At 39.3% G+C, this 72,089-nt stretch overlaps 4 protein-coding genes across 4 annotated transcripts in view; 3 read left to right on the top strand and 1 right to left on the bottom strand.

Moving 5' to 3' along the window:
* Positions 1-4,847: 4,847 nt before the first annotated feature.
* LOC139731223 (ferroportin-like) lies at positions 4,848-16,330 on the top strand. Its single transcript, XM_071642108.1, has 9 exons — positions 4,848-4,931; positions 7,315-7,403; positions 8,542-8,701; positions 9,851-10,093; positions 11,303-11,512; positions 11,960-12,177; positions 13,947-14,295; positions 14,763-14,960; positions 15,912-16,330. Exons 2-9 carry the CDS (start codon positions 7,356-7,358, stop codon positions 16,202-16,204), a joined length of 1,719 nt encoding a protein of 572 aa, XP_071498209.1. The 5' UTR covers positions 4,848-4,931; positions 7,315-7,355; the 3' UTR covers positions 16,205-16,330.
* A 7,064-nt stretch (positions 16,331-23,394) lies between these two features.
* Positions 23,395-36,104, bottom strand: LOC139731224 (dephospho-CoA kinase domain-containing protein-like). The gene is made up of 4 exons (XM_071642109.1): positions 35,993-36,104; positions 27,173-27,376; positions 25,490-25,577; positions 23,395-23,943 (listed from the first exon to the last, which is right to left on the bottom strand). Exons 1-4 carry the CDS (start codon positions 36,102-36,104, stop codon positions 23,655-23,657), a joined length of 693 nt encoding a protein of 230 aa, XP_071498210.1. The 3' UTR covers positions 23,395-23,654.
* An 8,757-nt stretch (positions 36,105-44,861) lies between these two features.
* LOC139731254 (uncharacterized) lies at positions 44,862-50,828 on the top strand. Its single transcript, XM_071642141.1, has 4 exons — positions 44,862-44,958; positions 47,651-48,013; positions 50,216-50,392; positions 50,820-50,828. Exons 2-4 carry the CDS (start codon positions 47,675-47,677, stop codon positions 50,826-50,828), a joined length of 525 nt encoding a protein of 174 aa, XP_071498242.1. The 5' UTR covers positions 44,862-44,958; positions 47,651-47,674.
* Positions 50,829-60,691: 9,863 nt separating this feature from the next.
* The window catches only part of LOC139731255 (uncharacterized), a 15,086-nt gene continuing 3,688 nt past the window's right edge, over positions 60,692-72,089 (top strand). Inside the window, exons 1-6 of the mRNA XM_071642142.1 lie at positions 60,692-60,697; positions 60,910-61,047; positions 63,443-63,731; positions 66,665-66,736; positions 68,650-68,753; positions 69,791-69,923. Coding sequence (XP_071498243.1) covers positions 60,692-60,697; positions 60,910-61,047; positions 63,443-63,731; positions 66,665-66,736; positions 68,650-68,753; positions 69,791-69,923 — 742 coding nt within the window. The remainder of the gene's footprint in view (positions 60,698-60,909; positions 61,048-63,442; positions 63,732-66,664; positions 66,737-68,649; positions 68,754-69,790; positions 69,924-72,089) is intronic.

A 72,089-nucleotide genomic window follows, 5' to 3' on the forward strand; every position in this document is an offset into this window, starting at 1 on the left:
CTGATCTGTAGCCTAGGCAGAGTATAGCTGTCCTTATGCGAAAAATAGAACTTTCAAACGGTTACTAGTCTTTAAAAATGTGTTGTCGTAGCCGCAGCTCAATCTCTGTTTAGCTAATTAGTGTTAGTATACCGGTTACAACAAGGGAGTCTACGTAAGCATCTCGGCACCGTGGCAGCGGGACGGGACCGGGGCGCCGGGCGGGTTTTACGGGGACGCGAATGGAATGCTGCGCTGGTTGGTGTTGCCGTTGCTGGCCTCCCGCCCTCCCGGAAGGCTAGCCATCGATAATCCGAGCACTCTCAAGACTAACTTTTCATTACTAATCCACGTCAAGTCGTCGAGGCTTCCTGTTACGTACCCCTACCCTAGCCCCGGAGACCGCGCCGCCAGGTGCGGTCCTGGCGGCTTCCCCGCAGTTTCGCTTATGTTAGTTCGATAAGTACACGTGTATTCTGTGCGCTTGTGCAAGTGATTGTGAATTCTGTGAACATCGGTGAGCTGCTTATAAGACATCATCTTGTGCATCACAAGCAATGAAATGCATCAAACAGTCGCCGATGATAGTCATTTAGGTTTCATCGACCCATGTAAGTATTCCTAGTAGTTTCTGTTGAAAAATTAAGGAAATAAAGCGCCGCAAAGGCACCCGTTTGTTCAACATGAAGATCTTTTATGGGAGCACGGCGCAGCCGCCACACGCAGGTGTGGTGGCTGTCGCAGTTACCCCTACCCTAGCCCCGGAGACCGCGCCGCCAGGCGCGGTCCTGGAGGCTTCCCCGCAGTTTCGCTTATGTTATAGTTCAAGTATTCTGTGCGCTTGTGCAAGTGATTGTGAATTCTGTGAACATCGGTGAGCTGCTTATAAGACATCATTTTGTGCATCACAAGCAATGAAATGCATCAAACAGTCGCCGATGATAGTCATTTAGGTTTCATCGACCCATGTAAGTATTCCTAGTAGTTTCTGTTGAAAAATTAAGGAAATATAGCGCCGCAAAGGCACCCGTTTGTTCAACATGAAGATCTTTTATGGGAGCACGGCGCAGCCGCCACACTGCGTGTGGCGGCTGTCGCAGTTACCCCTACCCCTGCCTGTTCATGATATACCCCACTACTTGCAATGTGTGTTTGTGTGGGACTGTGTGAGTGCATAAACTCGGTCTCGGGCAAGCTAGGCCCTGACCAGACCCTTCGCACAGCGGCTGCGTGTAGTTACGGGCAAGCAAGAGTGCACGTATCCATGCGTACGCTAGTAATCAAAAAGATAGTAGAGATAACAAGATAGGAAGGCACGCGATAAAAATGGTAATCACTGTTTGGGCACCCGTCCCGCTTCATCATGAATATTCATCATCTTCATGTATCCGTAATACCGTGGAAATACATGATTTTTACATTTCCCGGCAAGAGTTTTTACATTTCCCAGCAAAACTGAAAATTTTTCCATCTCCCGGCGAGATATTTTAACATTCCCCATTGATGCAATTTGTCGAGATTTTTATATTTCCCGGCAATACATTTTTACATTCTATGGCACGTATCCAGCCTTCTGCCATACTAGTACAGTATCTTACTGCCTGATGAATATTCATGATGAAGCGGGACGGGTGCCTAAATAGTGCTTACCGATAAAAATGGACACAAAATGGCTACCCTACATGACGATACAAAAGAGAGCTAAGAACAAACTCAGTACACCTAGCAACATCCTTCAATCTCATTTCCAAAGGTAGTGGTATCTTTATTACGAATTATTATCTTAAAAAGATTTAAAAATTATAATCGTACTCGTAGCTTTTTTTCGGTTAAGGGGATTATTTGAAGAACGAGATTTGAATTTGAAAGTAATAAGGATTATTATCGTGGAGGTAAAAATTTGGCAACAACATGATCTCACAATCAAAGACGCTTGATAAACAACAACATCTTCATAGACAGCGCGTCTCAGGCAAAGATGCTCATCACCTGAGACGCGCTGTCTTTGAACTTAACTGAGTGGTCTCAGGTGATGTGCGTAATACGCATGATGACCGCGCGCTGTCCATTTGTTTTTGTACAGGGTTAGCGCGCACTTTCCTGTCTTATCAGTTAAGCGTCTTTGGCTAGTAATAAAGATGGTGTATCATAGTCTGATGGAGCAGTGAGAATGATGTGGAAATATTGGGGGGGGGGGGGGAGATGGGGCCTTTCTGATAACTTTTTTATGGTGTGCAATTTCAAGTTTCTTTATCATTTTCAATTATTTTCATGCTTCCACGATCATGAATCTGTTTGTTCAGACAAAAAAAATAATAAATAAATAAAAAAATAGAGAAAAATGTCATTTTGTAATATAGACTGAGGTGCTACACAAACACTTGCCCAATATGCCCATTGCCTGGGGAAACTGAAAATCAAAGCCAGGCAAGTGTTTTCAAACAATGAGAATAAAATACTAGTAGTACAACCTGTACTTGTCTGAATTGGGCAAGGATGTAAAAATGCAGCACCACTTTTTGTCTTTCTCCCTCTATTAACCCACAAATCCATCCATGTTAAACCCATAAATGATAATGACTGTCTGTCATGCACTCATGCAAATCACTTTAATTTCGTTTCAGCAGCTTCTAATCACTTGCATGATGAAGCCCCTATGTACTCCAACGCCAACACTCGACTGAAATGCTTGTTACTCCAATATCAATATGTGCTGTTTTATTCAAGTGATTGTGTCATATAAACCCATCGAGGACTATTTGATTTTGCTACAACACACACTTCTCATAGACACCTGCCTCAGTATACTCGGGACTTGTCCTCAAGGGGTTAAGCCTTTGACTTACATCGTACTGTAAGTGATTTTAGCTATAATTTTCTAATATTTTTTAACTTTCCAGGGACTAATTATTCAACTCAAATTTGATTAGCAATTTCAGCTGATGAACAATATTTTGAATGGTATCCTGTACACTTCTATGGAATAAAACTGCTACACAAAAGTTAGTTTGTGTAGCAGTGGTGTAAAATGCATAGCAAATTGTGATGCGATACCTGGTGCAGGAAAATTATTCCCTGCTTTCTTTTTGGGCAAGTAAAATTCATGTTCAGGCCACTGTTTTGCAGCAATCTGAAAATCTGTTGGCCCATTTGGGTAAACTGTGCTATGTGTGTAGCACTTGGTAACATGGGGGGGGGGGGCGGACTGCCCCCTCCCACACCCTCCACCGTTTGGTCGCTTCGCCCCCTTGCAGGGTCTGACTCCCAGCCACTTCACAAATTTGGCATCTCTACTGAGGTATTAAAGAGATCTAACCTTGGTTTGTATGCTTATCGCACAAGAAAAGAAAACAGTTATTCACTGGGTAAATAAATATGTCGCAACAAATTCCATTGAAATAACCTTTGTCCTTGAAGCTTGACCGTCTGACATCTCTTGTTTGTTATCGCATCAATTCAGGCATACAAATGCAGAATGAAGTGCAAACACAAGTTTGTCAATATTGCCTCTTTAGAGATCTTTCAGAGTTGTATGATTTTTGTGTGTTTGTGCAAAGTTGTGTTCATGTTGCATCAAGTGTTAAAGTGATGAGACCACTCACTCTGTATTTTTAATACCATGAAGTTATTCACAGACAGTGGCTACCAAACACATTCTTGTCATAATAAGTACAGGGATTGCAAATGCCTGCAGTGTTATGCACAAGTACATTTTGCGTCTCCAGTGACGACAAACATATTATGAGAATGCCAGCTCCATCCATGTGATGATCACTTGTTTCTTGAACTGTCTTTTCAGTATACAATATCACAAATGAAGCAAAGGCACAAAGTCCAAAGTCTACTTAATGCTTTGAAATCAACCTTTTGAAGACACTGATGTTTATCTCTCCATTAAATTAATAGTCTAACCACTAAACCCTAGATGCATCTTTCTCTGTGAAATAGAGTGTCAAGTTACTTTTGTTTTGAAAGTCAAAAATATGTGCTGCTGATTTGATAAAGATTCAGCATGCAAGATATGGACTGACTGTTTGATTTCTTGTGAAATAGCCAGGTTAATTATTGAAAACAAATACCACCCCCCCCCCTTCAATCACATGCAAGCTGCATGACCATGAGTATATGGATAGTTTACTCAAAAGTTTATGTTATGGACCACTAACTTCTCTTTCACCACACTCTTTGCATATCTTTCAGGCTACAACTTTGTAAGTGTTCATTGTATAGACTATAAATCTATTTTAGATGAATGACTATTATACCACAACACAACCTTTAGTGTCCTCTGTGTCATAACTATGTCTGCTTGTATCTACACTGTATGTACAGACTTGTTCAGAGCGATCATATAAAAGTGGTAGCTGAGCTTGTGACTTCCCATGACAGAAACTATTTCATTTCTAGAACTCTCTGCTTTTTACCTTATTTGCAGGATGATATAAACAAGGATCTCTTCTTACATTCCCATGCTGCAACAGGACGCCTTGCACTCTCACGCTGACTGAGTGCTTACGGATCTTCGCAGAAGTGATGGAGTAGGGTGTATCTAATTCTGGCACCTGTTACCAGTTGATGCAGTGAATGACAGGAGACAACTTGTCACCGCTAAGAATTGAACATTTTCTTTCAAAGTCCACACTGAAAGGAAATTTCGGAGAATATGTCTGGATATGCACGGTTTGTAGACGAGGATGAAGATTTTGAAGACGTCAATCAAAGACCATCCTCTGAGGGAGACGGAGGAAACAAACAGAAGGAGGAGGAAGAGTTAGAAGAGGAGGTAGATCTTGGCACTGTGGAGGCGATTAATCTCGGAGAGGTAGGAACACCGGGTTCCCCTGGGCAAGAGACTGGAGAGAATGGAAGTGGAGATAGAGGAAAGGAAGGAGAAGATGGAGAAGGAGGAGGAGGAAGAGGAGAAGGAGGAGATGATCTGGCAACTGAAACAGGTAGGATGTGTGTTCTATTGGTAATCTACAGTGTGGGAGATCTTCTCTTACAAATTCCAACACGTAAAACAAAAGTAATATTGGGAGACAAAGCATTTGCCTGTGCAACTCCCAAACTCTGGAATGATCTACCAGAAGTCTGGAAATCCCCAACTGTAACAGTCTTTTAATCATAACTCAAAATACATCTTTTCATTCAACTGTTCATTATCATCAAGCACATCAGAAGCTTTTGCAGCGCAGAAGAATATATGTCTTGGATACGTTTTGCGCTTTATAGATTGATATATATTATTATCATTATTATCAACACAGTTTAAATAGCTGTACATACAATGCAGCTGTCATTGGAAGAGGTAGTCTTCTAAATTTGTGTGGACAGTGATTTTTGGCCCCTAGACTCATACAGAGTACATTGTGTATGTATGTTCCTACCTGACAAAGAGGTAAGAAATCATTCATTGAAGCAATAAATGAGCAAGTAAAGTTTGTTAGGACAAACAAACTTTAAAGGAAACCAAAGCCCAGAAATGATTGTGGCTTGAGTGGAGGCAGCAATACAGTGCTCTGTAGTTACAACAAACACAGTTACAATGAAATTTCATGATGATGAAGTAGAAGTTTAGTAATAGGTCCCAGAATTATCATCATCAAGGTCTAAAATTTTGTATGTGCAAAATTTGTGTACAACATGCACTGTTATAGCGAATTTTTTGTTATTACAAAGTCATTTCTGACATTGACAATTTAAGAAAACGAATGAAATGTGCAATTCAACGATATGCAAATCGAGTATGAAATTACGTTGTAAACAGCAGAGCATACATTTGGAGAGTGTCTCTGCATGGATGATCGCTTCACATTATCGCTTTTTGTTCGCTCCCTGTGCCACACACCATTTCTGAGGAAAATTTGTGTTATTCATCCAAAATGAATTACTGGTAAGGTTTGTTATTCTGAAGGTTTGTTATTACAATTTCTCTCTCTCTCTTTTTTTTGTTGAATAAATGGCATTATTGCTAAGGTTTGTAATACCTGTTAAAGGTTTGTCATTCAAAAGATTTAGCCATGTTCGGTTACACAAAACTGTAAAACTTGAGCTCTAAATACAAACGAATACAACTTATGGGCCAACACGTTTCTATAAACCATAGGATTACCAGGTTTCTAAATATTTTGTGTAATTTCATTTTTGTATACATTACTTATTCATTTCATTCATTCATTCATTGATTGGTTCATGCACTTTTTATTCAATTAACCATATTAGCTCCTCCAAGGAGGTTATGATTTTGCCAGTGTGGGTTTGTTTGTCTGTATGGAAAATAACCAAAAAAGTTGTGAATGGATTGGATGAAACTTACAGGAAATGTTGACAATTATACACAAGGAACAGATGATTCAATGTTGGTAGTGATCCGGGCATTTTTATGAAGTTTTGAAGAGTTTTTGATCTTTTGGCAGATTGGGTCAATGAACTTGGGAGTTCAAGCTGCGCATTTTTGAGGTTTGCATACGCGCACTAAAGTGCATGCTCTGCTTGAGGCGCCGCGTATCACACAGCAGAAAGCTCATGAGGTAAACACAAGGTTTCTTTATCATTGGGAAATTGGGCGATATTCAGCATGCGTGTATGAGTGGAAATGAGCTGCTTGGCAGAGGTCTGTGCTCTTAAAGTGCTTAGTTTTGTTTGTCTTTTATTTTTTGGTGTATTTTATGTACTGGTTTCAAATTGATATAATTTACATGTAGCTTGTGCAGTGATTAAATGCTAAGGTAGTGAAAAATACCTTTGAACAGATTATTATGTGCATGGTACTTTGTATGACTGCTACAAAGACAAGTGGATTGTTGAATTTCTCAGTGACTTGTGGATTGTCCCTATCAACTCATTCCTGGATTTTGGATCAGAAAAGTTGAATTCAAAGTGTATGAGGAATATGAAGCTCATGCATATGAAGGGATTTATATTTCTCTTTCTATTTGAACAAAACCTATTCACTGGGCTCTAAAGGTGATTGAAGTACGTAAATTTTCTTTCATTTCAGAATTTCACAGAAGCATTGCAAATGATAAGAGGTAGCCTCTGTGCAAACGAAATAGTGGCACTTTTAGCAGATTTGAGATCATGCTTTAGAGAGAAAAAGCAAAATTTTGTCAAATTTGTTGTGTTCTATTTTGTTTTGTTTTGTTTTGTTTTTGTGTTTGTGTGTGTGTGTGTGTGGGGGGGGGGGTGGGGTAATTTGCATTCCGATAATCATTTTGCAATTCCACCTGGAAGATTAAAGGGGTTCCAATGTAAGTGCATGGACGCTTATTTTGCTACCTACATTTCATTGTCTTCATTGCCCATGACCTTTGACCCTACACTTTCACCAATAAGCATCTCCACGATGGAGCATCGCCGCCTGCTACCGCTGGTTGATGAGCAATGCTATGCTACTCTACACAAGCCAAGCCTTATCAGCATGGGTGAGAAATATGATTCATATGTTTATCAAAGTTCATATTCATGTATACATGTATAAAAGTACATGATAGCAATTTAAATGATTGTTAAAAAGTTGATATCATCGACATATTTTTTTAATCTTCTGACTATATGAAATGAATGACAAGAGAACAGGAAATAAAATTCACAAAATCCATGGAATCATGGGGGGGGGGGTGAAATCTCCCCCCATGTCATTTTACACAATAATTTTGTAATGCGAGAAAGCTGTTCAACTTCAAGTCTCACATTACAAAATGAGACCAAATTTGCAATGTCCGCATGTTACAATACCGCACCCATTGTAACTGCATGCCACCCAAAAAAGGGCATAATTTTGTGATGTTGTGTACATTTCCAGTGGAAAATGGTGCTTTGTCATATTAATCACTGTAATTGATTATTCTTATGCCAGTTATGTTAGAAAAGTGGTCAGTGACAATTTCAAATAAACAAAAAAGTCAACAAAAATGTATAAGAAATTCGGAAGCAATAAAAGACATAAGAATGGTACTTTTGGGTATGTCCAGCCTCCATATCAGTTTTTATATTTTGCTGAGGATTTCACTCTCATCAGTCAGATCTGAGCAGTTTAAAACAAGCTTATTCTTTGTGTTTCTCTTTTCCAGATTTATTTTAGTATCTTTTGATTAATATGAAAAAAGTGATGGGGCTCAAGCTGATTCATATAATTTTTACAGGTGTAGAACCTTATAAAGACCCATTGGCATAGGGCCATGGAGTTGGAAGGAAGGCCTGACTTGAATATACATGTATTCACTTGTTACTCCATGAAAAGAATTGTGTACAGATTTAATAGTGGTCTCTATACATTGACACACACTGCCGAAGGATCCCAACTGGACTTGAAAATTGTTTACCCAAATAATCAAGTGTACAGTTTGATGCACATGTTTGCTGATGGGCAATTCTATTCTAGCAGACTTGCCCTTGTTGTAGTTTTAAAATGTACCACGATGGACTGCTAATGAAAATCGATTCAATCGGGCTACCCTTCTTTCCCCACGCTACTGGGTCTTTTAGTGAGTGCCATGCCATAATTTGACCAAAAAAAAAACCACTATACATGGAGTAAACAATTGCTATTATTGTTGTCAGGGTGATCGCATGTGGAGCTTTGCGGTGTCCTTGTACTTGGTGGAGATAGAGGAACAATCACTCCGCCTCACAGCTATATACGGCCTGTGTGTGTCGGGCTCGTCGTTGCTATTTGGAGCAGCCGTCGGCAGATGGGTGGACAAGACGCCGAGACTTAGGGGTGGGTATTCTGTGATGCTGTATTCATACTATGTATAAAGCCAGTCACTGCATTCGTAGGATATATTGCATGTCATTCTTCACTGCTCACAGGATCAGTGACAGAGACTCAGATTTACTTGATATGAGACATTGCACCCTGGGAACAATTGTATAAGTTTGTAATACATTGTAATATTAAACATTTCATGAACAAAACATTCAAGGAAAACACTGAAACAAATATAGTTCACTAGATAAGGGATTAGAGAACAGACAAAATGTAAAAGTTGCCAATCAATATTCAGTCAATGATTCAAGGGAAATATCCAAACAAAGTTGTGGATACAGTGAATGCAGAAAACTTATTATATTGCGATTTGGTGTATTTTGAGATCAATCTAGTTGGAGGAAAATTTTGGTTTGGTGCTCCAAATTTTGTTATTTTACACTTTTGATCTCAAAATGCACCAAAACAACTCATTGTCCTGACAAATCACATCAGCCAGACAAGTTTATGGAAGATGAATTTTGAGCCTTTCTGTGAACTATGTTTTGGCTGTAAAGACAGTAACATTGATGTAGAATAGCAGAATTGGAAGAGGTTATTAAAAGTGAGATTGTCTGAAATGATTAACAGTAACTGAACATATCAATGTAATAGGGGAAGGATATGCTCTTTCACAATAATGACAGGGTGATAGAAGAATTTACAGAAAGTTTTTTGAAATCATCAGGCTCTGAAATTTTAATATGCAGTCAAAGAATCTGGTCAATTAAAAGAATGTAATATGACTGAAATCTTGGTATATGTAGTTCAAGTCCTTTACAGGACATGGTAAAGATAATGAATGTGCCAACCATTCTTCTTTAGAGCATTTTGCTAGATCACATATCACCAGTGAAAACAGTCACAGTATTACATCGACCCCCGCATTTCAAGCTTGACACTGATTATAATTTCGTGGGTAATACTTCAGGGAATAATTTTCCTGGTATCGCATCACAATTTGCTATGCATTTTTACACCACTGCTACACAAACTAACTTTTGTGTAGCAGTTTTCTTACATAGAAGTGTACAGGATATCATTGAAGATATTTTTCACCAGCTGAAATTGCTAATCAAATTTGAGTTTGAAAATTATTCCCTGTACTTGACAAACTTGCAGCGGCCAGAACATCACTAATCATCCAGAACAGCTCCGTCATCATCAACGCCTGCATCCTCTGCACCGTGCTTCTCCTCAAAGAAGACATCCTGCCCATTTGGAATGGCGCCCTCTACATCATCTGTCAGCTTGTCATCATCCTTCTGGGGACGATCGCCTCGCTGGCGTCGCTGGCGGAGAAGATCTGCATCCAGAAGGACTGGGTCGTGGTTGTTGCAGGAAATGACAAGGAGGTGCTAGTCAGTAAGTAGTTAAAGGAGAAATCCAGTCCAAATATAAGTTAGTCTGATAAGAAAGGGTAAAATGTTACAAGTTCAACAGTAAAATTTTGATTGAAATTGGTTGAAAAAAAAAGTTATGACATTTTGGAGTTTTGCTAGTTTTTCAGGAAAGAGTTCTTGAACGGTCAATTGGATGCAAATGGCAAAGGGAGCATGTCATTCCCTCACAACTTGCCATATAGTTTGTACATAAAATTTGTAACATTTCCAGTTTTTCATTCAAATGCAATGATGCTTGAGGCTCAAATCCTGATATATCTAACTGATCACTATTCTGAAGTTATTCAACCAGGAATAATGGCATGTTTCCGACTTCAACGACAGAAACATTGAATTTTCATCATGTTTTGTACACTATCAATGGAAAATTGTGTGGTTATGACATGGTAAGCTCACTCATTTGCATATTCATATACCCACTGTACAAGAACTGTTTTGCAGAAGTTACAAAACTTCAAAATGTCATAACTTTCTTTATTTTCATCAACTTTCAGTCAAATTTTTAGTGTTGAACTCGTAAGATTTTACTCTTTTTAAAAAAATCAGACTAACCTATATTTGGACTGGATTTCCCCTTTTAAAGTGTACAAATGTTATATGAAGTGTCAACTTGACCTTTAACCCTTACATTACAGCATTTTGCATCATGTGTCTCCATTTGATTCATTGATTATTTGTTTTTTAGATTCCGAGAATTAGAAATAAAATATGTTAAATTGCAAAGTATGCATCCAATACATTAACCTGTTGGAAGACAGTTTGATTTTGCTACAACACGCACTTCCAATAGACACCTGCCCGAGTATACTCGGACTCATCCTAATATCGTAGATAATTATAATTGCAATATTCAACATGAGTACCAGCAGTGAGTAAATGCAATATTTAAAGAAAGAAAGTATGGGAGGACCAAAAAGCTCACGTGAACTTGACAGTGACATTATAATGAAGAGAGGATGAGCATGAAATTTATATGGTAAATGACAAGATTTTGCTTAAATGTAATAAGTAATTAAATGATGACATATGTTTTTAGCAATGCACGCTCATATTTCCCTTGCAATATAATTTTGCTTAGTAATCGTTCCTATTTCCAGTAAACTCTTGCACACATTTTTGCCACATCATTCTAATTGCTAAAAGTACATAAATGTGAATTTCCCACCAACAGATCTGAATGCCAACATGCGTCGCATTGATCTCCTGGTCAACATCGTGGCCCCCATTGCTGTCGGCGCAATCATGTCGGCCTCCATGTTGGTTGGAGGCATCTTCATCGCTGCCTGGAACGCTGGCTCCATGGCCATTGAGTACTGGAACCTCCACCGGGTCTACAGAAATGTCCCGGAGCTTGCCATGAAAGGTGGTGTGAAATATACAGGTGAGCAAAGATCTATTCAAATTCTGGTAAAAGTCTTATCAACCATTCGGAAACATACGCCATTAACATGGAGATATGATGCATACCATGTAAACAATGAATGGTCTTGGATCCCCCGGAAGTAGAACTTGTCGTATAGGCGACTTCTGTTATAACAAAGTCCTCGGGATCAGCAGTTTCGTTTCACTATATCAAAATTTGGTTATAACTGAAATAGATAAAAGATATATAGATAATAATTTGGGACCTGAATTATTACCTGATTGCATTTTGAGAATTTCATTATAACCGTGTTCTGCATAGTTAGGGATGGAGGATAAAAGTCCGTAGAGTACCCACATGGAGTGGAAATAGTGGCACAAATCAACACGTAATGAGTCATGCTGGGATGTCTGTCTTTGTCTAGTTTGGATTCTCATCATTTTTTTTCTCTCTCTTCCCGACAAGATGAGGAGAATGAGCAGAACCAGTACTCTGAGATGACCGAACCCGTGTCACCAGAGAGGGACGTTTCCATGGACCTGCCCTCCTCTCCAGCGCAGAGTAAGAGCGAGGAGGATGACAGGGAGAAAGAATTTACTGAAATCCCCGTCACTCCCCTGCCGTCTGAAACACCCTCTCAGCCAGCAGAATCAAAGAGCAACAAAATTGTTGTAAAATTAAAGGTGTGCAGCTACACAGTCATTTCATGTGTGTTCAAATCAATAAAATTACAGTGTACTCCCATTATAATGAACACGGTTAATACAAAATTCCAGTTACAATGAAGTAAAATTTCAGGCCGCAACATTATCCACTCTATGTATTTTTATTGTTTATTTGTTCGGTTACAACAGAAAACTGCCGTTCCCTAGGACTTCGTTATAAACTTAAAGGGAGTCCACTGTAGAAGATTATATTCATAAGTCACCACTTCATAATCATTATACCCCCGCCAAACGAAGTTTGAAGGGGGTATATAGGAATCAGCGGACGGTCGGGCGGTCGGTCGGGCGGTCGGTCCGTTGCAAATCTAGCGTCGCGAACTACTTCCTCAGTTTTCAGCCGATTCCCATAAAACTTGGCACAGATGTGTGCCTTGGGTTGTAGATGTGCAAGACGTATTTTTTGACAGTACCCAAAAGTACGTTGCCATGGTAATGGCATATTATGGGCAAAAATGGGTACAAATCATGCGTCGCGAACTCCTCCCACAGTTTTTGATCAATTTTTATGAAATTAGGTACAGATGTTCATCTGAATATGTTAATGTGCAAGACACATATTTCCGCAGTGGCAAAAAGTGCGTTGCCATGGTAACGGCATGTTATTGGTAAAATATAGGGCAAAATGCTTCATGGCAAAACTGCTTCATCAGTGTTCTTCCAATTCTCATGGAATTCATATTGAATGTTTGTCTTAGGATATAGGTCAGCATGACACATTTCTTGACAGTGACAAAAAGTATGTTGCCATGGTAACAGCTCACATATTATGAGCCAAAATGATGGAAAAGTTTGTGTTGCAAACTACTTCCTCAGTTTTTGCCCAATTTCCATGAAACTTGGTACAGATGTGTGCCTTTGGTTGTAGATGTGCAAGATGCATTTTTCGACAGTACCCGAAAGTACGTTGCCATGGTAACGGCATATTAATGGCAGAAGATCAAGGAAAGATCTTGCGGATTTAACTACTTCCTCAGTTTTTTTACCAAAGCTTATGAAATGTTGTTTGGACCAAAGCTTATGAAATGTTGTTTGGCGGGGGTATAACCAGTCGCTGTAGCGACATTTCTAGTTTTGTGATTGTTTTGGTCTGGAAAAGAAGAAATATTCATCTGTTATCCTACACAGTTTTATAAATGTAGAAAAATCATCAAAGAAGCGTAACAGTGAGCTTCCATGAATATTGGATATTTGATTAAATAGTTTTTAAATTCAAGGTTTTGCAAGTTCTCATAAAACTGATATTGGTTTCAATCATCTATGCAAGTTAGATAAGATGGTGATGTCGCCTTGAGGTTGCGACTGACCCGCATGAAAACACTCTTATCTAAATTTCCATGTGTGAAGTTAAACCTCAATTTAATAGCTTGCATCCCTCACATCAAAGTTCCCCATTGAACATAAAAGTGTGTTACGGGTGCTACAGGTGATCAAAGAACTTATGGTAAGAACAGAATTAATGAATACATGTTTCTATTGGGAATTGATGAAAAAGTACAAGCATGTCAGTAGTGTGTATCTAACATGTGTGATAATAATGTGACTGTATTACTCTCTGCTTTCCCATCTGTAGTATCATTTTAGCTTCAGGTAAAAGCATATCCTCATCTAATATGTAACAGAGTGTGTAGAATGTATTACAGCTGGTACTGATTTAATAATACTGTATACATGCTGTTTCCTGTATCAAATTTTATTTCCCTCTCTTGTGGTCCTGGAACATGGTCCAGGACATGTTTGAAGGCTGGAAAGTGTACCACTCCTACGACGAGTTCTGGGCAGGACTGGGTCTGGCCTTTCTCTACATGACGGTGCTGGGCTTCGACTCCATCACCAATGGCTATGCCTACTCTCAGGGCGTTCCAGAGTGGGCCATTGGTCTGGTGCAGGCTTTTGGGTCCATCTCTGGCATTGTGGGCACCCTGCTCTTTCCCTTCATGAGGAACCGGGTGGGCCTGGAGCGGTCCGGGCTCTACTCCCTCTCTATTCAGATCTCCTTTCTGATGCTGTGCCTGGGGTCTGTCTGGGCCCCAGGAAGTCCAATGTTATATGACTACAGCCAGGACAGTCCTACACCAGGTAAGTCACTGCATTTGATTTCAGGTATTATTATTAATTATTTATTTTTTTTAAAATTCCCAGTAGCAACATTCATAGAATTGATGGAAAAGTGATCATTGTACATGTTAAAGATTTTGTTCGTGTGATGTCTAAGCAAGGCCTCACGATCAGCAGTGGAGTGGTCACAGGTGTTATTTGTCTGACGTACCACTTCTCCTTTATAAGAACATCCTTTCACGCCATTGCAGAATTCTCAGATGATCTTAAAGAATTTTAGTAGAGGAGATCAGTGATGCTTAAATATCGTTTCCAGGATGTGATGCATTCACTCCAAATTTCATTGTTACCCAGCTTTCCCAGTATTAAAGGTTGTTGGTCAAAGTAGACTCTCAAAATGAGTATTTGTAGACCTCACACTTTTAGGGGCCCATCCACCTGACTGTGACCCCACTTTACCCTTTGTTTGAAACCACACATTCCAACAGGTCAAGACCAGAATTTCACCCTAACTACAGCATCACTGAATGTGTCTCCAAGGGGGTTTGTCACGAGCAGTGCCCTTCCCACCACACCCTCACCGGACTTCTCCAGGGTACAGTGCAAGTACAACGGATCGGACGAGCAGCAAACATCTTACATCTCCATCTCATTGTTCTTCTCTGGTCTTGTGTTCTCCAGAATTGGTCAGTGCCCCTTGCTTTAGGTTAAAGGCATAATTTACCATTTGCAGATGAAACAAAAACCCAGCATTAGTGCTTTAAAATAGTTCTAAATATGAGCTAGGGTTAGAAACAACTACCATAAAATTTGAATCTGTATAATCAATGTCAAGTATTGTTGAATACACAAAATGTGAACAATAGTTATAATAAAAATGTTTCCAGACTGAACCGTCTGCAGTTATGGTTTATTGAGAAAAATACTGATATCTCCTTGTATTTTAGGCTTTATTGCGAAAATTGTACCTGGTAGGGTGTTTCGTGATACAACAGACCTACACATATGCATTAATAGTGATGTCTTGAACATTTTTTAAATCACTGCTTCCAAAGGTAAACAGGGCCTCTAATGTGGTTTCATGTCATATCTTCGAGTTCTGGTTAAGGTGAGAATTTATCTTGTAACGTTATGCAAGATATTCAGTAACCACTCTATGAGATGTCAAAGAGCATGCAATTCTAAGGGGTATCTCAAGTTTATTTGATGAAAATCAGTTTTGAAATGGCTGAGATATCCCAAAACAAGGTGAAACAAAGAGATCCTAATTAAAGGTGTTTCCTGTCGCCTTATATTATTATCACTTTTTTGGATATCTCAGCCATTTGAAAACCAATTTTCATCAAAGAAACATCGAATCCTTCTTGAAATTACATGCTCTTTCATATTTCAGAAGAGGTTTCTCATTATCTCACTTAGGAATGTTCAAAACATGAATCCCCACCTCAACCAGTACTGTACAGTCCCTTTAAGCAACACATTGAATAATGATCCGTACAGATGTATTCTGGAGCCATTTGGAAAGAGTCCTCTGTGTAGCCAAGCTTGTTCTGGAGAAATGATTTTAGGGAGAAATGAGTGGAAGGAATTAACTTGAATGCATGGTGTGTCTTGTGCTCTTTTTGTGGGCTATCCAGGTCTGTGGTCCTATGACCTCGTCACCACACAGCTCATCCAAGAACAGGTGCGGGAGACAGAGAGGGGGGTGTTTAATGGCGTCCAGCGCGCCATGGAATGCAGCTTTGACATGCTGCACTTCATCCTGGTCATCGTGCTGCCCTGTCCTGAGACCTATGGCTACCTCATCATGGTGTCCGTCTGTTTCGTGGCCTGTGGCCTGCTCTGCTTCATGGTCTACTCCCGCATGAAGCGTGGCCATCTTCTCCACCTCGAGAAACTGGCGCCGTGCATGAAAAATGGCCATGTCTGAGCCCGCCACTAGATCGGACAATCCTGACGAAGGATGTGCTTGTTCTGCTGAAGTCACATCTTGACCTCGCTCCCATCCTAGACTGGCTGTTCATCCAGACATCTCACCATTCTGTCCCACCTGTGGTCTGGGTGTATACATGCTTGTAATCTGAAAACTGAGAAATGAGAGCCATGTGGACCAATGTGTATATCAGGCAGTGTCAGCAATCCAAAATATTTCTCTATCTTTCACATGAAGAGAGATACAAAATATGTGACCCAGACATAGCTAGAGTATTGATAGTGATTGGTACTTTGGACTACTGGAGGTAGTATCTCTGCTATCGTTAAGGAGAATCTGGTATGTATCTCCAAAACGTTACTCTGAACCAAGACATTGTACATGGATAACCCACTGGAGGATAACATCTCAATTGCTGAAATTTCTTGTATTCCTGATTATCATGTTTATGGCCGTGTGGGGTGAATCAGGCATATTACTTTGTGCTGGGTGTGTATCAAGGGTTGTGGTGCTGGGTATTGTAACCTAGATTGCATATGAAGTTACTGCAAGTACGATGAAAAATTGAACAAGCAGTACAATTAAATGTCATATAGGGGGTTTCGACAATTGAAGCAAGCATTTCCAGTAAGCTTGAATGGGGCAGGAGGACAAAATGTTAAAGTTTGCAAGCTTAGCTCAAAGTCTTTACCATCAATGACTACTTTAGAACTTTGGAGCACTCAATGAAACAATTTCAAACAGGGTTGGACATGCTGTAATGAAATTGTTCTGTGTTATTTATAGAAGAGCCTCATGCAATTAGATTTCAGTTTCCAAGTTTCAGAATTATACTGTTGTTCGAATAGATTAAATCAGGCTTGGTAAAGAACGGAGTCAAGCAGGTAAACCTTTTTCCGAGGTTAGTCCAGCCATGATCGTGTATAAGGGGTCAGAGTTTGAATGCGAGGATGAAACATGTGACAGATCCCCTCGTACCTTGGAGCAGATTGAATTTGATTGATATTTAACCATCTGTGCTGCAATATTTTTTTTTTGTTTTACTTTGATGTAATATTCTTTTAAAGATTTGTTGGAGGAATCTATAACAGATATATCATGCACTGTTTTGAGTCAGTTGTAAAATTATGGATCCCTAAATGACTGAAATTGCACTACTATCTGACGGATGTAGCCCAAGAGAAAATAGTGATATCCTGCTGCTGCAGAATCCATAATTTGAACCAGAGCTTCTCAGTATATATGGTATACAAGTTCATCAAAACATTGGATCAGGCAGAGATCCATGGCATGGCATTGACTGTAGGCTCTGATGTTTTCCACCAAGTAGCAGTAGTACAAGACTTAGTGCTATCGTCAAATGGGGAAAAAAAAAAACCTCCTTGGATTGACTTGATGTAGTTCACTTGATGTTTGAAAGAAAGAAGAAAAGGATGAAGGCACTTTACAATCTTGGGAGAAATACACAAGATTTGTTACAGAGGATATTTTTGATATTTTATACTTAAAAAAACAAAACAAAGGTAGCTGATGTTGATGTGTGCAGTGCTCTAAATACCTCATATTCAGAGAGAAAGGAGACTTTGTAGGTAATGTTTTTACTTCTAAGGGTATATAGTGTTATAAAAACTTACTTGCATGGCATATATATGTGCATTGTATTCATAACTTGTAACAAAAAGTTTCATTTCATTGTAATTATTCAGACATACTCATTGATGGTGACGTTTCTATCTGCCACATGTCTTGTAGTAACCTGACCTGTTTGTTTGTTTGTATGCTTTTTGAACACATATGCATAATTCTATATGTTATTCAGGTTATTTTTCCATCGTGTGTTTGTGTGTATTGTGGTTCTTAGAGTGATTTCAAATATGAAGATTATTTGAGTACTTGAAATGATTATCTTGATGTCATCTTTACTGTCTTCACAGCTTCCGTCCCACATGTCATACCTTGCAGCAGCAAGAATTTTAAATGTTAGGGTGCTTCATGTGTACAATTCCCCTCCCTTCTCACCTAACCATTTTGACGGATTGTAACTATTAACTGTCACTCTGTAGTTGCATGGGGCACCCCAATGATTTTACTGTGATGGTTGCTTCTGGCATTTGGTGTTCCAACTCACTCTCACTAATAATGCTTTTGGGTCATTAAACAAGAAACTGTCTTATTCATGAGATTCAGGTTGCATTCAGACTGAATTAAATATTTGATTAAGGCTAACATTTTGTGCTGCCGCACAATAGGGCATCAAAAAATCCTCTTCTTCCTCTCTTTCTATGCAATACTGGTGTATATTTTGTTTTCTTTTCAAAAGCAGTATTCCTTTGGCTTCATAAGATCAAACATTGTTTTAAGTGATTCTATATTCATAATGAAGATATGAAAGAGAACTTGACATTTTTTTGCAGCTGCACAACCTTACCCAATGCTGCTAATGAAATAGATATTCATTAATGAACGATATTTGTTTACCAGACAGTGCTACTGAGTGACTGATATTTTTTTTTTTTTTTTTTTTTTTTTTTTAGGGAGAAAAGAAATGATGTAGATTTGAATAATTAATTTTTAATGCAGTGTTTCAGAATAGTCTAAAAGATTTAGACTTTTTAATATGTTTTCCTTCTGTATGTTGCAACCGCTGTAAAAAGTCCATGAAAAATGAGTGCATTTGATGTTTTCTGTTGGTATTCCATCAAGGTGTCTTTCAGATTCTGTCCTTGCAATAATGATGTGGTATGTAATCAAGTGTCACAGAACTGTGCAATAATCAAGGCAAGCACCAAGAAAAGAGAATAGAAATACATTTTTGCATTATATATATTTTTTTTCTTTTTCTTCCTCCCTCCATAAGAACAGGACGTGACAAAATAAAGAAAAACAAGTTTGAAATCAGCAGGAGACAGGGCACCCTTGTATAAAGAAGTCATGAGGAGAAATGTGTAGGAAAGAAACATCAGGGTCCTGTTGCATATTAAAAAAGAAGATGCCATCAAACATAAAGTCAGAAAATCAAACGTAAGTCCCTGAATATGCAATTTTGATTTGCCGATACCTGACTTATGCTTGATTTTCTGACTTATTTTTGATTGCATTTTATTTATTTATATTTTTTCTAATGCAACTGGATCCAGGAGTATGTCTTCTGATGGCACAAATGCACATGATGGCAGTATGTTGTTGAAAGTTAATTGAAAAACTGTCCTGGTTGTCATATCTGTCCCACTCAGTTGAAAATGTATTACTAGCTGGACTACGTTCAATGGGATTTTTACCTTTGATAATATGTTGATGTAAAAAGATTGTCATTATCATTATAGCTGTGTGTATTTGCATTTGATAAAGGTTCATTTGTTCACTCCCATCTTTTTTTAAGCAGGTTCTCTGTAGGCATGACAGTGAAAAAAGACCCTTAAAAAAAAAAGAATATATCATATTTCAAATGGGATTTGCCTAGTCAGCTGTTTATTGATGTATCTTGACATATGATACTGAGGAATAGACAGACAAAAGTTACGAACATTTCTTGTTGAATCAGGGCACAATTTGGATATGTGTAAGGGCTACTATTGCCTTTCTCCATGTACTTGAAGAATTTATTTTAGCCATCTTTACAAAAGTTATGAGAAGTGTGGAGCAAGTGAAAACCTTTGAACTGAAACTTTGATTTTGTAATGTAAATTTTGATACCTGTATTCTTTGCAGTTATGACCGATGATTTAAAACCCGTGTGGCTAGGTGTCAAGTACTGTCTTCGCCAAACATTTGGCGAGGTTTTGCTTTCACGATTTTCCCCGAGACAGGTGCTGTTCGCAAATTTAAAGACACGCAAAAATATTAACACTGATCCCTTGCACGTACAGTTGAACCTCTCGTATCCGGACAAGTCGGGACTGGGGCTCATCTGGATAAGGGATTTGGCCGGATACGGGAGACTCAATGCTTTATACATGTACTGATGTAGCCCATTGTAGTACCACATGTAGTAATGTGTATACTGCAACCTTTTCATTGTTACACTCAGTAACAGACCCCAAAATAGAGGTTCGTGTTTGCAAGAATGAAGTCATTTTCTTTTATAAATTCTTGGGATGATTTACCTAAATAATGATTAAGAAATGTATCAAGTATATGTATTTCATGTGTGTTTGTGTAGGAGTTCTCAAGGAGTTGGGAATCCCCCTTTCCTCCCATAATTATTTTTAAAAAATCATGGCGAGATTGCGTCCGTATAATAGAGAGATCCGGATAAAGGGAGGCGGGATAAGAGAGGTTCAACTGTACATGTATACATTTCTCCATTTGGCACTGTACTCCATGATCGCGAATTGAAATCGTTGGAAAGTCCTGATTCGCGAAAATTTCGACTCACTGAATATATTCAGTAGTTGCAATATTCATCGCAGATAAAAGAGGAAGATCAGAGAGATATCGTGTTAATTATGACATGTCTTTTCGATGCCCATCACTTCCACTACATTCTTACTATAGGCCCTACCTCTTAAAATTCAAACTTACTACACATGTAGGGTACCCTTTTTCTGTGTGTGTATCTAACAAAGTACAGGTGACAGGAGAATCAGTGACATATGAAACTTCAAGGAACTGTTTAGTGAATGATGGTTTGATATATAGTGTAAGTGGCTTTGATTTGATTATACACTTAAGGAAGTTGAATGATGATATAAGAGTAAGTTTGGTTGGTAGAGGAAAGTTAGCTTGACCACATGGCTAAAAGATTATGCAATTCAACTCGCATCTTCCTTTACATTTTTTGGCTTTTTAAATTTTTCACCAGAACGCTGTCATGTTTGGTTCCTTTTGATTTTGATAGGTAATCTTGCAGATGATAGAATGGTACAGTGCTGTCCTTTTCAGATAATCATATACATGCATATTTTTGTTTCCAAATTATGAGGCTTGTTGATGGAAAAAAAAAAAGATGGATAAATGTGGAAATAAGATGGAGGGAGCATGCATGGATGTGCAGAAACACGTTGGAGTTGACAAACTTGTCTCAGACACACATTGGCATAACTGCCATTGATAACTTTGTAGATTAATGGTGACTTTTATTAGCTTTAGATCCAATTTGTGTGATTTGTTATTAATGTGAGCCATCACGGATCACAAAGATCTTCCAAGAAACTCATTGTCTGTTCTTTTCATTTCAGTCCATCACTTATTCAAAGTTTCGTTTCAGTCATATTGGATACTTTTAAACTCTACACAATGTACAATGGTGTATATGGAAACAGTTTTAGTGCCACGATCTAGCACTGTTTTGGAAATAATGGGAAAAGTCAAAAGCTGTGCATGCTAATTTTTAATATTGTGTGCAATGTCATGCTTTCATTCATGCTTGCTATTCAGTTAAAATGTTGGCAGTTATGGTGCTTTTATTTTAAAATGTCTGTGATATTGCATCTATTATCTTTAAAATCTGTATTACTACTACAATGTATATGAAACGTCTTTGGTGTGAGAGTGCTATATGTATGAAATTTGTGGGTATGTCTGATAAAAATTACTAACATCAATTAAAAGAGTCAAGCATGACAAATTTATCATCAGAAATTGTAGCATTTAGTCAGTGCCATTTGTTTAAATGTTACTTGTGATGAATGGTGGTGTGCTAAAGTTTGCAGGCACAATTCCTTGTTGGTCATGAAGGAGTGTGCACCAAGACTACTGTATCCATCACTGGCACTGTTATATGAGTAGCCTCTCCTTGTTGGGTGAAGCTCCTGTAACAGTACAGGGCCTATCATGGGATAGTGATAGTGGCGCATGTAGTAGTCTTGGCGCAGACTCCTTTACAACCAACAAGGGTTTGTGCCTGCAAACTAAGTACATACACCTGTATGCCGTGCTATCTGCATGGACCCTGCTCCCTGCAGAGATTCTACTCTCCCCACCCCACCATCTCCCATTCCAACCTTCTTATCTGCCCGTAATACTGTATACATTTACACAACATTTATCCACACATTCAAGTGAGTCCTGTACAACTACATCAGACACAACACTTCCTCACTACACACACTGCCCAAAATTTTCTCTAACACTCGAAAGCACATTCTTATAATGCAAGGAGCACAATATACTGAATGGGTATTACACATTACTTTGCAGGGTTATTTTTTTATTGTTTCATGTTGTTTATTTGTATGTTCTTTGTCCTTTTTTTTATTTTTCTAAATCAGTACAAACATGGACATATGTGAGCTGATATGTACCATGATTCAAAACATCTCTTTACAATGCATCTTTTACTTTACTTGGTAGGATGGTGACAAAAATTACCAATTTAGACTTGATTTCAAAAAATTGCACTCTGCCATTTCTTTTTTTTTCAATATGACCTTTACATGCAACTTTTGGGGAAGACATAATAACTTTTCATTGGTATTTCAGAATTCAAACTTACAGTAACCCATCACTTTTACGTATGGGCTTCTTGAAAAGACAAGACATATAAATATATTACCAACAATAGGAGAACAGAACTCTAGAAATTTATCAATACATGTATCAACAATCTACAGTTATGGTTTAATAAGAAAAAAATACTGATATCTCCTGTATATCACCCATATATTGGTGTCTGACTGGCAGTGGTCTGTAATTCTCGACATAGGATCCCTTGTTGATGACCCTCTCCTATTAACCCCCACTGTGCTTTGAGAGTTTCTTTTTCTTCTCATATGGCAGGACTTCAAGAAGTGTCCAACGCCATCCCTGTGCAAATCTCTGTGGCATCCAAATGCGTCCACTGCTTGTAGGCGTCTACTTCAATTGCACTTAAATTTCATAAACCTAGCACTGGAATATGTCGCCCAAGTGAACCATTTGCAGAAAAAAAAATGAAGTTAATTAGCCTGTTTACAACATTATATGATACATTCCTGAAACTTATATCTTTAATTTCCAAGAAAGACTATTTGCATACCATTGACTCGTGGATCATGCCCTAGCTAGGTGTACTGAACCATGGTTTTCTTCATCTCCCTTTTACCTGTTCCTTACTTCATACTAGCGTAACTAGTACAAATCATCTAAAACAACCTATGGGTTAAAGCACATAAAACCACCAGAATGAATGACAGCAGCTATGAGATGTCATATTATAACATATACATGCTGCATCAAAACAGCCTTTAAAGATATCTGGCATACTTTAAAAATGGATATTTTTGCGTGACTAATTTTTCACACTCAGCTGTGTAAGAAGTGTTTTGCTTGTTTTTAGTTCCGCGAAATCAAGACATCCGCTAGTAGAACATAATATGGCAAGCAAAAATATTTGTGTCCTTTTATTTTTGCACTAGTTTCTGGTTGCGCAAAATGCGCAAAATTTCAACACCACTAAAATTTCCACTTTTACAGTACACTGAACACTAATAACTCTAAAAAATAATATGCATATCAATTATATCCAGAGTCACGTGTTAGTATACAAGGCATATATAGAATACAGGGCTGTTCCAGCAACCAGAAGAAATCCACCAAGGGCTAGGCGTGGCAGCCAGTGTGCATACGAACTTTGAAGCTGCTGGTGCACTCGCAGAACGGCTTGCCGCGTGTCTGCCAAACTCCCGTTATTGTCAATGACAAGGTCAGCTAGATCTCGCTTGGCCTCCAGGGGCATCTGGGAGTGGATGCGCTGAAGAGCGTCCTCTCTCGTGTGGTCGTTGCGCTTCATCAGTCTTTGCAGCTGAACATCCTTGTCACTGTTTTAAAAACAAAGAGGTTGTAAGGAAATACAGGCTTCTAAAGAACTCAAACAAAGTGGTTTTTAGAAAATATGTAAACAGGCTTCTAAAGAACTGAAACTGCTCATATATTGCACATATTTACAGGTAGTTGACAAATATGTCTACTATTAGATCATATGGCAATATATGGTACAGTGCACTCCCGTTATAACGAAATGCTCGGGACCGGCAGTTTTCTTTCATTATAACGAAATTTCATTATAACCGAACAAAAACAATATATAACGAAAACAAGGAAACCACGCATTCTGTTTGCTGAATACTCATCATACACTGGAAAGGTATGTAAAATGGGATGGGATTATTGTATGACAATATTAAATGCAAGTTCCCCTCAGAAACTGTGTGTGACACACGGAGTAAACACACAGTGATGTGAAGTGTTCGCCCATGCAGAGACACTATAAATGCTTGCTCCGCGACGTATTTTGAAAGCAATTCGCATTTCGTTATAACGGAGCACAATTCTTTTGTTTTTCTTTGTCAGTGGCGCTCGAAAAAGACTTCGTTATATCGAACATTTCGCTATAACCGTGTTCGTTATAAGCGAATTTTGTACCATAGACTTTAATGGTGATAATTTTGGGACCAGAAGTTTTACTGCGTTATAACGAAATTTCGTTATAACCGTGTTCGTTATAACGGGAGTGCACTGTAGTGCAATATCATGAAAATAACACAAATGCGATGTAACATTTCAATTCCATTTCATGACTACTGCTATCTGTTGGAAGTGTTTTTGACAAGCACATACATGTATATTCAAAAATCGTTAAATCATGATGCTTGTTTTATCAGTTGATATTGAATCCCCACAAAAAATAAAGGGTAATAAATCAAGATTATGATCATAATGCATCCAACCAAAGTCAAGATGGTGACTATGTTAGAAATGATTTGGAAGTTTCATGACTTAGGGGGTGTTGCAAGAAAGTTGCAATTGACAGAGCTACCAGGTCTCACGCATTCTGCGTGAGACTCAAGCATGTAGGGTCCGTCTCACGATCTCACGCATAGCACCCATTTTTCTCACGCATTGGGTGAAGTACCGGTATGCAACTTTGGCCTATTAATAATGAGCATAGCTCAAAGGATTAAAGTGATAGTCGCAACTGAAGGTATATTTCCCTTTTGTCTTTCAAAATAGGTAAAAAATAGTCACGTAAGTATGCACCTGATCGCACCATTAATAGCTAAAAATTGAAAAAGCTCCCTATTAACCCCTCCCACACCCTCGCTCGCGCGCACATGAGCGCGCCGAGACGTTGAGTCAGGCAAATCTCACTCATAAAAAAATTTTGAACTTGGCATCCCTGAATTGATTGCAAGTTGCAATAGATATTTGAAAATTAATCGTAACTCGACTTTCTTGCAACACCCCCTTTTAGTCTTTCATTGTAGAGCAGGATATTCTATCACTTTGTATCATCTTACCATAAATATGAAGCACTAATGTTCCATTCTCTCAATATCATTGGGTTCTTAGATGTAGAGAGCTTACCAAAACACCACCAGCACATATTTGATGTACTTCTTCAAGGCACTTCCTTCCAACAGTAATGGGATGTCAAGAATAACATAGCTGTATCCTGTAGATATCAAATAAATTGAATGTCCAGATGTTGCCTGTTTTTGATGCGAACATAAAGGCCCGAATTCAAGAAGGTGGTACAATCTTTGTCTATGGTTTAAACCATGAACAAAGATTGTACATGTACCACCTACGTGATTTCAGGCCATTGAGCTTGCTTGTTGTTTTTTTTTTTTTTTGCTGTAAAAATGTAATTTTAGTTTTATAGAAAGTGCAGTATCACTACCTGACAATGAATTTCAGGTAATGCAGGAATATATAATAAAAAGTGGCTAAGTTTTGAAACAAAATCAGTAACATGCCACATGGACATGGCTAAACACTGCTGGTTATCACAACATTAACAAGGCTACAGCTCCTATTTCTGTCTCACGGTAATTACCCCCTGATTGAATACTGGTAGGTGATACGGTCAGAGTAAGGATTATTGTTAGGGTTAGTTTTAGGGTTAGAGTTTGGGTTAGGTTTTGGATTGGGATTAGGGTTAGGGTCAAGGAAAGGGTCTGGGGTAATTGTGCAGAGCTATTTCATTATGTTTTTGTCCTCTTCAAGAGTCTGTGCAGAGGGCTATTTACCCTTTATATGGTGAAATACTGCAATATTTCATGCGGTATTTTGTAACGTGAAAACAAATGTACACAAACTCCTCACAAAATACCTTGTGAAATACCATGGTACGTATTTATGGTGCACTGCGCAGGGGCGGATCTAGCTTTTTATAAAGGGGGGGGGGGGGTTGGGGGCGGTATGCGAGTTAGCGTAGTGACCGAGCCCGAGCGAGCAGAGCGAGCAAGGGGGGGGGGGGGGTGTGGGAGGGGGGTGTCCCCCCTCCCACAGTAGGGAGAATTTTTGAAAATCTGTGTGTGAAAATGGCGTTTTCTTGCATCTAAAACACCACTATTTTTGGTATATAGAGGTCATTGCCAAAAATTACAAGTTTAAAAAAAAGATAAGATAAAAAGAAATGGTCCCCAGATTTTTTTTTTTTTTTTTGGGGGGGGGGGTGCAACCCCCCCAACCCCCCCTCTAGATCCGCTTCTGCTGCGGCATATTTTCCCCATAACCTTACACGCTTCCAGTCCTCTCCCTATAGGAGATGTATATCACAGTATTTTGTGAATGAGAACGGTAGACCTACCACACGAGACACTGCGAAATCAATTACTGCCATACTTCACCAATTAGAAAGGTGACAATTAATTACGTGATATTTAATACCACAGTACAATGTAATTCCAGTGTGAATGCCCCCATTGGCTTTAATTTGGCATATTGTCACTGGGGGTGACAAGACCATGTATCTTAAAAATGTCAAATGCTCAGGAGAGCAAGAAAAAACAAACAAGGAAGCCTAAGCACTCTATCAAATGGGACAGCCTTTCCTTTGACATGGCATGGTGGCTTCTTTTTTTGGGTAAGACAGCTAGAATTTGGAGAGGACATCACTTACCAGTAATTGATTATCTCAATGTTAATCAAAAAAAGTAAATTTCATCAAAATTTGAGATACAAGGTCTTGTCACTCGGGTGAAAATATGATATCTATACTATAGTACGAAATGCTCACTTTAGTGCATTGACCTCAGAGTTTACCTTTGCAAAAGCTTTGTAGAATCTGCCAGAGCATAGACCGCTGAATGTACGGATGCGTGCATCTGTTGAGCAGTCTGCGCTTGTCTGCATCAGCGAATATGATGGCACCAAGTTTGAGCCTGTCAATAGTCCCGTCTTCTAGGAGAATACTTTCTCCAAAATGATTGACTATTTTTTTCCATGCTGGCTTTCCTGGTTCCACAACTTAAAATACAATAAGACAAAAAGAACAAGATGTGTGAATGACTCAAATACTATTAGTCAAAATATGAAACACATTTACACACACAAACACATGCCAAGAAATATACCAAACAGAACGATTGATACTACATTTTGAAAGAGGACCTTTGGGAAGTCCTCATGCTACATTTACACTATGTTCCCACTGGCCACAGCAAACCATTTCGCAAGCCACTATGGACAAAACAGGACGGACATGAGACAATGCTTGGGAGCGGGATAGGGAAACGTGACAGGCCATGATTGCTCTGTATGCCATGTCAGGTTTATAAACTGTCAAAAAATTTGCCACAGCACTCACTGTGCTGCTGAGAAACCTAGTAGGCTGTATTAAAAATGGGGTCAACACAACAAAATGCAAAGACATGTCGTAGGCAGGTAACAAAACTAGGAGGTGAAATGGAACGAACAAAACTAGAATATGGAGGGGATAAAAAGGAGAATAACCCATGGGCGTCACCAGGGGGGTGCGTTGGGTGCGAACGCACCCCCCTTCAGACTAAAAAAAAAAAAAAAAAGAATCAGTCTGCGAGCGACCTCAACGCCGGACGCTAAATAATTTTTTTTTTTTTTTTATTTCTTTTTATTATTTTCTTTTTATTCTACACCAGGGACAAGAAATCCGTGGGGGGAAAAACGCACCCCTGGCTCTGGCAGCACTGATTTAATCTTGCGGTGTTCACTATTTATCGACCGTACAGAGTATAGGCCCTACATATCGTACAGCACGGAGCACGTTCACGTTTGCATGTACGTGTACGTGTGCTGCAAGGATGTAGTGTCTATGCGTACTGCACTTTATTTCTGACCAATCCAAATTGAAAATGCGAAACCAAGTGCGAGCCTTTATAGCCTTATAAAATTGTTGGAGGGGCAAGCATATCATAATTTTGCCTTCCCCTCCCCCGATGTTTCCCGAGATGAGATTTTCTTGCTTTTTTACAGAAAAAAAAAAGTTTTCTGAATATAAGCAGGATGTGCGCAGTGTACTAAGAACATCCGAACGGCAAAAAGAGTCTCTGCAATGTTGCGCAATGTGATATACTGTAGAATGTACATCTTTGTACCTAACGCTTCGCTATATCAAAGCTAGATCATTGATTTTGCAGTTGTGCTTTACCTATACGTCTTATATTAGAATGCCTTGCATTTCCAATAATAAGACTTGACCTTAAATGTATATAAAACACACACACACACACACACACACACACACACAAACAAACAATTAGGGGATGCTCTAAAGTGCAAATTTGGACATCCTTCCTCCGCTTGGTCACTTTGACGCCCTCTCGCTGGTCATACCTCCCCTAATCATGAATATAAACCGACACCCTTGACTGCCAGTGGCGGTTCCAGAGGGGACGCACCGGGCGCCACCCCCTTAATTTCCAAAGCGAAAAAATATAGCTACAAACGGCAATTTTTGGACTGTAAAATGTCAAAATTTTCAAGCTCGCTTGCACCGCTAGCTCTCTCGCATTTAATCGCCATGCCATTCTAATGATGTTACTGCCAGTAATTGCCAGCAGTTGCGCCCCCTGCCTTAATTTCCAAAGTGAAAAAATACAGCTACAAACAGCAGTTTTTTTGGACTATAAAATGTCAAAATTTTTAAGCACGCTCGCTTTGCTAGCTCTCGCATTTAATCGTTATACCATTCTCCTGATGTTGCTGCCAGTAATTGCCAGCAGTTGCGCCCGGTGCGCCCCCTTAATTTCCAAAGCGAAAAAATGTGCTAGCTACAAACAGCAGTTTTGGGTCTCTAAAATGTCAAAATTTTCAAGCTCGCTCACTCCGCTCGCTCGCATTTAATTGCTATGTCATTCTCCTGATGTTACTGCCAGTAACTGCCAGCCGTTGCGCCTGGTGCGCCCCCCTTTGATTTCCAAAGCGAAAAAAAAAAGAGCAATAAACGGCAGTTTTGGGACTGTAAAATTTAATGTCAAAATTTTCAAGCTCGCTCGCTTCGCTCTCTCGCATTTATTCGTTATGCCATTCTCCTGATGTTGATGCCAGTAATTGCCAGCAGTTGGGCCTGGTGCGTCAGGCCCCTGGGAGCAACTTTTTCCACAGGGGTGCTGAACCCCTGACCCACCCCGGTTGCCGGACCATATTAGCAGCGTTTTAGTATATTGGGGGGGGGGGGGGGGGGGGGGGGCAGGGGAGGTGAAGGGAGGGGATGGGGACATCGAAACGAGGGTGAGAAAGCCATCTAGGTGTCTACCACACAAGGAAACTTTTGCACTCTTATTGAAATTGAACACACTTTATGTGGTAAATTTTGAAATTCTTCAATCAAAGAAAAAAAAAGTGAATACTCGTGGACTATGTTCATGGATGAATTGCTGAACGCCCCACCTCTTGATTCTTGTGTGTGTCTTCACTTTGTATAAGTCCATGGAAGGGGACCTACGGGGGAGGGTGTGGGAGGGGGTATCCCCCTCCCACACTGGAGAGATTTTGAATTTTCATTCCTGAAATTCAGCGATCTGGTGCACACTTTTGGTGAAATTTCTTAAAAAGTATTTAAAAAAATATTCACAGAAATGTGAATGACCATTAAATCGGGTTACAATCAACTCTTGTTCCGTGTGCGCGTCATCACTGTGAGGGGTATCCCCTCCCACCCTGGAGAGATTCTGAATTTTCATATCTGAAATTCAGGGATCTGACGCACACTTTTGGTGAATATTTTTAAAAAGTATGAAAATAAAATATTCACAGAAATGTGAATGACCAATAAATTGGGTTACAATCAACTCTTGTTCCATGTGTGCGTCATCACTGTGAAATAACTGTATGGAAGTTGATGAGGCGGGGATGGGAGGTGGCTACCATGCGACGGAGCTTTTGCATTTGTAGAATTTAATTACAACGATATGATGCACAATCATGGTATGGACTATCCCCATATATGTGACCGTGCACCTCAAAACGAACATAAAGTCGCACACACTGATTTTGCGTTAGGACTGAAAATAAGTGAAGTGGGTCAACCTAGCCGACCTTGACTTTTTCATATTTTCTGAAAGAGCGGGTCTTCTTTTACATTATACTAAAATTTGGTATCGTAAAACGGGCAGGAAAGTGTGTTTTTTTAGCAGTTTATATCGAACATTTTTAGTAGAATATTGTCATTAGGTGTGTCTTTAGAATCTCTTTTTCATTTCTGAAAAACCTTGTCCACACTCTTCGCTTTCAACTCTAATTACTTTTGAAAGGATAATGCTACTGCCTTGAAAGTTGGCATTAATTATGGACAGAATGTGTTAATGAGGCATGCTAAATTTCAGTTTAATCTGATAATCCCTTCATTGTTGTTACTCTGGTGGTTTACTTCCTGTTTTTTGTCCCATTCATCGCACAGCCAGCACGGTTTGGTAAAGATTAAGCGCTTGAATAGACACTGTACTTCAGAGCCTCTTTTCTCAGTTCACACTTTTCCTGAGTTTCTGCTTTCTTTCAAATATTTAGATAGGTTAGGAGAGTCCATTTGATTTGGTTTATACACCATTTTAAATCTTAAAGTCTGTTCTTTCAGAATATGGTCTTAACTAAAAATTCATGTCTGGCGACTTTTTGTTTGTTTTGAGGTGCAGGGTCACATATGTATCAGAGAATCGTTTGTTGGTCTTTGCTTTGTATAAGTCTATGGAAGGGGACATAAGGGGGAGGGTGTGGGAGGGGGTATCCCCCTCCCACACAAGGGAGATTTTGGATATTTAGACCTGAAATTCAGTGATTTGGTGCACACTTTTGAAATTAAAAAAAAAGTATGAAAGATAAATATTCACAGAAATGTGAATGACCATTAAATCGGGGTATAATCAGCTCTTGTTCTAGGTATGCATCATCACTGTGCGATAAATGTAAGGAAGTTGAGAAGGCGGGGTTGGGAGGGGGTAGCCCCCTCCCAAACGACGGAGCTTTTGCATTTTTAGAATTGGAATATACATTGTACAATGTTTAATGATCTGATGCAAAATCTTGGTGGAATATCCTGGAGTTTGTATCATAGACAAGTGTATTAAGACATCTATGGAGGGAGACCAAGCGGGGGAAGGATGTGGGAGGATGTATCCCCTTCCTACAAGAGAGAGCTTTTGCATCTTTTTGACTGTGATTCAAAGATGTGGAATTTCTGGCGCATATTTTTGATTTAATATGTAATGTAATGTAATGTAATGTAATGTAGCTATAATCAATGCAAGGGGTGGAGGCTAATACAGCAAGGTGGAGGATTTTAGAAGGGGTCGTCCCCCATCCCCTAACCCCTCCCATTCGAGAGAGCCTTTGTATTTTAAGGATCGAAATGAAAATATTTCGTCTCTACACAACAGTCATTTATGATGGAGTATTTGAAAAACTGTCAAACAAAGAAGCATAAGCCCACTAAATGTAGCAGGGGAATAAGGGTAAACTGAAAGAGAATATCCCCTTCCCACATTTTGGAACTTTTGGATTTGTTTAAATTGAAGTGACAGATCTGGGGGGCACTTTTTGATGAAATATTCAAAAAGTGTCGATCTCAAAAGTCTACTAAGTGGATGGAAGTTGGCCTATAAGGGGGGGGGGAGGGGGTATCCCTCCCAGGGTCATTTTCCATTTTCAGAATTGAAATTAAACGATCTTGTGCACTTTTGGTGAAATATCTGGACAGTTTCTATTTTTAAAAAAAAAATTAAAAATTCCACATCGTGGGAATTTCTTTTTTTTTTTTGGGGGGGGGGGGGGAGGGGGGGGGATTGGGAGGGTGGGGGCAAAGCTTTGCATAGCTCCCACCCAATATTTTTATTCCAGAATTAATGCTATTTGGTATGAGGAAACTGTGTTATTTTTAGAATCCAATTGACATTGTCTCGCAAACACATTTTTTTTTGGTGGAAGTAGGGAAATAATCAATCCAAGAAGTGTACTACTACTAAGTCTATGGAACGTATGGAGGGGAACTAAGCGGGAAAATGGTTAGGGCCTAAATGAAAGGAGGATATTATATTCCCACACGAGAAAATTTATCTTGCATTTTTTGAACAGAAATGAGAGATCTTTTGATGAAAGAAATCATTCGGAGATATGCCAATCTTATGGGAAAGGACCAAAGGGGGAGGATGTGGAAGGGGTATAAACCCATTTTTTAGAATTGAACTGCAACAATGCCGTGCACAGTTTCGGTAAAATATTTGGACAGTTTTCCATCACAAAAAACAAGAAAATCTCCGACATCCCGAAAATCATTATTGGAGGGGGGTAATATCATGGCAACTACCCCGCACCCTTGCATACGAGGGAGCTTTTGCATTACTCTAGAATAGAAAGGAAAATATCGTGAGAGGGGGTATTTCCCTCCAATACAAGGGAGATTTTGCATTTCAGAATTGACAGGTGCACACGTTGTACGAAGATTGGGACAGTGTCGAATAAAAAAAAAATCCACATCTTGGAAATTACTGGGGGGGGGGGGGGTCAACATGATATGCTGCCCCCTCCATCGATGCTCTCCTGAAGGGGGTACCCTCCCCCTAATGAGGGAACTTCTGCATTTTTAGATTTGAAATTCAGCAATCTAGTGAGCCCTTCAGGTATAGCATATTTTAAAAAAAAATCAATAGAAAAGTAGGAAAAGCAAAATATCCAGGGACAATGGAAATGCTTTAATAGTGCTGTCTGCACTTTAAGCTTGTTCTGCGTGGGAGGGGGATACCCCTCCCACGCTATGGGGATTTCGCATTTTCAGAAGTGAAATTCAGCAATCTGATGCACACTTTTGGTGGGATATTTGGACAATTTTCTATTTAAAAAAAAGAAGCAAATTTCCCTGTAAAAAGATATAAGTTGGGGGTGCAGAAGCACCCCCAACTTTTATTTTTCACAGGGGTGCTATGCCCCCCTGCTCAAAAAGTCAGGGGTGCTGCAGCACCCCCAGCACCCCCGGCTCCCAGGGGCTTGTGGTGCGTCCCCCGTAATTTCCACAGCGACAAAAATATAGCTACAAACAGCAGTTTTTGGACTGTAAAAAGTCTAAATTTTCAAGCTCACTCGCTCCGTTCGCTCACAAATCTTTATGCCATTCTCCTCATGTTGCTGCCAGTAATTGCCAGCAGTTGCGTCCGGTTCGCCTCCCCCCCCTTAATTTCCATAGCGAAAAAATATAGCTATTATTATACAAACAGCAGTTTTTGGACTGTAGAAATAGTTAAAATTTTCAAGGTCGCTCGCTAGCTCTCGCATTTAATCGTTATACCATTCTCCTGATGTTGCTGCCAGTAATTGCCAGCAGTTGCGCCTGGTGCGCCCCCTTAATTTCCAAAGTGAAAAAATGTGCTAGCTACAAACAGCAGTTTTGGGTCTCTAAAATGTCAAAATTTTCAAGCTCGCTCGCTCCGCTTGCTCGCATTTAATCGCTATGTCATTCTCCTGATGTTACTGCCAGTAACTGCCAGCCGTTGCGCCTGGTGCGCCCCCCTTTGATTTCCAAAGCGAAAAAAAAAGAGCTATAAACGGCAGTTTTGGGACTGTAAAATTTAATGTCAAAATTTTCAAGCTCGCTCGCTTCGCTCTCTCGCATTTATTCGTTATGCCATTCTCCTGATGTTGATGCCAGTAATTGCCAGCAGTTGGGCCCGGTGCGTCCCCCGTAATTTCCACAGCGACAAAAATATAGCTACAAACAGCAGTTTTTGGACTGTAAAAAGTCTAAATTTTCAAGCTCGCTCGCTCCGTTCGCTCACAAATCTTTATGCCATTCTCCTCATGTTGCTGCCAGTAATTGCCAGCAGTTGCGTCCGGTTCGCCTCCCCCCCCCCCCTTAATTTCCATAGCAAAAAATATAGCTATTATTATACAAACAGCAGTTTTTGGACTGTAGAAATAGTTAAAATTTTCAAGGTCGCTCGCTGCCATCTAATCGCTATGCCATTCTCCTGATGTTGCTGCAACTAATGCCAGCGGTTGTGCCTGGTGCGCCCCCACTTAATTCCCAAAGCGAAAAAATAAAGCTCCAAACGGCTGTTTTTTGACTGTAAAATGTCAAAATTTTCAAGCTCGCTCGCTTCGCTCCCTCGTATTTAATCGCTATGCCATTCTCCTGATGTTGATGCCAGTAATTGCTAGCAGTTGCGCCCGGTGCATCCCCCTTAATTTCCACAGTGAAACAATATAGCTATACAAACAGCAATTTTGGGACTGTAAATTGTCAAAATTTTCAAGCTCGCTCGCTCCGCTAGCTCGCATTTAATCAAAATGCAATTCTCCTGATATTGATGCCAGTGATTGCCAGCAGTTGTGCCCGGTACGCCCCCTCCCTCCACCCCCCCCCCCCCCCCCCTTAATATCAATAGAGAAAAGATATAGCTAAACGGCAGTTTTGGGACTGTAAAATGTCAACATTTTCAAGCTCGCTCGCTTCGCTCGCTCGCATATAAATGTTACGCAATTCTCCTGATGTTGCTGCCAGTAATTGCCTTGCTTCACTCCCTCGCCGAGGATCTCACACCGTCACATAATGTACCCCGCATGTTATAATCATAAGAGCACCTCACAGTGACATTTAATTCCCTAGAATTTTGATTTAAAATGCCCAATAAACGTGACTATTATACTCTGTTTTTACAAAAAGTCCCTACCGTGGTAGGGGGTACCCTCCCACACTCTCCCCCATTCGGTCGCTTCACTCCCTCGCCGAAGATCTCACACCGTCACTAGCCCCGTATGTAATCATAGTCCTTCACAGTTATTTTTCCACAGCTATGTTTAACTTATGCTTATGAATACATGCCACTAACAATGTATGTAATTATACATGTATGATATGTACAGTGTATTATGTAAATGTACATGATGATACAGGCACCAATAAATCAAATTAAAAAAAAAAAGAATTTCGCAGGTACATTTAGTGTCAAATCGCACCCCCCTTGAAAAAAAGCTGGTGACGCCCCTGATAACCCTCTAATCATGGCACACTATTTTTGTTGGAAATTGTGTTGCTGCACGGCACGGCAACGGGAACATGGTGTAAATGTAGCATCACTACCCTTTACAAAAGTAGATTTGTCTGATCCTATTCTACATGAGCATCATGGAAAGTGGAATGACTCACAATAGACAATCTATATATTGTTCTTGTCTTAGGTTGTTTCCCTTCCTATCAATCGATTATTGAGAGCATATGGGTCTATAGACCGATTCTGTGACGCGCTATGTGTATTTTTGGCATGGGCAGCGCCATTAACGAGGTGTCTCAGCCGACCCCCCCTTTCCTCTTCCCCACCCCCTTCCGCGCGCGGAATGAAAAACTGATGCATGGTCGTCTTAGCCAATGGGCGTCTCGTACTGAGTGCGCGAACGCTTGCTTAGTGCGCGAACCTTTGTTACAAGTGCGTGATAAACATGTTGCCCGGGGGTGGGGGAGAGCAGGGGGGGGGGGGTCGGCTGAGACACTCACTATGGCTGCGCCCAGTGCCACAAATTGTCTGCTGCCCTCAACGAACCCGAATCGGTCTATAGCAGCATACTCCATACCATCTTTATTACCATGTCTATCTACTGTAGTTGGTGAGACAACCTGGTACCAACCTTCTCGTGCAATTTTGTCCGCATCCAAGACGACGCATCCCAGTTCCCTGAAGATGCTCGAGACGGTGCTCTTTCCTGATGCAATGCCACCTGTCAGCCCGACGAGAAACATTGTAGCTCTGAGTCTGATGAGTGATGTTGACAGTTGGCGTGGTTTCTTTCTGTAGTGTTTATAAATCATACAAAAAACAAATACTGGCCAGGTAATGAATGATGTCAACATCAACAAAGTCAGCTAGGTTTTCTTAGTGCAGGAAGCTCACAATGTGCTATTAGTGTTGCAGGCCAGGCAACTCTTTGCAATCCATGCAAAGACATGTTTGGGTTCGAACGTCACTGCTCTACACTTTGAGTTTGATCCCACGGTTTCACGATCCGGAACATCACTCAACGTTGATAGCGGTCTGTGAGGGAACGGTATCTAACGAACTGCACCGAACTATCACGAACTGCACGAGCAATATTAAAGTGTTCTATCTCTATACACTAGAGTTTTACCCAGATGTAGATGTCTATATAGTTATATACCGGTAGACCACATATATGTGAAAACTCACAAAAGCTTCAGCCTTCAGGTTCTATTTGCAAGAACTCACTTGTTTCAATCCGGCGACTGGTACGGCCCTTCACTATCCAACCGGCGGCCGGCCGTTTGGCCGGGGATTATGTACGGATATGGGATCTAGATGGATGAGCGCACAACACTGCCACTACTGCATAGTCTCAACAATCAGGGAGAGATTCTAACTCCCCACCACCGGCCCTCTCCCATCTCTCTCCCCCCGCAACACCAGAGTGCGGCATTTTTATGATTAGATCCTGAGAATCTGTCTATTTTTGGGAAATAAGTTTACATTATGATATTACCAAATGGTGTCTCGTTGTTAACACGAGATAAAAACAACAACAAAACATTCCCATAAAAAGTTTGGAGACAAGACTAGTTAAGAGAGAGATGTACACAAACCCCACGTGTTGGGGTCGCTGTTGCGGTTTATAGGAGCACAGAACTCTAGCAGAGTTCTGTGGTTAGGATCGTAGGAGGCCTCCGCCGTAATTTTGATCGCCGTCGCGCGCCGCGCCGCACAGGATCTGTTTTTGTATGCAGTGAGTTCATTTTCTTCTGATCTGCAACATACTACGGGGGAGGAAGAGAGAATCGACAGAGATTTCATTGATTTATTGAGGTAATGATTCTTTTTGAAAATGCGTAGATTTGCTTAGGTTTACATAACGAACTGAGAGTGACCCGATGAAATAGACTCTACAGAACACTTTTGAGTTTTAGTTCTAATAGTAGTAATTTCGTGGAAATCAGTCACATTTTGCACATTCAAGCAAACAACTAGACTAGACTAGCTTCCATAGCTGCACAGGTCCCCCGTGTAGAAATCACCATTCGTACTGTCTGTCTACTGATCGGAGGTAACGTTAGTACCGGTACTGTAGCCTGACCAAAACGTTTTTACACTTACATACAGCGACTGAAAACTGGGCTGTGCAGCTGTGCATGCTACCATTGTGAGTTACTGATGAGAATGGCAGACGTCCCTATTATTATAGACCCCCTAAATACAATAGTCAGTGTCGTATACTATTTAAGTAAAGTTTATTAAGCAGCCTAAGTATTATTGATTAGGCCTATATCTGACACAACAACAGTTCTAACACACTTTTCAGACTCAGAGTCTACATAGAAAATTGCAGTGCACGAAGGTAAAGGCCAAAGCTTTGCAGAATCGTAGAAATAAAGCTAAGGTCAGTGGTCCACAACTTGAAATTTTAGCATGCTGTTGCAAGCACAGACTCTGAGAATCTGTGAATATTGCAGAAACTGTAGAAGTCTATGGGGCGCATTAACTGCGACCAGCAGCAGCCCCATACGCATAGCGTAATGCGTATGGCATGGGGCTGGTCGCCGTAAGGGGCGCATGTGTGCAGAGCGCACAACACGTATGCAGCTACTAAATGACACTGTCTACAGTCTAGATTCTATTACTGTTATACTGGTATTAAACAGGAGGGTATTCTGATCATCTGAATGCACGCATTTCTGGAATGACATTCAATACGCGTAGGACTTCGTAAAAATCATAGACCAGCCTCACAGAGCAGAGCGTTGTATGGACCAATATCGCAAATTATAAAAAGTGGCACAAAAATGTAAAATATTCTAGTTTAAAAAAAGATGTCATTTTTTCACAAGCTAGGTTTTATCGTGTGAACTATGATGTTTATGTGTATTGTTATACATTTTACCGTAAAATACAAAATTTGAGTCTCATTAGCCAATTTTTTTCTTTGACTTCAGCTCGGTAAGACTGTGTGTGAGTGTGTACAGTGAATCATGCGTATGAATTGTGATTCTGGTGCAAGGACAAGATGCTAAAGACATTCATTATTCTATTACAAAAATCGTGTCCGGCTTTGAGTGTGATTTTACACCTACTTTTTTCCAAAGACAACTTTTTGGAGATGAATGTATTTGAAGTCAATTTTCTGAAAATCGTAGTGAATAGTTTTCATAATTTTGCCAAATTCATAGTTTTCAGGACTTTGCAAATTACTGATTGGCCGAAATATCATCCTCTGAGTGTGGAATTCAGAACCACAAAAAACAAGCATCCGATGATAAATCAACTCGCCTATAATGTAGAGCATGGTGTCTGGTCAGGCTGCACAAGAGCACGTATTGTTAAAGCCCCTAGGCCTGTTCCCCTCACGATATGGACCCTGATCTATCCTGATGTACGTATTGTACTGTCTAGCAGATTGGGGAGAGCAGCAGCAGTGTGTGGGGATTGGAAGCATCGTAGCAGCAGCACTTGGAGGATGAGGTTTGAGTGGACAATTTTTCAGATCGGGAAGAAATTTTGAATCTGTTCAAAACTTCTTCCCTTTGTGTATCTCCCCAATCAAAATTGACCCTATTTTGAATCGTTAGGCAAGCAGGGAGAGCGTAGTGACAGTGTAAACATCATGGGATGTGCGTAACAAGCTAGGTCTTTCTGAGCGTAGTAACATTGCCACAAGAATGGGAAGTAAACTAGACACTGACATGGTCCCGCTTGCTGCGCCGCTCTTCCCTGACCAAAGCATTACCTTCCCACTTCAATGATGCTCTCGCTACAACCTCTACTGTGGTATAGAATCCAGGCATGATGCTACGACGCTCTCAGTACGCTTCATTCATGCTATATATATGCTGTCACCACTTAGCTACGCTGATTCCGTTTTGGCTATGCTGGTCCTACCCTTTTGCAGACTCAATTATGCACAGCTTCCACTCTCGCTGCTCTAAAAGGGACGCAACCGCTCATGTTTTGCACATGTATTCACATGTTTTGCACATGTATTCACATGTTTGAATACATTTTATTTTGAACTTGTTGCAAATTCTTGAGGATCTTATACAACATGTTGCTGGCATTTGAGGATGTTGCACAAGAATTTGAGCATGTTGCAGCAACATGCTGAAACCCCTTGTGGACCGCTGTGGGGTCTAGGATAACTGCAACCAGCCCAAAGCCATAATACACACTGAATTTCAGCTCGATCTGATAATCCCTTCATTGTTGTTGTTGTGGAGTTTTGCGTCATACTGTTTTTCGCTCACCTAATTTAAGCTATTGCGAGCACTCTTCATCCGTTGTCTGATGTGCGTTATGCGTAAACATGCACATTTTCATCTAAAACTTCTTGAGAACCCTCCTTTTGGGGGCCAGACCCTCCAAAATTAAGGTATTTAAAAAAAATGTTCTTCTCTAAAACCAGAAGTGATAGAGCCCAGTTAATAAGTGTGCGGTAGTACATTGATGACTCTAGTTTCAAGTTTGTTCATGGTAGAATCAAGGGTGCACCCCTTGGGACCCAGGGAAGGGGGGGGGGGGGGGTCCTAATGCTGCCTATATTGTACATTTTCATCTTCTTCTTGAGAACCCCATGACCAATTTTTACCAAGCTTGGCAGGAAGCATCCCCAGGGGAAAGAATCTCAATATTTATATTCAAATGGCCACCATGCCCCACCTGGGGGGGGGGGGGGGGTGGGTGGGGAAAGCAGGAGGGCCCAACCCACCCCAGTAAGCGGTCTTTAAAGATTTTCTCTCAAACCAGATGTGAGTGAGATAAATACATTGTAAATACAATGATTCAGTATGTTGATAACTGTTTTTTCAAGATTGTTCATGGCAGACTCTGGGTACCCCTTTCCCCCATGGGACCAAGGGAAGTGGGGTGGGATGGGTCCAAATGGGATCTTAAATCGTACATAGACATCTCCATTCTTCTTGAAAACCCCTCCATGAATGTTCACCAAACTTGCCAGGTACATACTGTAGCATGCCAGGGGGTTAACACCTCACTTTGTTAAACTGGCCACCATGCTCACCTTGGGGACCTCCAGGGGTCCATTTGCCCCCCTCCAACATTAAGGAATATTTACAAATCTCTGGAACCAGAAGTGATGAAGCAAAGTTATGAGTTTGTACATTGATCACTTTAGTTCCAAGTTTTTGATTGCAGATCCAGGGCTGCAGGTCCAAATCCAAAAGGGGGGGGGGGGGGATTCATTAAGGAGTATTCAATAATATTCTTCTCTAGAATGAGAGGTGAAAGAGCTTTTAAAAGTCTTTTTTTTCCATCCAAACTACATGCATAGTCCAACCTTCTATAAACTGCATTGCACTTGGCAGGTACTTTTGCCAGTGTGATGGATTAATGCAAATGGACACCATGCCCCAAACTCCCAAAGCTCCCCCCCCCCCCCGCCCCCCGCCAAGTTTCCAATGTTCTCAGGTAAGCTGAGTCTGCAAGAATGCATGGAGGTTGAACTTGCGATACTCAGGTGAGCATGAGACATTTTTATGTCCCATTCATTTTGCAGAGCGTGGCTTTGTAAATTAATAGTCTGTGCTGGAATAGACCATAATTATACAATGTACTTCAGAGCCTCTTTTCTCTGCACACACTTTTCAAGATTGTGTGCCTTTCTTTCATTATATCAGAAAGTCAATTTAATTTTAGTTAAAAATCATTTTAAAACTTTCCATCAGAACCTTCTCTTAACTAAACATCAATGTCTGGTGACTTTTTGTTGGTTTTGTGGTGCAGGGTCACAAATGTTAAGAATTGCTAATCTATAGATTATTTTATGGTCATTTATCCATCAGCATCATATGGGACCATATATGTTTTTTTTTTTTAACTTTGACTTTATTCTGAAAAATCATATTTTGTGAGCTAAGCAGAAATTGCACTGTCTATGTAATTCATCAATAAATTAACACTTTTTTATCAATCACAATTTTCAGTGTAAATTTGTACAGTCCTGTTTACAAAAAACATGCACAGTATCCTATGGGACAGTTTTACTGTTTGCATTATGCAGTGAATAGTGTGTGAAACAAAAATGTCTGTTATACAGTAATAGCTCTGAGAACCTATTTGAATAAATATAGGGAGTACAAGACAAACCTGCTGCAAAAGTTTTTTTTTTTTTTTTTTTTTTTTTTTTTTTTTTTTAACCATATAGTCCAGCAATGCGTTATAATGCGAAAAGCACTCTGAGAGCATAGACCTCCACCAAGAAGTCTAATTTCCAACCATACACAATTGCTGGAAATCATCCAATTTCCCAATATAGAAGCTTTTTGTTCACATCAGCAGCTTCCAGCTGTGCATCATCTCACCCGAGCAGAGCATGCGCTCTGCAAACCTCAAATGCAAGCAGCTTGAATTCCCAAGTTTATTTATCCTATCTCTAAAAAGATTCAAGAATCCTTTAAAAAAATTGATAAAACTTCCCAATACAACTTCCTGGATCACTACCAAACTTTAATCATTTGTTCCTGATGCCATTACCAACTTTTCCTGCAAGTTTCATCCAAATTTGTCCACAACTTTTGCGGTTATTTTGCACACAGACAGACACAAACAAACAAACAAACAAACAAACAAACCATCAAAGAACAATCAAATGGCAATGAAAGCTTTCACTTGTTTCCGTGGTGGAGGTAATAAATAATTCTATGCTCTACACACTCCTCATCGGCAGGTATGGTGTTACTTTGAAATAAAGCATTAGGAGAAAGAATAGTATAGATAGAAAACAACAAATTAAGAAAGATTATATTTTGTGTTTCATTTACCAGCACAGTGCTCAACCAATACCAAGCATTAAAATGTAAAGTAATGTTTTTCAGCTGCATTATTTGAAGTAGCCCTGGGTGGATCCAGGAATTCCGAAAAGGGGGGGGGGGGGAACGGCAAAAATATTTCTGGTGCCACTTGTGGGTTTCATCGCTTGACAAGCAAAAAAACAAAACAAAACAAAAAACTAAAAGAAAAAAAAAAACTTCTTCTGCACACAATTTTTTTGTTAAAGGGTAGGGGGCGCCCACACCCCTTTCATTTTTGTCTTTTAGTTCTTTTGTTTAAAAAAATGGGGGTTCTCTGGAACAAGTAACTTGCATTAATTGCCCTGTCACTGCTACCTGTATGTTATCCATAGTTTCATTTAGTGTTATCCATTGTGATTATTTTATTAATTGTGATTTGAGTACCGGTAGTCATCACTTTTTTTTTTGGGGGGGGGGGGGGGTTTGAGAGGAGTGTGGGTTATGCCCTATTGCCATCATGGTATGTTTCTGTGTCAGGGTAATCAGCGCAAGTACTTGAACATTTCTGGATTTATGTCATTTGAGACCCCATAATTCATTAGTGACTGGTAATCAAATTTTACCAGTATGGTTTGATTGAAATGAATGTGGAAAATGGAAGAAGTCCTTAAGGGGGCACTACACCGAAAATTGAAAATTTTTCCAATTTTCTGTTTTTACTTATTAGTGACAGTTTAGGTTCTTACCTTCAATATTCAGTAGGTTCTACACTAAAAAAATGCAGTAAAAGTGGTTAAAATTCCTTTTTTCTGATACCCTTTTGAAGGTACATTTTTGCAGTGGAAGAACACATATTCAAAACTCTATAGGTGGGACTGCAGTGTGATAAACACTGAATATAATCATTGTACTGTGTTTTTGTGAGTTAAAATCATAATTTTTGACAAAATATGTTTGTAAAAGTGCATTAAGTGAATTCTACATATATTTTGAAGGGATATTTATGTCTATATACTGCTAGAAATGGCATCTGCCTGTACTTTGAGGTCAATTTTGTGTTGAAATATGGCGAATGCAACTTTTTTATGTATTTTATTGTTTGAAAGTGACATGTTCATTTTCAAATGCTGTTTTCTCAGAATGTGTTTTTATATACCTTTGTTTACAAATGTTGCTATAACTTGAAAATGCTTCAATATTTTCTTCCCAAATTTGGTACACTTTAATATGCAGAAGGAGATGCTTAATAATGTAATTGAGCACTTTGTGGCTTTAGTTTTTAAGTTATTGATAGCTGAATTCTGATTTGTTAATACCGGTTGCCATGACAACTGGAAAACACATTTTTCAAAAATAGTCAATTAAAATCTGTGGTTTTTTGAGTTGCATCTATCGACCAAATATGAACTAAAAATGCCAAAGTTTACAGTAGTAGTAGGCATTTTTGTGGTAACCAATCACCTGTAGGCATCTGGTTCCCACGGTAACCATGCGTAATATTATATATTATAATGTATGTATTGCTGACATCTCTAGCAACATGTACATATATAGTTTTATGGGGTTTTGATAAATTCTTCATGACATAAATGCAAAATATGTGATGTCATTTTCAATTTTGTTGGTGTAGTGCCCCCTTAATGTCAAAGACTAAATAATTTCTGCATCATACTTGCATGTACACTTTACCTCATTCCAAATATTCATACTAAAAAAAATGAAAAAGTATTATTTTTCCTTTCTTCCAGGAAGACACTGAATCTTAATGACTGTAATTAATGCACATCATAATCAAATTCACTCACTGAATCAATTAAGTGAAATCAAACAAAACCATGAACCTATATATAGTAGAAGCTTTTAATAATCAAAACTATAAATGAGGGCAGGCCTTTACAGCACATGAGTACAAAGCTAGCTTGGAGACAAGTCATTGAATACAGATTAAAGGGTGTGTACAGTTCTGGTTGAGGTGAGGATTTAGCTTTGAACGTTTTGCGAGATACATGTATTTTGAAGCCACTCTATAAGATGTCAAAGAGCATGCAATTCTAAGGGGTATCAAAAGTTTATTGATTAAAATTGGTTTAGAAATGGCTGAGATATCCAAAAACAAGGTGAAACAAAAGAGATCCTAATAAAAGGCGTGGCCTGTCGCTTTTTATTATTATCACTTTTTTGATATCTCAGCCATTTGAAAACCATTTTTCATCAAATAAACATTGAATCCTTCTTAAGATTACATGCTCTTTCATATTTCATTAAAGAGGTTTCTCATTATCTCACTTAGGATTAATCAATTTCGAATCCCCACCTCAACTAGTACTGATGTACAGTCCCATTAATGTGAAAATCAGTAGAACTAGCTCAGATGACATGAAATGAGGAAGAGGAAAGTTGTAGAATAAAAAATGTACTGGTGAACTAATATTGTAATAGCTCATACATAGCTTTGGTGAATGGTTTTAGGAGGGATGATTAAAATGTTTAATTGTAATCAAAATTATGAAGTCAGCTTGTCTTGGTACTCATTGAGTATTTGGATGATAGAATTTGATACTAATACCAGCAGTGAGCATTCTTGATATGAATTAAGTAGGTATCACAATATGGGAAATGTTCAGTGCTCCACTCTGTTAGTATCAAAGTTCACTTGAAGTGACATAAATCAAGCGCCCGCTGTTGGTACCGTGGTGTCTAGCATCAATTGTTATTTATGACGCAGTGACTCATATTTGTTCCAAACATTGACCAAAGTACATGTACGTAAACCAGGTACCGGTACTTGTTGATAATTGATATCTTGTGGCTGTCATTGCACCGTAGATTGTGACTGATATTGTCCTTGGTAAGTTAACTGTCAAGTGCATCTAATATTTTGTGCTCTATTTGTTGCAACAGAGCATTGTACATACTGAGGTCTGTGAATGGTACATGTTTTGGAATGGGTGTGATACATGCATGTGTTGGTGCTGTACATTGCCCAGGAAGGTATATTGCATGGCATTCTCCCACTGTACAATGGCTGTGCACTGTAGACCTACAATGTACCGAAACATGAACTCTCGTACGCAAAGCATTCCTATTTCTCGGAAGAGATCTCAGTCATTGCCAAGTTTATTCTGCTATACATGTACCTCAGTTCTATTCTCATATCATACTCATGAAACAAGGAAGTGGCTTGTGTTTGTATTCCAAGGATGTACTTGCTTGTAACATATTATCTGCTCTCCATTATCTAGCTTTATGAAAGGATTCAAGTTACAGGTACCACTCAGCTTCTTTATTTTCATTGCTTTTTGGGGCATCTATATATTTTGTAGTTGATGTGTGTGTGTCTGGTATACACCACATACAAAACCATGATTTTTGCACTATGCACCACTTTGATCAGGATATTATTTATAACATGAAAATAATGTAACAAGTGATAACAGTTAAGTAATAAAAATCAGTCATGACATAAAAAGCAATGGTGATATAATGAACATACAGCCAGGGCTGCCTCATCAGATTTCCTAAGCTGTGAATTCTTCCTGAGGGCCCTGCCACTGTATAGCATTGAAGCTTTGCCATTGTTTAATGTTGTACTTACATGCACACATCAAGTGATTTTGTGTAGGTGAAATATCCTGTCCAAAAATCAGCACAATAAGGAGTGAGGAATTACAGAACTTTGGGATGTTTCTTTGTTGCTAATATTGTTGAGTAGAGTAATGCAACAATTGGTTATAAATGCAGTTTCGTTTTTGGCTAGAGCTTTTGCCCTGAAGGAGTCGCATGCTCTGCATCATATTTTTCCAGTTTTGAACAGGTTGTGGTAGTGTTGATACAGAGACTCCAACCTAAAGTACCTTCTGATCTGGAGATTCTCCCGCCTGAAACCCCCAGCAAACGGGAGACTCAAAGTTGATGTGTGCGAAGTGCGAAATTCCCAGGGTTTTAGATGCTCTCTGGTGCTATGTAAGGCTTATTTTTTCAACATACGATAGAAATATGTAAGAAATCCTTTCCAACGGGAGACAAAGAGCCAGGGCGGGAGAAATTAAATCTCAAACGGGAGAACGGGAGATTTTGCAAAAATGGGTTTTCGGCGGGAGATCTCCCGTCGAAAACGGGATAGTTGGAGTCTCTGTTGATAATGCAGCACCAACTGTCTACCATCACATCATGTCACAGGGCAAGAACTACTATACAGAGCATTAAAAAAAGTAATCCAACTTTGAAGGGCTACTATCTTCATCAATTGCCAGCTATGGAGAGCACAGTGTTGGCTGTGAGGAAAAGAGAGCTTGTCTTCTTCCTGTTGGTACCTAAATATGTTGTCAAATGACATGCATGATTGTGAGCACATGAACTTTAAAGACAACAATGACAAATTGCACTTTTTCCAAGTTTGAGTGTCACATGAAGGAATGATGAATGTTTCACTGAATGGAAGAGATCTGTCAATGAAAGTAGAAGAATGGGCCAGCCTGTACGAAAGCAGGTTTACATTGACGATTTGTGATTTGATAGGATTTCTTCTAACATTTTATGGTCCATAACCTATAATATGCCCACCTGTCTGATAACTTGGTCACTCCCACAAAGGCCAACCCACATAGTCCATTTTTCTCTGTTCGTATTCAACACATAGCTCGCAGCGACAAACCATGTCTTGAATAGAGAAAATGGAAAATAGGTTACAGTGTAATTAGCCTTTGTGGGAGTGACCAATTCCAGTTGTCAACAATATGGCCATGTTGAAGGTTATGGACCATAAGATGGTAGAAGAAACCCTAAACACAAACCTGCATGATTGCAGGCTGGCCTCTTGATTTAATTAACCACTTTCCTTGACAGATCCATTCAGTGAAACATTCATTCCTTAACGATAACACTCAAACTTGGAAAAAGTGCAATTTGTCATTGTTGAGGTTTGAATTTACTTCAGTTTGTCTCTCTCCAAAAAATGAAATTTGTAAGATCGCAACTTCTGATCTGTAATTTAGCAAACATGTCGGAAAAAGGAATTACGGGACTTGAACCTGTCATGTACTGCTTTCCGGGCAGCGACACTACCACCAGGCTGTCCCTGGTTGCCGGCAGTGACATGATGAACATAGAACAAATACCCAAGCTCTAAAATTTGACATTGTTATGTTAAGTAGTCCAAGGCGGGCAAGGCATTATTGTCTTTAATGCATGACTTCTGTCAACATAATTATGTATCAATGGAAAGAGAGAGAGTTCCCCTTTCCTCACAACTATCATTGCGCTCCCCATAGGTGACAATTATATTATAAAATAGTAGCACTCCAAAGTTAGATTGCCCTTTTTTCTTTTTTCATATGCACTGTACACTGTAAGTCAATCTCCAAACATACCTGTATTTCCATCTGATGTCTAATGTTGCAGTACTGATCAGTCATTTTGGGGGTTGTATAAATGCCTCATAATGGTATGTGATCTTAAGCTGCTGTACAGTGTCATGTTGGTTCATGATGAGTTTCAGTTTAATCATTTTGTTTGCCTGCTTGTTCTTTCTTGAAATGCAGAAATCCTACATCAAAGAGGCTACAATGGCACTGACTGTTGAACTTGAGCAGACGTGCCCTGGAAATACCCTATTTGACCAAAAAAGATCAGGTCATAAAGACATACATGTCACTAGTGACATGCAGCTTACAGACTGCAATGTATCGAGGAATGCTTGCTTCAGTGATGATGAGTTTGAAGAGTTCTTCAAGGGACTTAGGAATGAAGAGGAAACAACACAACGACAACGAGACAATTTGGAGAAAATTACCCTGGACATGCTGGACCAGAAGTCTCTGCGAAAAGGAGATGATGTCGTGGAGATGCTGCATATCATGGAAGGGGAGGAAAAAGAGCTACAAGTGGAAAAAGAACAGCAAGAGGTGAACATTTATATAATGTACAAATTTGACTTAACACCTGTTGCACCACAGCCTTCAAGTGTTATTGGACCAGTTTAAGGTGGCACTGCCATGCTTGTGCAAAAACGGAGTTATTTGAGCCCACTTCACTTCCAATCAGTTTCTTATACTGCCACAAAAGCCATAGCCCCTATCATATCCTTGTTAACAGAAATTTCATCTTAACCCATCATATTTATACATGCTAGGGAACATTGCAGTACAATTTGACATTGCAGTCTATGAATTTGGTGTGGTAACCATGAAACTGTAGAACTCTACATACTGATGAGTGTTGACCAGAGTACACTTTCCAGTATGAAGTCTAATGAGTTGCTTGCTAATCCTTTGCATCCCTCATGTGTGCCAATGGTGCAAAGGATGTCGAATTTGGAGTGAAATTTTAATGTCTTGTGTATATCCAGACTTTTAGACTTGAATTCAAACTGTGAGAAACATCTACAAATTACAAATGCAATCTAAATATTAGCTAGAAAAGCACTCTAAGAGCGTAGACCTCCGCCAAGCAGCTACACGTGTACTTTCCACCGATGATCTTGCTCTTCCCAAAGAGATTTTTCTCCTCTCCACCACTTTACCCATAGGTACGGTATACATGCTGAAAAAAATCGCCTGATTTCCCAATATAGAAGCATTTGTTACGTCATAAACCCTCATCTGCGCGGCACGCCTCGCCCTAGCAGAAACTAAAGCACGCACTTTAGTGCGCGTTTGAAAACCTCAAAAATGCGCAGCTTGAACTCCCAAGTTCATTGACCCTACCTGTCAAAATATCAAAAATCCTTCATAAACTCGCAAAAAATTATTGGATCACTACCAAAATTTAATCATTTGTTACTTGGTCATTTTCATCCTTTACTGCAAGTTTCATCTAAATCCGTTCACAACTTTTTGAGTTATTTTGTGCCCGAACAAACAAACAAACGGTAACGAAAACTTAACCTCCTCCCTTGGCGGAGGTAATATTCTAACAATCTCATATTTGACTGGCTAGCCTTCATCCACTACTGTTGACTTTCTGGAGCCGAATGATACTTGTCATGCCTTTGTTGTGCGTATGGTAATGCTTTTGGATTGCTGGAGCATTTTACAATACGACATGTATCAAGAATTTATATCCAAAGCAGGGTTAGACTGCCTGATCCCAATTGCTTTGCTAGTGGATGAAAAGTTATTCAAATATGAGGTCGGTTGTAGTCTAATTTTATTGTGATATATCTTTCCCCAACAGATGATTTTACACGTATGTGTGTGTGTCAGATTTATAAGATGAATGCAAACAAATTAAGGAAACTGACCAGAAGTATTTTAAATGAATGAAAATGAGCAAAGAAAATGGGATTCCTTTGGAATTCCAATCTGAGGCCTTTGCTGGATTCCTAGACCAGTAGAGCACCAGTGTAGTAGTCCGGATGTCTCTCACATGAATGGAGACGGAATCCCATTTTCTTTGCTCATTTTCATTCAAATTCATTAAATGTATTATTATTATCATTATTATTATTATTAGTAGTAGTAGTAGTAGTAGTAGTAGTAGTAGTAGTAGTAGTACAGTTATCATTGATAATATGATTATTATAATAATTATTATTATTATCATTATTTTATTGTTATTATTATCATTATTTTTATTATTATTCTTATTATTTTTATCATTATTACCGGTATTCATTCAACCAGGTAAACAATATAGGATAACTATCGTAACATTACAAACATGAAACAAAAACCAGAATGAACATTACAAAGGGATACACTGTACTGTACATGTTACACAAAATGAAAATGAAATAGATGGAGACAACATGAGAGTCAGTTCACACAAAAGTAAAGACATTTTCTATTGCCTGTGGGCAACCAGCCTATTTCTGTGCAATGAAAAATTTGGTCAGTGTGCTAGTTTGCCGTTTGAAAAATCATATTGATTTATTGAGAGATGTATGCAGTTTTAAGTGTAGCAATGGTCCCTGCCAAACCAAACTGTAACACTGTGTGACTGTTTGCTTGTAGATGCTGCTGTATGTTTTACTGTACTTCTTTTTTTTTCTTGCCTTTTTACCAGTCATTCATCAACTACAGCTAGCAATATATGCAATGTAGAATAAGATGTCCCACCTTGGTTATACTATCAAATTTTATTTCCTCTCCCCCTTTCAAAAATAGGTGAAAAATGTCCTGGGGCAGATGCAGTCTCTTTATACTGACGATCATGAGGAGGAGGAGGAGGAGGAGGAAGAGAAGGAGGTGCAGGAGGAGAAGGAGAAAGAAGAGGAGGAAGAGGAAGAAAATGAGGAGAGAAAGGAGGAAGAGGAGGAGAAAAAGGAGGAAAAGGAAGAAGAGGTGAAGGAGAAAGAGGAGGAAAAGGGGGAAGAGGAGGAGGAGGAGAAGGAGGAAGTGGAGGTGAAAAAAGATGTCCAGGAGAGGAACAAGGAAGAAGAGGAAGTGGAGGAGAAGGAGAAGGAGAAAGAGGAGGAAGAGCGGGAAGAGGAGGAGGAGAAGAAGTTGAAGGAAAAGGAGGAGAAAAAGGTGGAGGAGGAGAAGGAGCAGAAGGAGGTGATAGAAAAGGCAGAATTGGAGGACATGGAGACCAGGGGCAAAGGAAGCCCTCGGAAGTCCATGGATGGTAACGCCAACGGAGCAGCAGGTGGAAGTGGGCATCAGTCGGTGAGTGTGACTCCTTCATTCTGGTTCTAGGCATATTTGGTGCTTGATGCAGATTCATTTGAAATGTTGATGTAATATTGTCCCCATGGTGGCCTTGGGACAGTGCTGTTGAGAGCAAAAACACTTAATGTTCGTCATCATTTCTCTGTCCAGTAGAACTGGTAAATTGCATTTTGTTTTTAAATACCATTATCGGTTACAAATAATGCATTGTAATTGTTCATGAGATGCCGTGAAGAGGTACATGTAGTTACATTCAAGTTGATGACTATACTAGTACCAAGGGGCACCACAGGGAAGTTGCATCAAGGTTGAATTTGCCTTATGGAGCTCAGGTGAGCATCAAACCCCCTGAACTCTTGACTGTTTGTTTTTCAAAGGTACAAATTCATGGCACTGGTTATATTGTATCAGTGCTTTAGACCACTGATATACGAAATGTTTAGAGGGATCGTATAGTTTTGGTTGAGACCTAACTACAGGTTTCTAGCATTTTGGGGCAACAAAATGAGAACCCTCCTATGAAATATGAAAGATTATGTAATTCAGCATTTATTTGATGAAAATTGGTTTTGAAATGGCTGAGATATCCAATACAGAGTAATCCTGATAAAAGGTGGAACCCAACTTTTATTACGATCACTTTATTTTACTTTGTTTTGGATGTCTCAGCCACTCCAGAACTGATTTCCATCAAATAAACTTAGAATTTGTCTTTGAATGGTACGCTGTGTAAAATTTCACAAGTGGTTTCATGGTATCTTGTAAAAAGTTGCAAGCCCAATCCTCGCCTCCACCAATAGGCCTACTGTACCATCCATAGTGTTATCCAACTCATTGTTTTTTGTTATCACAAGTTTTAGTTCTTCCTTCTTTACTGTGTAGAGAACTGGGGCAGCAGCTTCCTGTACTGGTGGTGGTCAGTCTACCGCTCATCATACGGGAACCAGAAATGGGGTTGATTCTGGCAGGGGTGGTGGAGCTGGCGGTGAGGGCCCACCCAACAGGCGTCCAGTGAGGCTCCTCAGCCAGTGTGAAGCTGTAAGTTTCTCTTTGCCTTCTCCCTTACCTTGTTTGCTTACTTATACAAACACATACACTTTAGAGTGAAACATCTCTCCATCGTCAATTTGACATTTGAAAGGGTAGAACAATATAATGAAATAATGATTCGGCTGAGGAGGATGACAGCTTTAGCAAACTTCTTTTGTGATGTCGTGCTAAGAAGCAGATATGCACACACCCTGGCATTACTACAGACAGTGATGCGCAGAAAAGACAATGAAGGCAACATTACCCAGCAACACCTACGTCATTTACTCTTCATGACAGCTCAACTTCGGCAATCTTAGTATCGATGCTACTGTGATTGGCAGTATCATCAACAGCGCCCCCGCACCCACTGGGTCTATGCGCCTTTAAAAATACAGTGATGACATTGCACATACATCTAGCTACCTAGTTTGTATCAAGGGGTGCGTTCAAGCACTCTCCTAAAGCGAACTGTACCGTACTGTACCCGCGCCAGAGGAGCGCTAGAACGCTTCGTAAAGTGTACCGTACTGTACTGTACTGAGCCAAAAGTAGACCACTTCCCGATGTGCTCCAAAAGTGTACCAAAGCGTACCAAAAGTTCGCTGTAAAGCATGCGCGTATCATGCGCATACGTCACAATGGAAAGACATCATTCTCTTTGTTTGGGACAGGTGTAAGTTGTTCAAGCGCCAGGTCGATGACATTCTTGCTACAAACAAGCGTGACCTCTTCTAAAAACAACTCGTGGGGTATGCTTTCTCAACAGAGTGCTCAAACGCTCCAAAACTGGCACAGTTCGATATGGTACGCTTTGGTTCAGTTCACTTTGGTTCGCTTTAGAGCACTCGAACGCACCCAAGGACGTTCAAAATGTTCAAATTATACTTAGTAATCAATAACTCAATATAAGTACTTAACCCTATCTCCCTTAATCAAGCCACGATTGCTAAGTTTGTGCAACCCTGCACTAATATGATGCAAGTACAGGGCTGCCAACTCTCACACGTGCATTGAGCGTGGATGAGACTCACGTATTTTGGTCCTTTCTCACTCTAAAAGTTTATTTCATTTGCATGCATTTCTATGGATCTCACTCATTTTGACTCCTAAATTATAGCATTGGCCTATGGGAGGCTCACTCTCAACTAGTTTCCTGTGTTGGCAGCCCTGCAAGTAGTAGAAGTGCTGTATTGTGTATGATTTCATTTGGAGTAACAGTGGGAAGATGTGTGAACACAACATTAGGCAATCATTGCCTCATCTAATTTGCCTATATCACTATGTGAAGGACTCCAATGTTATTGTTTCTTAAAACATACAGAGTCTCATAGCTGATATTCAATCGTCTGATTTCAACGTGGGTAGGGCTGGGATGGAGCTGACTTTATGTCAGTTTTCATATCATTTATCCATAGACTGTGCTGTTGTCTCAACACTGTCACATAGTTGTGTTGAGAAGATATGAGAAAATGCATCTTGAAAGAGAGCTGCACTGTAAATGTTCTTTGCAAAAGATTTAAGTGCTCTTTGGTGAGCATTTTACATTTAAACGTATTATTAAATGTTTGTTGTCCAAGTACAATTGCTCTTTACTGTTTTGCGGAGAGAATGAAATGTGAAGATTGCAGGCCTTTGCCAAAAATATATACTGAGAATGGGCCTTTGTTCCATGTCTTTATGAGAGAACTGTAAGAAGAACTTTGCCCATTGAGTCCACAAAATACATGTACAACTTTATCTGGACCACAAAAATCCAGACTGAAATACTTTCCTTGACAATCTGACTCATTTTGACTTGCATTGATTGGGAAGAATTATTGTACCATGGGACATGTTCAAAGACATATTAGCAGTGCATACTGAAGTTTGCACTTACTTGTTTGCGTTTACTGCTTTGATGCATGTATTGTGTCAATTCTGTTTAGATGGTAAAAACTTCTTTTGCACTTGTATTGGTTTGGTTTATAGTGTTCTACGTTTATTTGTAACATCTGCTTCATTTTCAACAATATTAGAATTATAGGAGTAGAATTTGACAAAAAAGATATAAGGCCCCTTTCACGGTTAGGCGCCACTTTTTGTCAACCTAGGTGTCAAAATTTCAAGTTCTCTTTTAGAGATCGAATGTCATGATTTTTTATTCCTAAGAATGTGAATTTAATGGAAAATGTAATGCCTGAGCTTAATTATTATTGCAATATTTGATTCCATGAATGATTCTATTGGAGATGAAGGTAATTTTGCTGAAAGATAGTGCTATAACATCTTGGACAGAGCTGAAGCACTATGTGTCCAACAGGTAATATGAAACTGTATCATGATTAAGTGATATTTAAGCAAACTTGGTGCCAGATTTTGTGTTCTTATTTGGCTTTATTGGAAAATTGTACCACTTTGAAGTAAAAATATAGTGTAAAATGGAGTATATGACTTCAAAAAGTTTCTGTTGTTTTACACTTCCTCCTTCAGGATGTGTAATATTTTGTGGAGATAATACTTGTGTTGGGGCACATACACACACTTAATACTAACATTGTGAGTGTCCATCTTTTTACCTTTAAAATTTCAGCTGGAAGATATGGTGGATGTGACAAAAAAACAGATGTGAACGGACATTTTACACCTTGACCAATAAAGAGCAGAAATAAGGCAAATGATTACCCAATGAATAGTCAGCACAAGTCAGTTCATGCTAAGAAACAAATTATGCTTCACAAGAAAGTTTTGTTTCCAGCATAAATGACATCAGTAAAGCCAATAGTGGCGGATGTGACATGTGAACGGAACGCCAATTTCCTTGGTATTTGGTTTCGTACACACCTTGCATATAACAAATGATTTTGCATGCAAAACCACCAAGAATACTATATGAACTATAAATACAACTCACTGCTGAAAAGGCCTCATTTGCTGTAAAAGTTATAAATGCCTGAAATCCCATTTGGTGGATGTGACGGATCGAAGATGTGAACGGACATTTTCAATCTTCTCAAATTTATACTAGATAGTTATAATTCAAACCAATATTGAAATTTTTATTAGCTTACACACACTGTACGATCAAAGTATAAGGTCTTTTTAGCTGACAACATGTACACTATGTTCATTGGACTCTAAATGTTTTTCAGAGTAAACTGGATCCAACATGGTGGATGTGATGCTGAAATTTAGAACAGAATTCCAAATATTCATCATTATCATCAACTGGTAATTGTCAAGCAGTAGGGCCTACTCTGTTTGCAAGAACCACATAGAACAGTCATATTTTTAGAACACAAATCACTGCACACAAGGGTCCACATATTTTCAAGTTACAATGTATGCAAGAAACTCCTTGTGGATGTGACAAAATCAGATACATGTATGTGAACAGACATTTTTTACCTTCAATTGATGTGCAATTGTGGCATTTTTATTCATTAACCAGTCAAATCATAGTGTTTTTGTTAGAGCAACTATGCATTCAAGTTGTTGTTTTTTTCACAGTTAATGATATCCAATGTGGTGGATGTGACATTTTTGTTGTGATCAGAATCCCAAATATACAAAATCTTACTGTGAGTGTTTTCCCAGAGAATTAAAAGGAAAAGGTAGGCCTACAAGTACTGTGAGTCTTAGTTTTACTGTACTTTTAAGTTAATTGTCCACCTATAGCTTCTGCCTGTGATGAACCTAGAAGTGAAAACTTAGTATGAGGACCAATCCTATTTATAATCCTAATCATAATAGATGAAATGCAGATTATGCGGTAATGACCCTGTTTTCATTACATGCATTGGAAATCTATAGTACAGGCAAAAGCTACACTAATGCTCCAATACGTCACCTACCAGGAATCCCCCAAGAAACTTTGTCATGTCAGGTAAAAATCACATTTCTAATTTGTCTTATAGTTTATGAACATGTGAACTCACAGAAAAAACTTTCATACTTATTGACAAACTGAAATACAATTGTGTTCTGAGAAAAGAAACATTTTTTCCTCCTTTGTAGTATGCCACCCTTCCACCTCTTCTCTTTGTAAGTCATCACCAATATGAGCCATTCTTTGCTAATGACTGTTCATTTTTAAATGTTTTTAATAACAAGTCTTATTTCACTTTTTGGCTTTATGAGGCTGTTTCAGCAGGGGGCACTGGGCATGCAGTATTTCCCAAAGGTTGTTTCCTTCTTGGTCATGTCTTTATAGTTGTGTGTGCAAATACCAATTATATCCCCCCCCCCCCCCCAAAAAAAAAAAAAAAAAAAATGATAATAATAATAATTAAGGCATTTAACTAAATTATCACTTCTTTTATCAAAATCTCTTTTAATCATGCAGACATAGCTGTAATTGTTTCATTAGAAATTGACAGCCTTGAACACAGAATTAATCTGATCTGCAATAAGGGTTATTGATATGCCACAGTGGTCCAGTTTGCCCATGCACCTGCATTCGTTTTACCTGACCAACAAAAAAAATGGACCTCCCCCCCCCCACCCCCACCCACCCCCCCCCCCCCAAAAAAAAAAGAAGAAATGATTAACATTTTTTTCAGGAAAAGTAGGGATTTCTGAAGAAAGTTACTAGGGGCCTCTTTAGCTTCAACCAGATCCTATCCTGTATTACTACAGAAAAATCTTGGGACATACTTGTATACTTATTGCAGAGATGGGATTAGCCAAAGTTAGGAGATCACTTTGTACCTGTTGCTACAATGTACAATGTATTTAGGATTAGAACCAGTACCGTCGGGCAGAAGCTCGATAGTCTGGTGGATACTTTAGCCCCTATGGACTTAGCCTGTCTAGTGTAATCAAGACCAGTAAATTGGTTGGAATCTAATCCAAGTTGAATGCCTATGATTTTGTCATGGCGACTACTTAAACACTGCATAACCAGTGTTTGTAATATGTTGGAGGCTAATTGTTCAATCAGCTGCAGTAAAATAATTTACAATTCAATTTATTTTTTTTTTCACCCCTGAATCTTAGTTAACCATGCCAATGGTTGTGGATCATTTCACACTGTGTTCAAGTCTTGTTGCAGTGTAGTGCATTAGGGAACTAATGCTGAAAAATGCTATGCATTTGGGAGATACACTCTGTGTCCGTTCATACCCAAAAATGTCACATCCTTCATATATTTAATCATTGTTAAAACATATCAAATACATGGTGCAGCAAAGGTTCAATCAATGCAATTAAATAACATTTATATTCTTTTGCCTTTATGAGATTAATCATCTGGAAAATTGATTAAGATATGAAGAACATCAGCTTTCACAGGTACAGTGACAAGATCATGCTACATCCTCACTATGAATAAGTATTTCAATGTAAAATTAAGGTAAATATGATGTATGAGTGGGTGTCTGATATCTAGATATCTTTGTAATGACATGCTTTAAAAAAATCTAGACATACTTTGTCCCTCAAAGTAAGTTGTCCCTAGATTTTACTTGATATTCATTGAAATGTCCGTTCACATCTGAAAATGTCACATTCACCAGGGCATTTAAAGCGTTTTCAAAGTTTTTCAAATTTTTAGTTTCATAGTAATGTCAGTATCAATGGCATTTGTAAGCTTAGTACAGAGTCTAAAATGTCTGAAGATTCGCAGTCAATCAGGCCAGTATTTCACGAGATGTACACCAAAATGTGTCTCTGACAAGAAATGCTGGTGGATGTGACATGTGTGAACGGGCACCATGTTATTTGACATAAAGAAAGCATTGGAATTTCAAATGCTGAATTGTTTTGGAGGGATGGACACCCAACTGTGTAACATTGATTTATGCAAAAATTTTAGAAATAAGCTTAACCATTAAAGAGTTATAGTTATATAAAATTTTGATGGATGTGACAAAAATGTGAACGGACATTTAAATTTTGTTTTCATATTACTGTCATTTCATCAGATGGAACTGAAGCACAAACGAACTTTCTACAGTTACTCATACAAAGCTATACTTCACTCTTACATTATTTTCCTGAGACTTGCCTTTGTTTTCTTACTTACACAACCCATATAGGAAGATGCTTAAATGTGAACGGACAATGTCACATCCACCAAGAGAATTTTGGGGTGGAAAAAAAGAATCAAAAAAGAGTTGAAACTTTTTGACTCTGATATGATTCATTATGGCCACTCATTCACTACACATAAATATGTTCAGTTAACTCACAGCCAGATATGTTAAAGAATGGCAAAGTTTGCAAAAAAGGAATGTTTGCCAGGTTGACACCCAGTAGGTCAGATTTGGGCACATCTTGCTTCACTGTGACCAAATGCTTTGGAGCTGCATTTTCGTTATGCTGTGGGAGGTAGACCCCATGGGGGTCTAACATATGCATAGCAAAACATTTCATGAATCTGCTCTTATTCTGTGTAGTAGACTGAAAACTGAAAAAAATGAAAAGTGGCGCCTAACCGTGAAACGGGCCATAACCATAAAACATGTATTAAGCCTAATGTACTTTGCATATATAGAACGTGAGATGTAAACATCCATGAAATATTTGCAATAAAACTTTGTGTGTTTCTGTTTGATTGGTTGCTCTAATTAGGATGATACCCAGACAACAGATGAGCAGTTTCGCAATTTCTATGGTCAGGATGAAACTACTTCTCTGTCATTGGAGGAATCATGCGACACATCGGCAGCTTCGCAAGCTGTTGGCCCTGACGCCTTTCAATGTGAAGTTGAAAAAGCCAAAAGTGGACAAAAACATAGAGAAGTGTCTTGTGCTGTAACTTGTGGGGTAGGCTGAAGTGATGCTTTTTATTCTAACAAAGACTTTATTTAAATTTATTTTCTAATGACAAAACAGAAGTTATCTACTGAAGTTCTAGGAGTACAAATTCCTGAGAGAGTCCAATAAGTGAATAATTTCTAAATGTTGTGAGATGAAAACTTTTACCAGCGTCTCAAATCGATAAATGAATCTAACAAATAATTAAAAAAAAATTGAATTCTTCATACCATGTGTTTCCTGACATCAGTTGATTTTGAGCAGCCTAACCACTGCCATTTGGCAGTGGGGTGCAGTTTACACAATGGGGGGCATTGTGCTGACAAACTATTTTTATGTCCTACAGATATTGTTTTGATCCATTTGAACTTTTTATTCATACCAAATGCTTAAAAGTATGTTTTGTTGGTATTCATGAACATTGAATCCATATCACAGTTTTTCAAGTGCTTATCTGGATAAAATTTTTCCTCTCTCCCTTTCTGTTCTCTCATTATCGTACCTTTGTTATGTGTATTTAATGTCATTATGCATAATGACCAAACTTAGCCATTTGTGCAAGTCTGTCTTTATACCCCCGCCAAACGAAGTTTGAAGGGGGTATATAGGAATCAGCGGACGGTCGGGCGGTCGGGCGGTCGGGCGGTCGGGCGGTCGGGCGGTCGGGCGGTCGGTCGGGCGGTCGGTCGGGCGGTCGGTCGGGCGGTCGGTCGGGCGGTCGGTCCGTTGCAAATCTTGCGTCGCGAACTACTTCCTCAGTTTTCAACCGATTCCCATAAAACTTGGCACAGATGTGTGCCTTGGGTTGTAGATGTGCAAGACGTATTTTTTGACAGTACCCAAAAGTACGTTGCCATGGTAACGGCATATTATGGGCAAAAATGGGTACAAATCTTGCGTCGCGAACTCCTCCCACAGTTTTTGATCAATTTTTATGAAATTAGGTACAGATGTTCGTCTGAATATGTTAATGTGTAAGACACATATTTCCGCAGTGGCAAAAAGTGCGTTGCCATGGTAACGGCATGTTATTGGTAAAATATAGGGCAAAATGCTTCATGGCAAAACTGCTTCATCAGTGTTCTTCCAATTCTCATGGAATTCATATTGAATGTTTGTCTTAGGATATAGGTCAGCATGACACATTTCTTGACAGTGACAAAAAGTATGTTGCCATGGTAACAGCTCACATATTATGAGCCAAAATGATGGCAAATTTTGTGTTGCAAACTACTTCCTCAGTTTTTGCCCAATTTCCATGAAACTTGGTACAGATGTGTGCCTTTGGTTGTAGATGTGCAAGACGCATTTTTTGACAGTACCCGAAAGTACGTTGCCATGGTAACGGCATATTAATGGCAGAAGATCAAGGAAAGATCTTGCGGATTTAACTACTTCCTCAGTTTTTTGACCAAAGCTTATGAAATGTGGCACACACCTTGATCTTGGTGGGAAGATGTGGAAGACATATTTTTCGGATGTGTCGGAAGCTGCGTTGCCATGGTAACGGCATATAGATGGCAGAAGATCAAGGAAAGATCTTGCGGATTGAACTACTTCCTCTGTATTCGACTGAAGCTCATGAAATGTGGCACACACATTGGTCTTGGTGGGAAGATGTGCAAGACATATTTTTGGACGTGTCGGAAGCTGCGTTGCCATGGTAACGGCATATTAATGGCGGAAGATCAAGGAAAGATCTTTTGGATTGAACTACTTCCTCAGTTTTTGACAAAAGCTTATGAAATGTGGCACACACAATAGTCTTGGTGGGAAGATGTGCAAGACATATTTTTCGGACGTGTCGGAAGCTGCGTTGCCATGGTAACGGCATTTAAATGGCAGAAGATCAAGGAAAGATCATTCCTTAGGTAAGACTGTCGTCACGGGGCGGGGGTATTAATCACCTTAAGTGATATTTCTAGTTTTATTTCAATGTACTTGCTTACAACAAGTTTGTTTTCCCCAAGTACTGTTACCATTCAACTGTTGTTGGTTGTAAGAGGGACCTTTCCACACAAGCTCTGTTTTCAGGTCTGCTCATCTTCATCTCCCCCAATATGTACAAAATGACAAAAGTGTGAATACTCTTTGTTGTAATGTTTGCATGAAGACTAAAAAAAAAAAATCATCCAAGTCATAGTCTCAATGTCATAGACTCTCCTGAATTCATTGCAGTGTGATCAGTGACACTTATCCTTCCCCATGTGGGTATGAGCATAATTATGGAATGCCTTTCTCTTCCCCTTGCAGCGACTGTGTGCAAGTGCTTGTTACTGGGGGTTACTTAATTGCCATGGGTCAATATGGTTACTTTTTACAGCTAGAGCTGTGCTTAGACTGGATAGTAGTTTGTCTGTAGGCCCTTTCCAATAAATATGGGCCACCATACTTTTTATGTGCGTGTTCTCTTTTCTTTTCAGGAGTTGAATGTGACAAAGAAAGGAGAGTACAGACAAGGCTATGATTACGATGAAAAAGAACAAATTGGAGCTGGTACCTATGGAATGGTTTGGGTCATTCAAGACAAGAAAACAAAGCGCTATTTGGCAATGAAAAAGGTAAGAAGAAATGTTTCAAAAGAAAGCAGGAATGTATTGCCTCGTAGCTACATGTGTGCATGTGTGCCATGGCTATAAAATCGTGCATACCAGTTGCGCTCTGTATAGACAAGCCGAGGTTCCATTGACATCATGAAGCCATGGCTCAACTTGCCGAGGGACAAAGACTACCTATGGGGGCTAGCTCTATTCGCATGGGCGAGTGCATAGGGCTAAGCGTTACAGCCCACGTCCCATCTTCGCATGCGATTTTATTCAAGTCAGCAACACGGGCTGGCAAGTATGCAGTTTGTGTACTGTGCGCTAGAACTATGCGCTTAAAGGTTCTGTTTACCTCTGGGGACAGTGATTTAAAAATTTTTTTTAGATATGACATTTAATGCATATGTATTGGTCTGTTGTATCGCAAAACATCCTATCATATAAAATTTTCATGATAAACCCTAAAATATAAGGAGATATCTGTATTTTTCTCTATAAACCGTAACTGTAGACGGTTTAGTCTGGAAACATTTTTATTATAACTATTGCTCACATTTTGTATATTTAACAATACCTAACATCCATTTTACCTATTAAATTTTTTACATTGGTTGTGTCTATTTCTAACTCACTTTTTCGAACTATTTTAAAGCACTAATGCCGGGTTTTTATTTCATGTGCATATGGTAAATTATGCTTTTAATACACACATGGTTTTTTGCCCCTACTTCAAGCAATGCGTTTTGTTTACGTCGTGGAACCTCGGTCTTCTATTGACAACTGTACAACAGTAGTCTGCAGATCGAACATACCATTATAATTTCAGTGTACAGAAATGTAGCATGTATGATACGTACATTGAAATATAGTTCAAGTATAATTTGATCAATAGTGTGATTTCACCAAATAAAAAGGAGTAAAAGAAGCTACCATCAAAGTTTCTTTAATTCATCCAGTTTTGCTGCTCAAATATCCTGAATAAGGGTAGAAAATGGTTAAAGGGTACTGGTATTCTGGTCTGATTGGTAGTTGTAGCAATATTGTCACTGTCCACAAAATCCCACTTGTGTGTTTGTGTTTTAATGGCTGAATGCTTGTCTTATGATGGCTGTAAGAAAGTATACTAGGCTGTGCTCATGAACTTCATGGGAGACTGTGTAAAGTTATATGGCATACTAAGCCTCTCAAATTGAGAAATGTCTTAATTGATATCACCATTCTACCACTTGCTCCAAATCTCAACCTTTAGCATTTTGTGGTTCCAAAACATCCTGTATAGGATAATGAAGAGATGTACACCATGTAGACCATTAAAGATATAATAGATCATTTACTTTACAGTCACTAACAGTGAGTGTAAAGTAAATGCAGTAAAACAAGACGATGCTAGTAAAAGGTTGGTCCCACCTTTTATTAGCATCCCTTTGTTTTGAATATCTCAGCCATTTCAAAACCAATTTACATCAAATAAACTTTGATTCTCTCTTGGAACTAGTGTACATCATGCTCTTTCAACGTTTTATAAGAGGTTTCTCACTATCTCATAAAAAGGTTGAAAATCAGAAGCCCCATCTCAACCAAGACTGTATTGTCCCTTTAAAATTTCAGATCAATTGACATTTTTGAAAGGGCATGCCCTCCTGAATTGTCCTGTTCGTGATTGGGTGTTAACACTTTTGTATTGACATGTTTTTCCTCTTACATGTAATTTACAACACCTGCAATGTATCAATTATGTGACCGATTGTGTTGTTGCTAGTCAATTCATGCCGTCAAACCCCCGTTTGAGGCGAGACCCCATCACCAAACGAAGCTGATGGGGTGCTATACCCCCTAACGATTCCTCGTTTGAGAATGGGAGTAGATGTATTTGTCCACTGCAAAATAACTTTCTACTCAGACGTGGCAAACCTGGAGGCCAAGCCAGGGCTTAATGACTGCAACAGCTGTCGTATTACGTAAGAGCATGATAAGGATATCTGCCTGTGGCAGACCATTCAAAGTGCACTCAATTTTCTCTATTCTTTCTAAAGTTTTAGATTTTATATTCTATTGAGAAATTCTATAGTCATCCGTTTTGAATTTCGAACGAAAAAATTTGACCCATAGATAACGAAAATACAGGAATACGAAGGAGAGCATTGTAGAAGTTTGTCGACACACACACGCACCATGGAGCTACATAGCCCATGCCAAAACCAAAACAATCTCCTCCTCTCGTGGGTCCCCCCCCCCCCCCCCCCCCCCCCCCCCCCCCCCCCCCCCCCGTGGCGGTGACTGATGCTTAGATTAGGCCAGTGTCAAGAAACAGGTGTTTTATATCGTTTGTTTTATATCTTTGATTTGCCTCATGGCAAATAACTGAACACTTCTGGTCTGTTTACCATCCTCTCAATTCTTACATGCACTCAAGATCCTTGCCCGCTATTTCAAAGATGGTGAGGTGAAAGCCAGCGTCATCTTGCAGAGCAGAAGTACACCTTCCAGTGTTTACTACATTCCAGTTCTGCACCTCGTTACCCTGGGCAGAGAATATGTCCACATCTTCCAGCAGCTCATAGAGGGGCAGACACTCTTTGAAATCCGCCAGTCGATTCTTACCATCGATATTCATCCTGACCAAATGTGGAGACTGATTTCATGCATTGCCAAGGCACTGAAATTCCTCCATGACTGCGGAATCACTCATAATGATGTTCATGGTACACACGTTTATTTGCTCAATACAATGGGGGAAGGGAAGGGGCTGGGCATTCATCATGATTGTTTGAAATAGGACTGTACAAGACTTGAAATAACTTGTATCACATCAACACTCATGACAAAAGTTCAGAAGGAATACATGCGTTTCTTAAGCAGTCTCATATATATGAAGTGAAAATCAATTTAATCAGTACTTCAATTTTGTGTAAGCACACAGCAATGCAATGTTACTGGAGAGCCACGTAGTACCTTACTCCTGTCAGAAGATGTAGTGTGAGTTAATGTTAAAATGATTGCATTAGGCCTTGTATGATAGAGATTGCTATTATTTTGAAAAGTTTACTGTTTTTATGCCTCCGCCACGAAGTGGTGCCGGAGGCATTATGTTTTTGGGATGTCCGTCCGTCCGTCCGTCCTTCCGTCCGTCTGTCCGTCCGTCCGTCCTTCCGTCCGTCCGTCCTTCCGTCCGTCCGTAATGAATTTTGTGGACAAGGTAACTATCAAAACCTGTTGAGGTATCCTAATGAAACTTGGCATGTATGTGTATTAGGGGGTGAAGTTGTGCCTATCAACTTTTGGGTGCACATGCTCAAGGTCAAAGGTCAAAAGGTCAAGGTCAAATACATAAAATTTCACTATTTCCACCATTATCTATTGAATGCCTGAAGATATTTTCTGGAAACTTAGTGTATACATGTATTACCCAATTAAGATTCTCTGGTGAAAGTTTGGGTCATGAGGTCAAAGGTCAAAAGGTCAGGGTCAAATACATAAAATTTCACTATTTCCACCATATCTATTGAATGCCTGAAGATATTTTCTTGAAACGTAGTGTATACATGTATTACCCAATGAAGATTATCTGGTGAAAGTTTGGGTCATGAGGTCAAAGGTCAAAGGTCAAAAGGTCAAGTAAAAATATTAAAACTTCTTTTTTTTTTCCTCCATACCTTGGAAAATTGTTCAAGGTATCTTCATGGAACATAGTATATACATATACTGACTGGAAGTGATTATCTAGAGAATGTAGGGTTCATGGGGTCAAAGGTCAGTGGTCAAAGGTCAAGTGCAACACTTCAAAATTTTACTATTTCCCTCCTATCATGCAATGCCAGCAGGGTTATTTTTTATGCCTCCGCCACGAAGTGGTGCCGGAGGCATTATGTTTTCGGGTTGTCCGTCCGTCCGTCCGTCCGTCCTTCCGTCCGTCCGTCCGTCCGTCCGTCCGTCCTTCCGTCTTTCCGTCCGTCCGTAATGAATTTTGTGGACAAGGTAACTATCAAAACCTGTTGAGGTATCCTAATGAAACTGGGCATGTATGTGTATTAGGGGGTGAAGTTGTGCCTATCAACTTTTGGGTGCACGTGCTCAAGGTCAAAGGTCAAAAGGTCAAGGTCAAATACGTAAAATTTCACTATTTCCACCATATCTATGCAATGCCAGAAGATATTTTCTTGAAACTTAGTGTATACATGTATTACCCAATTTAGATTCTCTGGTGAAAGTTTGGGTCATGAGGTCAAAGGTCAAAGGTCAAAAGGTCGAGTAAAAGTATTAAAACTTCCTTTTTTTTCTCTGTAAATTGGAAAATTGTTCAAGGTATCTTCATGGAACATAGTATATACATGTACTGACTGGCAGTGATTATCTAGAGAATGTAGGGTTCATGGGGTCAAAGGTCAGGGGTCAAAGGTCAAGTGCAACACTTCAAAATTTTACTATTTCCCTCATGTTCATGCAATGCCAGCAGGATTTTTTTTTTTTTTTTTTTTACACTTGGTGTATGCATGTGTAACCTAATAGAAATTCTCTGGAGAGTTTTTTTTTTCCTTTTTCTTTCTTTTTGCCTCAAAGGTCAAAAGGTCAAAGATCAAGTGAAAGTGCTGAACTTACTTTTCCTCCATATCTCAGAAGTGGCTCAATTTATCGTGAAACTTACTGCATATTAATGCATGTTCTACCTGAAAGTGATTACTAGTATCGTATGAATTTTAGGGTCAAAGGCCAGATGAACATGGTAACAATTTACTATTCAGTACAGAAATTGCACTTTTTCTCCATACCGGTACCATGAAAATTACTCAATGCATAAATGTATGAATGGGTCAAAGTCAAGTTAAAGTCCGTAAATCCCCAAATACATGCTCTCCTATTCATCCAATTAAACCAAGGTCAAGGAAGGTGAACATTCAACACATTTGTGACAAACTTGTCATTTCACTATTTTGCCAGTTTTGTGAAAATGTAATCACACATTGTCCACATGTACTATCTAGACCTATTAGGAAAATCATGCATTATGGCGGAGGCATACCAGTCGCCATAGCGACATTTCTAGTTTTTTTTACACTTGGTGTATGCATACATGTGTAACCTAATAGAAATTCTCTGGAAAGTTTTTTTTTTCTTCTTTTTTGCCTCAAAGGTCAAAAGGTCAAAGATCAAGTGAAAGTGCTGAACTAACTTTTTCCTCCATATCTCGGAAGTGGCTCAAGTTATCTTGAAACATAGTACATATTATGCATGTTCTACCTGAAAGTTATTATCTTATGAATTTTAGGGTCAAGGGCCAGATGAAAATGGTAACAATTTACTATTCAATTCAGAAATTGCACTTTTTCTCCACACCTGTACCTTGAAAATTACTCAATGCCTAAATATATGAATGGGTCAAAGTCGAGTTAAAGTCCTTAAATCCCTAGATACATGCTCTCCTATTCATCCAATTAAACCTAGGTCAAGGAAGGTGAACATTCAACACATTTGTGACAAACTTGTCATTTCAATATTTTGCCAATTTTGTGAAAATGTAATCACACATTGTCCACATGTACTATCTAGACCTATTGGGAAAATCATGCCTTATGGCGGAGGCACACCAGTCGCCAAAGCGACATTTCTAGTTATCTTTGTTCTTTGTTTCCTCTTGCAGATGGAAACGTTATCGCGACCACCCATTTTCATGCATACTTGATTGACCTTGGAGAGGCCCAAATTCACCCAGGTTAGTTTTGATGTCACTGGGTGTGTGTGTATGTGTGTGTGTTTTTGTGGGTCAGTGTGGTCACAAGTTGGTCTGTGAGGGATTTTAGCAATTCACATTTGCCTGAAACCTTGCTTAACCCAACAGTGTATGTGTGTGTGTGTGTGTGTGTGTGTGTGTGTGTGTGTGTGTGTGTGTGTTGGGGGGGGGGCTTGACATTTTGTGCAATAATTCTGCAATGTTAGAAGGCCTCATTATGAAGCTTCTTCACTTTTTTTTTCCAATCTTCTGCAACTGTTGAGACCAAATTTGCAATGTTGTACTTCGCGTTAAGAAGTCATGCCCATTTCTGTAACTGCATGTCATCCTAAAACGGGCACAATTTTGTGTACCTGTACATTCCTGTGGAATGTACTGGTACATTCTTATGAAGCAGTGCTCTGTCTTGAAATTCATAAAAACTTTGCTGTTTTTACTGTTAATCACTTTGATTAATTTTATGCCAACTGTGGTAGAAGAGTAGTCAGTTACAATTTCCAATCGAAGAAACAAAGAAGAAAACATAAGTCCGAAAAACAACAACAAAGAAATACATGTACATAACAAATTAAAAAAACAAAATACAATAGACTTGAAGTGACTTTTAGAAGTATTCATGATGTACAATTGTTGAATATGTGTAAAAATCAATATACAAACCAAAGATAAGACTTTCAAGGCTTTTCCTCAGTGTTTCACAGGCTGAAATAAGATCTTAGGCTTATTTAGCATAATCCAGAACATAGAAAATTTTAGAAATAGATAATTTCAGAACATTTTAAGCCTTAATCTTATAGATTACGATGTGGGTCTTGTGTGTGCCATATTTTGTCACGATTGCACCACTGATTGCTGAGATCTTTAGCCCACCTGGAGAGCATCTGACAGGGCAGTCTTGTACAACATGCGAGACGGTCTGGTCGGGACACAGGCTCGGCTGTCAAAACAATGGTTTATTACAGTCGTTGACCAAGAGAGAGTTGATTGCTGATTCAGAAGTGACTTGATAAAATGTTCAGATTGGGACATCATACCTTGGTTACACAATAATAGCCTTTTGATTTTGATGTAGGGTCATTTCATGGCTTTTGAAATGCATACCTCCTCCACCATGTGTTTTTGCCCTACAATGCATTTTTGGTACGCAGTATGCATTTAATTTTGGTATCTCTTGATCAGGTATGCAATATGTTATTGATAGCTTAAAAAATATTCTAAACACATTGCAAGAATTAAGAAACTGGCAAATGTGCCTGCAAACTTATTCAAATGTCTGGCTGAAGACTTTATCTGTGTATTACAGCTCATTCTCTGTGGTCAGATGTGTAAAGATAAGGTCAAGATCTGTAAAAGTGGATATTTTTCGCGCGACTAATTTTTCGCGCTTCGATTTCAACACTGCGAAAATTTCCACTTTTACAGTAGCCCTAGGGAGTGTATGACCTGAGAGTTTTGATTCTGGAAGACATCTGTCACAGCATTTGATTACCAAACATTAAGCAGCATGCTAATGTTTAAGTTGTGGACCACCCGGTGAAACGAGCTGTTGTTGAAACTTGTAACTATCATCAATGTCCATTCCCTGTTTAAAGTCTTGTGATTACCATCATCATAGTTTGTAGTACTTGTAGAATTTGTGACAGTTATATTATACAGTCTCCATCGAGTGTATTATAAGAAATCAGGTACAAAACCACATATCCTTGTAAAACAGACATCTCTTGATTCATGTTGGGATGATTTGATGCTGTTCAAATGGTCTTTCATCAGTATTGCTATTTCTAAATGTTGGAGGAGGTGAATGTCTCTAAAAAAGTCAGAAATTATAGATCTTTATGACCTCAAATGCCAATGTCAATAACAAGATTTGTATATTGCATCTCTATGTCTTTCAGCAGCCAAGAAAAATTCATGCTTTGAAGAGTGTGCTGAACGGGATGTGAAGTGTTTGATGGCGATGATGCACAGGGTCATGGCAAACCATGCGCCCCTAAGACAGGTATGTATTCCATGACAAATATGATGCAAACTTTGGCATATTTTATGCCATGTTGTACAGGAGTGTAAACTTCCCTCCATCTGGTTTGCATGCATGTGTCAATGTCTCTGTGTCTCTTGGCTTGTTAAAAATGAAGATGAATTCCTGTCAAAACAATTTACATCCGTGCAAATATTTTTTTCCCCGATTTTTCAGTTTGGATGATATGTCTTAAGGTCTTTGAAAAGGTGTAGAGGGTAAAAATCAGCAAAATTGGATCCATTTTTGTCAGGAAATATGATTTATTTTGTCATATCTTTCTTGGCTAGTATTATTTTGCTTGAACTGAACTTTTTTTTTTAAAACTAGAGAGAGAGATATTTGTCCAGTTCATAGGAAAAGAGGCAATGTTATATCCATCAAAAATGTGTTTTAGCAGAGCCCTGGAGAAAATATCTTCAAGAATACGAGACAAATCCTTGTTAAAATAAATGAGGAATGTGATTAGATACTTTTGATCTCCTTTTAATTCCTCTCATTTCTACAGAATGTATTTATCAAAATGTCAAGTTATGCATGGGAGGCATAGCTTATATTTAGAGGATTGAGTTTTAGTGACTTCAATTGAAGGATGCACTTTCAAATTTAAGACCAAGCCTTTATGGTGGCAGCATTATTTTTTTTTGGGTCCTAGTTCTCAGATTCAGAGCTTATTTACAAGGTCAGCCTATGCAATACAACTCAACCGGTTGTTTATCTAGTGGCTTTTTGTATCTTTGTGCAAAATGCTTCAGCCATTATGATAGTCTGTACCCGGGTGTATGAATCTTTACCTGCGGGGTAAGGAGTGGAATCTTTTGAATCTGTTGGGAGAAAAGGACAACTTTTACTCCACCCTATTAGATTTTATTTTCTTATTTCTAGATGTTCTATGATGCAATACTCATTGGCGCTATTTCTATATTTTTTTTCAGCATATATATATACAATATTTGATTAAAGTAAAATGTGATTACAACCTTTTTACCTATTGAAATGTTATTTTTTATGTCTGTCAGGTCATGTCTCAAAATGACAAGGAGCTCTTGGATGAACTCCGTAAGATTTTTGATCCCGAGAAATGGAGGACCCCTACTGGTAATCTACCTTCCATCAAGGAGCTTGATGATCGTTTGGAGAGCATTCTAAAAGGTGATGTAATGCAACATTCTCTTCTCGTTGTGTTTCCCCCACTGAAGATGAAGGTGGAACTAGTCCCTAACAACTTATGTGTAACACAAATGCAGCCAGTGTCAATTGTAGTTTATAAAATGGGTTCAAGAATGTAGCCAATAGGAAGCGCTGAAATGAGACACACCTCCTTCCTTTACTTCAGTACAATTGCACTGCCTGTAATCCTATGGTAGATTGCCGATCGTCTGTGCGCGCGGCGGCTCCTTTGATGAATTGCATGCATACGCGCTGTCAATCCTGTAAACAACTTCTAGTTCGGGCTGCCGGCCGGCCGGCCTGTCTTCCCTGGCCTTGTGCATAACATGTGTGGCGTACGTACGTATACTCTACTATACGCACACTTTGTACAGTACAGTAGACCAAGCGTTATGGGACCGGACGCGTACATGGAGTCACTTTGAAGAGCAAATCCAACGATTTGGCAGGTTAATTCTCACGCCGTTTTCAGAGTATGTTGTCTAGTAGGCCTATATGAGGAGTCTATATCAAGTCTTTAAGGTAAAGGGTGCATATTCTATGTAAAATAAGTAAGTTTTCATGCGGGAACTTAAGTGTCCGGAAACCCAACCCCCCACATGTATACTGTATGTGCGGGACTTCCGCGAGTGCGACGTGCGTAAATGTTTGGGACGAACATCTTCGGACGTCTTGACCCACAAAGGTACGTGAAAAACGCTGAAAAATGATGTTAGTTTTCGAATTTTCGACCCATTTTATAAAACAAATGATGCACAGGATTATTTCGTGGCGTTAGTGGAGGCGTAGTTCACTCTCGGGTATTTACAATGTAGTGCAACATGCACTCGGCTTCGCCTCGTGCATGTTTCACAATTGTAAATACCCTCGAGTGCACCACGCCTACACTAACACACTCTATCCTGTGCATCATTTGTATAATAGTGCACTCTCGTTATAGCGAAATGCTCGGGACCGGCAGTTTTTGTTGAGCCCACCGGAGGTGAGGGGAGACTAAGGGATCGCGTGCGGCGTCCGTCCGTCCGTCCGTCCTCCGTCCGTCCGTCCGTCGTCTGTCCGTAACGCTATAAAAACTTGAGTAACTCTGCATGTACTCTGGGCTTCAATTTGAATCAAACTTGGAGGGAAGAGTGGTCATACAAAGTTTTACCTTTTACCAAGTATGAAGGTCACCTCAAGGTTAAAGGTCACAGGCAGGGGTCAATTAACTTTTAGGGCCTAGGGCACGTTTCGATTATGGGCCATAACTTTTGATCCGGAAGTGTATTTGTGACCAAACTTAGATGGTAGATGTACCTTGGGGAGTTGATGGTCACCACAAGGTCAAAGGTCACAGGCAAGGGTCAATGAACTTTTAGGGCCCAATGTTAAGTTTTTAGGGCGCATTTCGATTATGGGCCATGACTTTTGATCTGTAAGTGTATTTGTGACAAAACTTGGATGGTGGATGTACCTTGGGGAGTTGATGGTCACCACAAGGTCAAAGGTCACAGGCAGGGGTCAATGAACTTTTAGGGCCCAATGTTAAGTTTTTAGGGCGCGTTTCGATTATGGACCATAACTTTTGATCCGTAAGTCCATTTGTGACCAAACTGGGATGGTAGATTTACCTTGGGGAGTTGATGGTCACCACAATGTCAAAGGTCACAGATGGGGTCAATGAACTTTTAGGGCCCAATGTTAAGTTTTTGGGGCGCGTTTTGATTATGGGTCATAACTTTTGATCCGTAAGTCAATTTGTGACCAAACTTGGATGGTAGATGTATCTTGGGGAGTTGATGGTCACCACAAGGTCAAAGATCACAGGCAGGGGTCAATGAACTTTTAGGCCCCAATGTACTGTGCATTTAATTATGACTCCTAACTTTTGATCCATAGGTCCATTTGTGAACAAAATAAAAAAAAAGGTGTTGTACGTTTGTGGGCGAGACACATTACGGCACTTGCCTTGTCTTTCGTTATAACGAAATTTCATTATAACCAAACAAATACAATATATATTGAAAACAAGGAAACCACGCATAGTATTATATTCTGTTTGTAGAATACTCATCTTACACTGGAAAGCAATGTGAAATGGGATGGTACTTCTTTAATTTCGTTTGAATATTACATTTAAAAAGAGAATTGAGTTGTTTTTTTGTCAAA

This window comes from Diadema antillarum, unplaced genomic scaffold (genome assembly GCF_040938485.1).
Source record: "Diadema antillarum isolate AM-2024a unplaced genomic scaffold, OU_Dant_1.0 seq00000367_RagTag, whole genome shotgun sequence".
NCBI classification, from domain to species: domain Eukaryota; kingdom Metazoa; phylum Echinodermata; class Echinoidea; order Diadematoida; family Diadematidae; genus Diadema; species Diadema antillarum.

Bases quoted from the DNA above. Each gene is read 5' to 3' on its own strand.
- LOC139731254 (XM_071642141.1), top strand. From the start codon at position 47,675: ATGGCACTGACTGTTGAACTTGAGCAGACGTGCCCTGGAAATACCCTA. The intron at 48,014-50,215 runs GTGAACATTTAT...TTTCAAAAATAG, and splicing joins TGGAAAAAGAACAGCAAGAG to GTGAAAAATGTCCTGGGGCA.
- LOC139731223 (XM_071642108.1), top strand. From the start codon at position 7,356: ATGAGCAATGCTATGCTACTCTACACAAGCCAAGCCTTATCAGCATGG. The intron at 14,296-14,762 runs GTAAGTCACTGC...ACATTCCAACAG, and splicing joins CCAGGACAGTCCTACACCAG to GTCAAGACCAGAATTTCACC. The intron at 14,961-15,911 runs GTCAGTGCCCCT...TGGGCTATCCAG, and splicing joins TCTTGTGTTCTCCAGAATTG to GTCTGTGGTCCTATGACCTC.
- LOC139731224 (XM_071642109.1), bottom strand. From the start codon at position 36,104: ATGTTTCTCGTCGGGCTGACAGGTGGCATTGCATCAGGAAAGAGCACC. The intron at 27,377-35,992 runs GTTGGTACCAGG...TTGTATTTTAAG, and splicing joins GGACAAAATTGCACGAGAAG to TTGTGGAACCAGGAAAGCCA. The intron at 25,578-27,172 runs GTAAACTCTGAG...TGATATCTACAG, and splicing joins TCTACAAAGCTTTTGCAAAG to GATACAGCTATGTTATTCTT.